The sequence below is a fragment of the Sciurus carolinensis genome, unplaced genomic scaffold (genome assembly GCF_902686445.1).
Source record: "Sciurus carolinensis unplaced genomic scaffold, mSciCar1.2, whole genome shotgun sequence".
Classification (NCBI taxonomy): Eukaryota; Metazoa; Chordata; class Mammalia; order Rodentia; family Sciuridae; genus Sciurus; species Sciurus carolinensis.
In genome coordinates, this window is record NW_025920186.1 from 682826 (window position 1) to 754914 (window position 72089).

At 39.2% G+C, this 72089-nt stretch overlaps 1 protein-coding gene across 1 annotated transcript; it reads left to right on the forward strand.

Annotated features, from left to right (window-relative positions):
- Window positions 1-3933: 3933 nt before the first annotated feature.
- Ptchd1 (patched domain containing 1) lies at window positions 3934-59348 on the forward strand. The gene is made up of 3 exons (XM_047537823.1): window positions 3934-4547; window positions 39437-40097; window positions 51931-59348. Exons 1-3 carry the CDS (start codon window positions 4197-4199, stop codon window positions 53583-53585), a joined length of 2667 nt encoding a protein of 888 aa, XP_047393779.1. The 5' UTR covers window positions 3934-4196; the 3' UTR covers window positions 53586-59348.
- The last annotated feature ends 12741 nt before the right edge of the window (window positions 59349-72089 follow it).

A 72089-nucleotide genomic window follows, 5' to 3' on the forward strand; every position in this document is an offset into this window, starting at 1 on the left:
AAGATTCATGTTTTCTCTGGGTTCAGACATGATTATGAAGTACTCCTCATTTGCCTTAATCCATCACAGTTATGGAATGCCCTTATCTGACATTAATCTTTTGGGAAATGGTTTATGGTCAACAAGAGAATGCCAAAGTTTAGTTTGTGAGTGCTAACCCAAGGCCCAGCTGATTAAACCAGATCATGTCTTGGATGTTAGGGACTGGCTTTCTTTTCACACACATATAAAAAGAAGACTAGAATTATAATGAATAGCATTTATTAGATGTTTATAATATTCTAGGTGCTGTTTTAAGTGCTTTACATCTTCTATTTAAATCATCACAACTCTGATGGGTAGATGCTATTGTTATTTCCATTTTCCAGAAAAGAAAACAGTGGTATGAAGGGATGAATCTACTCACCTGATGCCTCACATATAGTAAAGCAAAAATTCAACTCAGTGGCTATAGAAACAATACCTATATTATACTGCTTATGTACACAAGTAATTATTAACAGAAGTTACCCTTCAAAGGTGGTAGGTACACTGGGATTCAGCTGTTTTTGTTTTCTTCTTGTTATTTTCTAAATTATCTTACGTTAATATTAATTAATTTTTAATCAGAAAAAGTAATAATTTATTAATGAACTGATGAAAGCTCTTTTCCTGATGTCATTGTCCCAAATTCAAACCCAAGTCTTTGGTGGTGGCAGTACTCCCTCCCCTGAAAGTATGAATGAAAGGAGAAGAAAAATAGTAAGTAGACAACTTTTCCCTCCCTCTCTCATTCTCATTCTTTTCCCCTCTCTCCCCTCTCCTCTCTCCAATTTAGACAAAACTAACTGCATTGCCGGCAATAAAAGATAAAAGGTGGCAAAAGCTCCATTCTCAAGAGATTCTCCCTGAATCAAAACAGGCAAGGTGGAAGTTCCCCCCAAATATACATAATGACAGTTAGGAATGGAATTGGAAGGAGTAGAAGACAAAGTCTTGGTCTCAAAGGAAAGGCCCTTTATGTGTGGGAGAACAACACTCCCACCCCTGCCAGCTGAGCAATGCTGAATTTCTTCTGCACTAAAATGCAGCCCAGGCACTGAGAGAGGACACTCCTGCTCTTCAGCCTGCATAAGGGTTGACATTAAAAGGCCAGAAATTCTAGGGATGAGGTAGAACCAAGGCTGGGAGGGAATCACTTGGAAGGAAAAAGACTTCGGAATGAAAAAAGCTCCGCCAAAATGTTAAAGGTTCCCAAGCAGACCTATGAGTTGCTTTCCTTTCTCTTACTTTTGTCTCTGCGCTGGGATTAGTGCACATGAAACAACCCGTTCATTCTATGCTCAGAGACCGATTTTAGGCCTCTTGATAGGTGCCCACCCACTAGCTGCCATTGGCAGTCGAAAAGAGCTGGGCTCACATTATTTCCCACTGCTACCCCTAGCTCCAGCCCTTACATCTTTTCATCTGCCCAGGCTGAGAGCCACGGGGCATCCACCCTACCATTTAGCACCTCTGCTACTCAATGCTGGGTAGTTTCCCAAAGCGCGTGCCCTAACAGTCACTTGCGCTCGCCTCACCGCTTGCAGGGGCACAAGTCAATGAGGCTTTTCCCTCCGCGATCATCGTGAATCAGCAAAGCGCTGCAGAGCAGCGGCGTCTCAGGAAGCAGAAATTAAGATGCTGGGGGAAGGGTACAAATGGAGTGTGGCAGGGGAATTTCTAACCCCTTTCAGTGTGTCCCTCCTGAGGATGGCAATACGGGGCTGAGCAGGGAACTGTTGGCTGGAAGCTGCTGGACTTTGGTGTCCTGGGGAGCATTCAAAATCAGAGAGCCGGGTGCGGAAGAGCAGAGAAAGTGGATGAGAGTAGGGTGGAAGGGCCAAGGTAGCGCAGGCCGGGTAGGGAGAGTGCCCCCGGAGTGGGCAGCGCAGCAGTTGCAGGTGCTGCTGAAGGAATGTAGGGAACAGGGTTTGGTATGGAGGAAGGGAGAAGAGGATCAAAAAGGGAGGATTTCCCAGCCTGCGACTTCCTGTTTCCAACGTGCAAGTTCCCAAGTTCAGTTTGAGAAGTGCAGGGCTGCGTGGCGTTGGGGAGTCTGGGATGCAAGCCTTACAGAAATGCCTCTCTGAGTCGCGTTCCCCCACGGTGTCTGTCAGGCTCGCGCTCGCTCGCGCTCTTTCTCTTTCTCTCTCTCTCTCTACCCACCCCCCGCTTCCTTCTTTCCTTTTCCTCCTTCCGTCCCTATCCCCTCTTCCTACAGCTTTGATTAATATGCAAGTCCATGCTCAGTAGTGCGGGCCACACTCCAGGGGCCGCGCCTCCTGCCGCTGCCACCTCCCACTCGACCCTTGGCATTGGGAGACCAAACAGAAGCAACCAGAGGCGTGGGATGAGAAGGCTGAGAGCTTGGAGCGCAGAGCCTGAGGACCCCTCCTTGAGTCCTTGTCCCTACCCCACCCCCAATCGGATAGGGCGCCTCAATGACCCAGTCTCGGGGATCTGGCTCTGTCTGCTTTGCAGTGGATCGACCCAGGGGTTTGAAGCGCGCAAAGAAATGCGCTAAATTGTACCTGTGCGTGGCCGTTCCCGCCGCCGCAGGTCTATCTCGGGCTGAAGCCGGCGCCCGCCTTCTTGGGGAATTCTCCCGAGGGGGAGTGCGAGGGGAACCACAGTGGCTGCCTGCTGGCTCACTGCTGGTGCGCACACGCACACGCCCAACTTTGCCAAGCCGTCCGCGCCCCCCGGGCTCCCCCGCGCCCCCTGCGGCTCGACACTCTCGGAGACCTGTATCTCTCCAGGTCTGACATGAGGCTTTCCTCCACACACGCAAACCCTCCCGTGTGGAGGAGGAGAGGGCGGGGTGAGGCAGAAAAGGGGCTCATTGCTACACACTCCCTGACCAGACCAGCATTTCTCAAACACTCTATACCCGCAGGGGCGCCCGCGCCAGCCCCACCACTCCAGGTCCCCCAGACCTGCCAGTGACGACAGAGGGAGGAGGAGGAAGAGGAGGAGGAGGAGGAGGAGGAGGAGGAGGAGGCGGCGGCGGCGGCAGGGCGGAGAGCCCAGAGCCCAGGAACCCTGGCGACAGACGGTTCAACCGACCGACTGTCATTCAGCACTTTTATTACTGGGGAACTGGGTGGGAAGGTGTGGTGGTGGGGGGTTGGGGGCCGCTTGCAAGTAGAACTGCCCACTCTGGAGCGACCCTAAATTAGGGCGCAGGAAAAAGATTCTTCACGGACACATGTGGGCATTTGGGGTGGACGTGCTCCAGATGCACACCCGGACCCTCTGGTCTCGCCTAAGCTGCAGTGTTGGGGTTTCTTGCTTGGCTCTTACTTGAGAGGAGGCGTGATTTCCACGCTTGAGCGTCTTTGCTCCCCACCCCCTCTCAACACCAGCCAGTGCGCGCCACCACCTGAGCCAGGCGAGAGCCAGGGCGCACGCAGTCTTCAGCTTGCTCCCTTCTGCCTCCGGGGAGACTTGGCTCCAAGCGGGTCTGCCCGACGCACCACCCCACCCCCGTCCCCCGCAAAGGGAGAACTCTTTACTTTTTGTTTGGAAAATCCGGGCCATTTCTTTATTTATCTCCGGGTCTCCCTGGAGGAGGGCAAGGGAGGGGAGGGTAAGCGTGGCGGGCCGGGCCGGGGGAGGGGAGCTCAGGGAGGGGAGGGGACTGGGTGTAGCCTGGAATTCTCTGTCCTCGTGTTCCTAGGCTGGCGCGCAGAGTCTCCTGGCGATAGCGCCGCCGCCGCTCCCCGCGCCACCCCGTCGTTGGCTTCGGGGGTCGGGTGAGTGGGGTCATGACGCGCCGCTGGGGCTACCCTGTGCCCCGCCCGCGCTGAAAAGAGACGCGGTTGCGCCGCCCGGAGCCCCCCGGGCGGGAAGGCGGCGGGGGTTGGGGAGGGCGCACAGGATAGGGCGGGGTGGGGGCGGCTCGGAGGCCTCCAGGCTGGGGGGCTCTCCGGGCGGGCGCGGCCGCGGGCAGGAGGGCGTGTCTCCAGCCCGAGGGGACCCTCCAGAGGCGCGGCGCGGGACTCCCCGATGGTGGTGCCGCGGCTCCAGGAGAGCTCAGGGTCTTGCCTCCGCCGCCGCCGCCGCCGTCGCCGCCGCCGAGGGCGCCACCACCACCGCCGCCGCCGCCGCCGCCGCCGCCCGAGCCCGCGCCGAGCGTGCGCCTCGCCCTCCTCCCGCGCCCGCTCTGCTCTAGGATGCTGCGGCAGGTTCTGCACAGGGGCTTGAGGACGTGTTTCTCCCGGCTCGGCCACTTCATTGCCAGTCACCCGGTCTTCTTCGCCTCGGCGCCGGTGCTCATCTCCATCCTGCTCGGCGCCAGCTTCAGCCGCTACCAGGTCGAAGAAAGCGTGGAGCACCTGCTGGCGCCCCAACACAGCCTAGCCAAGATCGAGCGCAACCTCGTCAACAGCCTCTTCCCGGTCAACCGCTCCAAGCACCGGCTCTACTCGGACCTGCAGACCCCTGGGCGCTACGGCCGGGTCATCGTCACCTCCTTCCAGAAAGCGAACATGCTGGACCAGCATCACACGGACCTGATCTTAAAGGTGAGAGGGGGACTGGTGCAGGCAGCCTCCACTGGCGCCACTGGCGCGGCAAGGCTGGCTCTGCGCGGGGTCCCAGCTGAGAGCGCCGCCTCTCCTATCCCAGGTGGTTGGTGCAGGGGCTCCCCTGCACTGCGTGCCCCAGGGCGGCCTCTTGGAGCCTACCAGCGTACCCGATAGGTAGCGTCTAGGTCCGGGCCCGGCCCTACCCGCACTGCCTCAGCGGCCACCCCACAGCTGCTGCAACAGTTGGGGCGGCGGCGGCAGCCAAGGTGCTGTGGTCGGTGCGCTTGTTTTGGTCGCAGCGGGCTTGGGGGGCAGGGAGGCTTTGGGGTAACTGGGCCAAGGAACAGCTGAACGAACGAGAAGACATTCAAAAAAGTCTTCCTACTTGACAACAAAATAGTCTGTTTGATGGCGGGGGGTGGGATGGGATTTAGAGACACCTCTCCCCTATCCTCAGTTTCTTTCTTTTTTCTTTTTTCTCCTTCCCTCTAGTCCCTGAAGTGTTTTGGGAAAGGCTGCTGGAGGGGGATTGGGAGGGGCAGAGAAATTTGAAGCGGGATGGTGAGAAAATGCCTCCCACCCAGAAAAAAAGTGCGGTCCTTGGTGAGGACGGGAGCTGCCCTGCTGCCCTCTCCTCCTGAAGCAAGGTAGCCATATCTATATCTGAGGGTAGGAAATTATATTTGTAATTCGCAGTTATTTCATTTTTCACAATAGCTCCTCTCCTCTGAAATGCAAAAACTTCCTTGGGAAAAGAGAGAAACAATGATCTACTTGTATTTGGGTGCATTTGAGCGTCGGGTCGGAGTGAGGGGCACAGCCAGAAGGCTGAGGGTAGAAGCCAGGTTATGTGGCTCTGAAAAGAACTCAGGAAACTGAGCAGCTGGTTAGAGGGTGACACAGAAATCCGTTGTGCCTTCAGCCTGAGGTGGGAATCTAATGTGAAAAGTAAGGTTAATAGTGGTAACTTTCAAGAAGTTCCAAAGAAAAACAGAGGAGTAGCACTATATATGGAAAAATAGAAACCTTGAGAGAGAAAAGTCAAAACAGGTGAGAATATTCCATCTGAATCCCTGGGGATTGTGAGGTTTGTTTACTTCAGGTTCTCCTCTGGGGAGGGCAGATAGGAACCAGTCCCAGCTGTGATGGAAGATGCTGGTTTCGTGTGAGTCTGTGGTCCAGATCTGGGACTAGAAGACAGTTAGAATTTTAGTCCACTTATCCCAAGGAGAGACTGCTAGTGAACCTAGGGGACACTATCTTCCTCTTTTCTTCTCCAGGTAACTGTTTATCCCTAAGAGAAAAGCTAATTTTCCTCTATCATTTCCTTCCTCTATTTGTTAACACATTATCAGTCAGCAATTAGTAGAGAGGAGAATCTGGCTGGGGACTCCATGGAATTAGGACCTTCCACATTGAGCGGTTCCTGATATTTTTAATGGCACACAAATCATCACACATACTCACTTAATGCAGAACCTTATTAACATTAATCTGAGATGTTTGCTTTTCTCATGATGATACTTTCAATATCAAAGTGGGTTTTTTCAGTACTTCTGTGAACATATTTTGACACACAGATAAATACTGCTCCAAATGCTCTCCCAAGAAATATGTAGTAGATTCATCAGAAGCCTGAGGAAACTGTAATTTAGCCAGTTCTGACAGTTGGAAATGCCCCATTTTTTGATAGATGGTCTACTAAGTGATGTTTCTCTTTGCATTTTTTCCCTAAGGGGATGTTTCTATTGGCTTTTTTCCCCCCTAACAAACCATCACGTCACTGTGACAGGCAGTCACCAGTTACATTCATTCTCAAGGTTAATGAGACATCAACAGGCACATCAAATCTTTTTCAACTGGATTCTTTCTCCCTATTTCATTTTGATAAGTTTAGGACAGAAAGGCTTATTATAAGAGAAGGTTGAAACTAGAGAGAGCGAAGCTGGCTTTGCCTCCATGTATAAAGGGCAACTTTAAAAGACAGTGGTCAAGTCTGTGGACCGTTATAAGAAATGAGGTGGGTTTTTTATGTTCTAGATGTCTGGCTAAAATCAAAACCAAGGCAAATAGCAATCAGAACTCAATTCTAGCTGATGGCTCTGTGGTCAAACAAGATCATACAGCTTATAAAAATGCATACTTATGAACCCTAGGGAACTGCCTTCAAAATATGCATTTTTCTTTCTACATCCAACCCCTATTTTTGGTAGGTATAGAGCAAGGGGATAGGAAAATGGACCTTCAGTAGTCATGGTAATGTAAAGTGTGGGAGTAAGCACTTATTTTTTTCTCTTTTCTTTCCATTTGGAGACATGGTGACTTGTCCTTTACAAAAAGTGTTAGGAGTGAAAGAGTCATTGCTACTGCATTACTAGTGTTATTCTGAAACTTTGTTGCTGGCATCAAGGATAGCATCAACAGTTAACACTACACAAAACCCAGCAGTTTCTGACTGTTTTGTGGCATCACATTTGAAATAAAATGAAATGGTCAAAACATAAGCAGGGCTTGGGAGCTTTCTCAGGACTACCAAACTGGAGGAAGTAACTTGTAGGGCTGTGTAGGATATTTCAAGTATAATGTTCTTCTCCTTATAATGTTTTGGGGTGGAATCAAAGGAGATCCTTCTTGGGATATTAGTGCAGCTACTTGATGACTTAAATAGACTAAGGGGAAGTAATGACAGAAAATGAAAAAACAGGTTGACCTTTTAAAAATGTAATTGAGAATATCAGAAAAAAATCTAGTTTTGAAAATTCTAATGATCTGGTTCAAAGGTGTGTTCTCAAATTTGTTCAACGACACAATTATCATACTCTGATTTTGCAATCTAGAATTTGATCTCACACTGTGAGGGAGTCACTCTCCCTAGCAATGGTTTCCTCTGAAGGGTTCAGAGCAAATATATAATTTTGGGCAAACGTGGATGAAACCTGATGGTGCCCATAAGGGCTGAACTATTAATTTCTGAACCATTTTAATTAAGTGTTGATCGTCAAAGTCTTCATTTCACTAGAAAATTTAATTTAGCTCATTATGTTTTTAACAGAAAATCTGCAGTTTTCATCTCATAGCAAATTTCAGAGTAGGACCTCAAAAGCTTCATGGATTTTTTTTTCACAATTACCTGAAATGAAGTACAAAAAGATAGCATTCATAATTGATCTTGGCTATAACCAAGACAATATTTGATTTATTCCATAATCATATATAGAGAGTGAAGAATTGGTATAGCTAATTCCTTATGATAATATTATCACCTTTATATTACTTGATAGGTATATTTAAATGTAATATACTGGAAAAAGTGTCATCATCTCATTTTATAGATGAGAAAAGTGTTCCCTAGTAGTTAACTGACTTATCCATGGAAAAAACACAAGGACAGAACCAGGACAGGGACACAAGCCTATTGCTTTTTTCATGATAATTTTCTGCCTTCCATATGGTAAACTACTTGAATGATTTAAAATGTACATTTTGCTACCCAAGTGAAATATATTTGACCAAAGTCTTATATCCCATCCCACACTGTGGTTCTAACAGTGATCATTGGATGATAAGGACATTTTCTTGGCTGATTTTGTCTAATATCGATGAAATTCTACACATAGAAATTCCAGATGCCACTGTAGTTGTGGCTCAGTGGTAGAGCACTTGCCTAGCAAATATGAGGCACTGGGTTTGATCCTCAGCACCAGATAAAAATAAATAAATAAAGGTATTGTGTCCATCTACAACAAAACATATTTTTAAAAAAGAAATTCCAGATGCCCAAAGCAAAGCATTAGATATTTGTAATTAGCTATATACAAGACAGAAAGATAGAATAGTTACTGGGAAAAAAATCACTGGATGATTGAACATAGCTGTTTCCTGTAGGAGTGTTTTTCATTGGCAGGGTCCAGGTGGATTCAAGTGTAGTGTATGACAAAGTCCCTGGCACATAGTAACCAGTCAATAATATTTGTTTAATGGACCTTCCCTAGTTTACTTAGACATATATGTGAAGATTAAATAAAATTCTCTAGAAACTTCTTTAAAATATATTTTCAAAGTGACGTTTTTATTTTTACAATTTTTTGGGCAGCATCTAGGCTTCTTTTTCCAAGACACCATTTTCCATTCCTTAATAATAACCTCTATAGTCATATCAAAACATATTTTGGTTTTAAAACTGGGTAGGAGCATTTCCTTTGTACAATGGTCTTCTTCGGAGGAACCTCATAGGATGTTTACTCCCAAACCAAGGGAATCTTATTAAGGAATCTCATTTTGTTCAAATATCAAGTCTGTTTTATTTAACTCCTTTATGTTTAAATACATTAAATAGAATTAAATTGCAAACAAGGTTAATAGAATTTAACCTGGAGTTATTTAATTCAGGCTTTCCAAGTAGGGCAGCATAACTGCTAGCTCAAGGTTCACAAAGACCTGGTAGCTAGATCAAGATCCCAGTTTTTCCAAATATTGTCTCAACACTTTCAATCATTATGGGATTCATCATTTCTTCCTTTACAAGCTAAGTTCAGTACCTTAGCAATTTAGGGAGACCCTGTCTCAAAATAAAAAAATGCAAAGGGCTGGGAATGGGACTCAGTGGTAAAGAGCCCCTGGGTTCAATTCCCAGTACAAAAAAAAAACAAAAAACTAAGTTCAGCAAATTCAAACCTAGTTTGAGCTTAAACGTTTTTACATTTTTAAAATATTGTTTAAAAACAAAAAAAGAAGAAGGCTATGCAAGAGGGTCTGTAGGTGACTCACAGAGCCTAAAATATTTTACTATCTGGTTCTTTGCATACAAACTTCTTATGCCATTTTCCAAAATTTCATTGCTGGAGCCATTTCAGGATTTTAGTACTGATAAATTAACCTGGAAGGCAGTAGTTCTCAGCTGGGGTGGGGTCACTTTGCAATGCCTGAAGATGATTTTTGGTTGTCACAATGGTGGTAATAAGGCAGACTGTACTACTGGCATCTAGTGGGAAGAGGTTAGAGATGCTGCTGAATATGCTGTAGTGCACAGCACAGCCCCCAGAACAAAGAATGATCTGGTCCCAAATATCAGTAGTGCCAAGGTGGAAAAATCCTTCTTTTGTGTTTGTTTTTATTAGGATTTTTTCAGCTATGCCGATTATGTAAAATAAAAAAATGCCAAAGAGAAATAACCATCTAAAATCTTATAGAACTTTGGGGACAAATATTACAACCTCTGAGATGATGCTGCCTTGGCCAATTAGGCAGACACCAGATTTTCCAATGTAATCTTCCCCAAGATGCAGTAATCTTGCTCCCTCTGTAACTCTTGTCCTTATGGTTTAAATCCTGCTGGCTATAGAAGAACCCAAGAAACTGAATGCAGTCTAACTACCTGGATGGCAAAGCTGCTGAATTGACACTGGCCTTTAAGACTTGTCAGTTAGCAGAGTGCCCATTATTAGCACACCTAAACACTCAATCTGTAGCGGTTGCCCACTTAAGCCAGGATTCTTCTAAGAATTTAGAAGACTCTACTGTGAATGGTGACCTGTCAAGGGGGAAGAAGGCAATACTTTGTTGCCAATCCAGCTGCTTTGCTTTTCTGAGTGTAAAAGGACAAAAGAAGAGCTTGCATCCAAGGAACATGTTATCAAAGAACCTTGGGTTTTGAAGGCACCTTAAAGGTCATTTCTGCAGACATTGATGCAGGAATCTGTTCTTAGTATCTGAGGGTGCTTTGTCTGATGACAGGTGCTATGATGCCTTGGGCAGTCCAGTCTCTTCTGTGAGTTATTCAAGTGGCAGATACTCTTTTTAAAAAGATTGAGCCCAGACCTGAAAGGGCAGCAATTGTGCATTTGCCCAGCCAGTCAATTGCTTTTTACACTTTATTTTTGCACTTAGGGGAAAATTAAGATGAGATTGAGGTCACTTTTCAGTCTCTTTTCATTTCATAGGAAGTATGTCCAAATAACCTAAGTACATTCTAGTGTTGCCTGACATTTAAGTACTTTTCATTTGTGTGACTAAGTATCTCAAATGCCCACCTCACTTATCTCATTTAGATTTGAGGATCAATCTTTTACTTTCCCCATGCAGGTAAGCTTTTGGGACAAACACTGGTTATTCATCTAAACTGAAATTTCAGTATAAAGCCACAACAGGAAGCCCAGTTTTTTTAATGACTCATAGTCTCTCTATAGATGTCATTCTAGAGTTAGGAAAGGATGATTATTTTTTAAGTGGACATAAACTCTAAACCTCTTAGGATTCACCAGACCTACAAATCTCAAAGAACAGTTCAGCATTAACTGGCAACACCTTATGATAAATAAGAAAAGGAGAAGTAAGCTAACAGGATTTATTTGTTTTCTTCCTGAGAGGTTGCAGCATCCCTTGGCACAGGAGCTAGGGCACTGTGAGATACTGGTGAGCTGATCAACTTTGAATTGTGGGATGTGCCATCTGGTACCTGACTTTGGGGCCCAGTATGAGACCTAAGTGATACTTGAGATAGGCTTAAAGCAGACTTTGAAGTCACCTGCTTGGTAGCACATCACAGCAAGCAGGCCTGTCTGCAGCACCACCTGTGTCTCTACCACATACCCAGAAGGCCACAGAACTACTGAGGAATCTTGCCAGACTGATTTAATGACCAGCAGGGGAGGTGAGTAATCTCTAACCTTTAAAAGACAGGGGAAAAAAAGGAAATCAACATCAGTTGTTATTTCATATGGGAAGCCTGCATAATATGTCATAACATGTCATGCCTTCAACTTCAGAATTCATTTTTTTAACAAAAGGAGGTGATAAGGGAATAGAGAAGCTATTTTTTATCTTGGTCTCTAAGCAATTCTCTTGAGAATATTGTTTCCAGTATTTTAGAAGAAACCCATTGTTAGGACTTCCACTTTTCGTGAGCACCAAGTGCAGTCAAGATGATTTTTTTGAGTGTAAAGCAGTTATCTTGGGAGGTAATATCAGAAAATGCTGATAAAAAAGTGGGGAACTACAATAGGGAGTGGCAATTAGTCAAACAGGAAAGAAATATCAAGCAAGTGTCCACTGTGGGCATCTAGGGCTCGTTCTCAGTGGGACTCTGGAAAACACTGTAGAACATGTGTCTAAGAAATCCCAACTTGTGGGTGATGAAGCTGGTTATTTCTCAACTCCAGTCTATGTGGCTGCCTGTGATGGCAATAAATTACTGGCATTTCCATATGCTGAATTAGTCCCTGTGACTGATTTTTTTTTTTCAGATTCAGGAAGAGCACTACAAGTGCTTGCAGTAAGTAACCTTGGCACGTAGAAGTGAGTGTGAACTGAGAGGATATGGGTGGGACCCTAAGAACATCTGTCTTAAGGGTTCAAATCTGGCCAGAGTTATACCTTTAGGAATTTAGGGCCCAGTTCCAAAAGGATATCCATCCTGAACTAGATGTCCATGATCCCATCTCCATGAAGTTTATAAGCATAACTGTTTAGTCATTTTTGAGAAACAACTGGATGCTGGTAAAATTTATTCCAAACACATCCTAGATGGTGGTTTTAGATGCCAAACCTCCACATTGAGAGGCATGTCCACTCTTTAGGAATAAAGAAGTCTGCATGCCCGCATCTCATAGTCCCCATACTCACACACACACTGTTGGTGTTCTCCCTAGAAATGGACCCCCCTCCATTTAAGGTCCAAATCACATGCTTATTACTTATGAGGCTTTCTCAGATTCATGTCTTCTCTTTCCTAAATCTACCTGGCTTGCACTTGTGTCCACATTCTTTAATGCTTAACTGTAGACCAATATATATAATTTGCTATACTGTCATGCTATAGTTTCTCTTGAGCAAGATCACAAATTCTTCAAGGATAGGAACAATGTCTGACACTGCCAGATCTCTCCTAGAGCCTAGCATAATGTGGAGTGTGCAGCAGGTGCTTAATAAATTGTTGCTGGTTGATGGCCTAGAGGATGGGAAATGTGTTCTCCTTCCCTATTGATTTTTTGGGTCAAATAAATTTTTTGCCTGGTAGCATGAACACATGATTTCTTCAGATCTATCTTCATTTTTCATCCTTGACAAATCTTGGTTTCAAACTTGTTGATAAACATCCCTTCTGCTTCCCTGCCAGCATTTACTTTATATGAGGAGAAATTCTTTAAAAACGAAACACCTGACATCCTTCCATATTCTGGTCAAAGTACAGTTTGGGGAGGCATAAGCTTGACCTTAGTCCCCACTGAGTAGTTCATTCCCATGTTACAATGTGCACCACTCTGCAGTTCCCACAAGCATGCTGGAAGTCTGCTGTCCACACTACAGAAACATTTATTTGCTTGAAGCAAAATCTCAAAACATTGGGCCACACCCATAACTGAAATGTAAACATGAAACACACTTTAAAAGCAAGGAAAAGTGGGGTTGGGGTTGTAGCTCGGTGGTAGAGCACTTGCCTAGCATGTGTGAGGCACTGGGTTCAATTCTCAGCACCACATATAAATAGATAAAATAAAGGTCCATTGACAACTAATTTTTTTAAAATCAAGAGCAGGTGTCTTTCCAGCCATACCAGTCAATGTCAAAGTGATCAGCATTCTGATGTTACTTAGCCCTGCTCTTCTTAAGACTGAGCCCAGGATAATAAAAAGTATTGTTCTAAGAGGGGAACTTAAAAAATTGATACTGGCACAAAGTTAGCATATCTCTGAATTTAAATAGAAAAACTAGAACTATTAATTTTTCTATTTTGAAGGTGAGTATTCTTTTGCATATTTGGGAAGCTCTCCCACTGTCACTAATACCTTGACTTTGTCAATTTCAACTCTCTGAAGAAAAAACACATCTCTGCTACAGAGCTATCAATATAAGTGCTCAAAATATTCTATGATATTTAAAACCTAAATTTTATGAGATCTGAGTTGTTGGCTTTTGTTTTTATTCTTCTTGTGGTATAATATCTAGGCAAGTGCTCGCACTGACAGAAGTCTATCTGATTGCACTTAGACTTTTTAACATGCACGCACATCCCTTGGGCATCTTGTTAAAATACCCATTCTGATTCAGTGGGTTTGGGGTGGGAACTGCCAGTCTGCATTTGTGACAAGTCCTCAAGAAATGCTGATGCTAATGGTCAGCAGACCACACATTCAGTAGCAAGGCTTAAACTTAGCTGTTGTGAATAGAACATTGGATTTGGAATCAAAACAGCAAAACTTGGGTCTCAGTTTGCCTAAGTATGTGACTTTGGGCAATTTACCTCACCTTCCTGAGAAGCAGGTTCCTCATTTGCACTGGGTGTCATGGCATCTCCTTCACCCACTTAAGGTAAGGATATAATGAGATAAAGTATGTGAAGGTACTGTGTAACTGTAGCCTTGTGTTATCATTATTACTATTTGCTTTGAAAATAACTGTTATTTCCTCATGTACCAGCTCTTTCAAAGTGATTTTTGCCTGTTGAGTAAATACACACATAAGCATTTTTTTCTTTGATCCATCAGGCAATAATGGGTGCTCAATCTACATTATTAATACTTCGATTGGCAATTTGTTGGTCTTTTAATGACTCCATCCGAGTCATTACAGGTGATTAGATTCATCCTACAGCTGAGCAAGCAGCCCTTCCTCCTGCAGAAAGTTCTTAGGCAAGCCCTAGCTGTCAGTGGGGCTGGGCACTTTGCATTCCAACTCATCAAGGTAGTTTCTTTGTGCTTAGAAACTCATCTTCATGCTTGAGGGCACCTTGCTTACAAAGGAAGTCTTCAGTTCCTGCCCAGGGAAATGCTTTTGGTGTTTAAAGCTCTAGGAGGCTGTGGCCTCAGGTATCAAGGTTCTCTTCACCACTCTCCACAGCACAGCATGCCAGAAAAAGGGATACTCCAGCAATTTAGGCGGGAGAGTTGATAATTCTTCTCTTTCACTTAATTTACATGACTACAGTGTTTCCCTGGGAAATCTTGCCCACATAAGTAGATCTGCAAGCACTTCAAAGGGAAGAGTGTTGTCAGAATTGCCAGAGATCAGGAGAACCAGAAAAAGTGATAATTGTAAAGCCCTTTGAAACTGAAATGTTGTAAAAGTTTGCTGACTGAGGATTCTGATCATTTAGGACAGTGTGCATCCCCACCCAATACTTTTCAAATTTTCTTTTTATAGGGTTCTAAAAGAAATCAGTAATTAGGCTCAAAATTGAATCCACCAAAGAAGATTCCTCTGTCTACCTAGTTCTCTAAGCCTAATCTCTTCAAACAAAACTAGCCTTAGTGTGAAGATCAGTATTGCTTCTCAAGTTTGACTGCACTTCTGAATTCCCTGGGAATTTCTATCAAAATGTAGATTCTGATTCAGTTGATCTGGGGCAGCAGGCCTGAGATTCTGCATTTCTAACAAGCTCCCAGGGATGCTGATGCTGCCTGTCTCCAAACCACACTTTAAGTAGAGCAGTGCCTTAGTGGACCTGAAGAACTTTTCTGAACCTTTGTGTATCCTGACTAAATAAATACTCAGTGCTATTTAATTGCCTTCATAAACTAAAGCAGTGATCCTCCAACTTGAGTGGATAGTCCCTGAAAGCCCTATCTAAACATACACTATGGGCTCCACTTCCACAGTTTCTGAGGCAGTAGGTCTGGGATGGATCCTGATAATATGCTTTTCTACCAGTTTCCCAAGGTGATGCTGTTCCTCCTGGTTGGTACGGGGACCACACTTTGAGAGCACTACTGTAAAGCATCCTAGTAATTAGCTGCCAGGACTAATTCCAAAAATGCAGTCTCTCCCTGTAGAAGCTGGCCAACAGATACAAGCAGGGTGCAAAAGTTATTTGTTCAGCAGTTAATTCTGAATGGTGCTATAATAGCTAGTGTATAAAGGGTACTACATAAATCTGAATATTTGAAGTTTACAGTGTAAGGCAGGTATGTTGCACAGAGGGATCTGCTCCATTGTCTATCACAAAGAGCTGGAGTTCAGGTGAAAGGGACTAAGTAGAGGAAAGAATATGCTGAGATGGAAGTAAAGAAATCGCATCCCCCACTTACACACACATAGTGGATGTCACTACCATCCCCACATACGTGATTGCCAAAACTTCCTTTCTTCCAAATATTTCCCACACAAAGTCACCTGCCATTTGCCTTTGCAGAAACTTCCTTTAAAGCAAACCAGGAGGCACAAATCAGAACAATTTGCTGTTTTTCTGAGACAGTGCCCCAGCTCTGCAGTTGTGTTAGAGAAAAAATTACTCATAGCACCTGTTAAGGAACTTTGTCAGAAACCCAGAGTAATCAGATGTGGAGAGTGGAGGATTCTAGCTAAATGGACTTAACTGCATTCTTGATAAAATTGAATGATGCAAAACAGACCAGGAAATCCAAAAGCCAAGACCTAAGTTGGAAGAGAGTTCAGGAGTCTGACTGGAGTTGGGTCAAAGAGTCTTTGTCAGTTGTCAGAGGTGAGGTGTCCACAGGGAGGGCCCTGGTACCTAATGTTCAGTCTACACAACTGATGATGTAAGTACTATTGGAGATGAAGAATTTCAGTAAGTACTGGTTTGGACCTAGTAGAGGCAACGTTTCTTCAGAGCCACAAAGTTCTCTGTTTTAAGGCTATGAACTATAAAAGTGTTCTTGTTCAATTCACTTAACCTCTATGGGAGCCTCAGTTTTCTTGCCTATAAAATGAGATGAGCAGTATACCATTATGAAATCCACCTAGTCTTCTCCATAGCAAAGACCTGTTCTCCAGGGCAACGGACCTACCAAAGCACAATTCTGAAATTTTATCTTGGGTTCTTCTCTAGGGCAGCCCCTTGAATCCTCCTGTCCTAAGGGGGTGTTGACAGCAGGTCAGGGATTCAAGGAATATTTAAAGCATTGCAGCAAGGAAAGAGAGTAGAGGACAGGGGAAAAAATCTATACCAGTGGAGAAATACTTGTTAAGGTCATATCCCCAAGGCACAGTTCCACTAAAAGACTAAGATTTCTTTGGAAGATTATATAGAATTTATTTCTCTTCTTATACTTTACCACCATATCAATAGGGCTGAAAGAGCAACAAGATGCAGATTCTCTAAGGAGGAACATGTAAGGAAGCCCAGAGTCAACATGAGAGACAAAAACAGGACAATATAGGAATTTGAATCTTCTGGTACCTATAACTACAACAAATATTAACTGTATCCTGATTCACAGATAGCATAAGTCTACACTCTAAAAGCCTACTTTTCTCTGTTCCTATTCACTGATATAAGTCCAGCTTTGGAAAAAATACTTCTTATTTTATTTTGTACAGTACTAAAGATTGAACCCAGGGCTGCTCTACCCCTGAGCTATATCCCCAGATCTTTTTTATTTTTATTTTGAGACAGAGTCTCACTAAGATACCCAAGCTAGCCTCAAACTTGCAATCTTTGCTGAGTAGCTAGAATCACAGGAGCATACCACCACACCCAGCTTGGGAAAATAATTTATAAGGCATGCAAAAAAAGAAAAGTATATCTATAGTCTGAAAGACAAAGCATCAGAACCAGACTCAGATATGACAAGGATGTTAGAATTATCTAAGAATTTGAAATAACTATGATTAATACATGAAGGGCTTTAGTAGAAAAAGTAGACATCAAGAACAGGCAATGTAAGCACAGAGATGGGTGAATGAAAAGGGAACTTTAGGTTTAAAAAAACATGGTAATATAAATGAGGAATGGTTTTGATGGACTCAACAACAGAAACAACAGCCAAAGAAAGAATCAGTGAACTTGAATATAAGGCAATATAAACTTCACAAACTGAAACAGTGTTAAAAGAAAAAGGTAAACAAAATCCAAACAATATCCAAGAATTGCAGGATAGTATCAAACGGTGTAACAAATAAATAGTTGTAATACCAAAGGAGAGGAGGAATGAAGCAGTACACATATTTTAAGTAATAATGACCAAAACCTAATGGCATATACCAAACTACTGATCCACATAACTCAGAGAACAGCAAGAAGTATAAGTACTCATAAAAAAACACACAAAGCATATCATATTCAAACTACAGAAAACCAAAGTCAAAGAGAAAATCTTGAAAGAATCTTGGGGGTGGGCAGAATAACTTACATAGAGAGTAACAAGGATAAGAATGGTATTAGCCTTGTCAGAAAAAAAACAGAAGCAAGAAGAGAATGGGGTGAAATATATGAAGTGTTGAAAAAAACCTACCAAGTTAAAATTCTGTTTCTAGCAATCTTGTGCTTTAAAGTTAAGGAGATATAAAACTTTCTCAGATAAAAACTGAGAGAATTCCAGTAGACCTTCCCTGCAAAAAGTTTAAAGAAGTTGTTCAAGCAGAAGGAAAATGATACAGGTCAGAAACTCAGAACAAAAACTATAGGATAAATAATAAATGAAGATCAACTAAAGTAATTTTCTTTTTCTTAATGAATCTAAAAGGTAACTTCTTTTAAAGCAAGAGTAGTAAGAATGTATTGAGTGATTATAATGTGGATAAGTGAAATGAATGGCAGTCATGTCACAAGGGATGTGAGGGAGAAATTAGGACCTCTGTTACAACTACATTACATGTGAAGCATATAGTATTATTTGAAGGTGAAATTCGATTAGGTATAAGTGTGTTTTAAGTGCTAGGGCAACCACTAATTATTTTAAAAAGCAGTATAACTGATAAACTAAATGAGGAGGTAAAATGCACAATTAAAACCATAGAAAGCAGAAAAGGGGGGTCAAATGTAACACAACAATTATAGTCACAGTAGATATTAATCCAATTATATCAATAATTGTTTTAAATGTGGATGACATAAATATACCAAATAAAAGACAATGACTATCAGAGTGAATTATGAAAACAAGACCCAACCCTATGTTGTCTTCAGGAAACCCACTTTATAAACATGAAGACTCACACAGGGAGGCTGAGGAGATAGCTCAGTCGGTAGAGTGCTTGCCTTGTAAGCACAAGGCCCTGGGTTCGATCCCCAGCACCCCCCCCAAAAAAAAAAAAGACTCACACAGTAAAAGGGCCAGGCATGTTGGCACATGCCTATAATCCCAGTGGCTTGAGAAGTGAAGGCAGGAGGATTGTAAATTCAAAGCCAGTCTCAGCAACTTAGCAAGGGCCTAAGCAACTCAGTAAAACCCTGTCTCTAAATAAAATATTAAAAAGGGCTGGGGATGTGGCTCAGCCCTGGGTTCAATTCCCAGTATAAAAAAAAGTAAAAGGAGCAGAATAATATACCATGTCAATGCTAATCAAAAGAAAGCTTAAGTAGCTATATTAATTTGAGACAAAAGTAACTTCAAAACTAGGGAAATCATCAGGAATAAAGAAAGGCTTTACATAATGATAAAAGAATCACTTCTCCAAGAAGATACAACAGTCCTAAACATATGCACCTAACAACAGAGCATCAAAATACACAAGGCAAAAAATGACAGAAAGGAAGGGAAAAATATATAAATCCATCATTATAATCCAACATGCCTATCAGTAATTGATAGAATAAGCAGGCAGAAAATAAAGTATACAGACGACCCGGGCAAGTAAAGGGCAAGGTGTCTACTATGGGAGGTGACATGATCAAACTTTTATAAGGATAGCACTTATAGAAGATAAAAGGTTAAATTGGAGAAACAAGGCATTGGAGATGAGGAGACCCCTCCTCCACCCAGGGAGCTGTTGTAAGCCTGTAAACAAGAGGCATGAAATAGGGTAGCTATAGATAGAGAATGAAAATTAGACCACACCGTTTCCCAAAACATGTTCTAGGAAAAGTTTCCTTTGGTGCTACCAAAAGAACGTGCTTTGGAGTAACTTTGGCAAACAGTACATTTATATCCCTATTACATATTAGCATACTAAAGACTGTAGAAACTTTCTTTGTAAAGAAACCTACTTAACTCTCTCCTGTTGAGCATTTCTCAAAATTATTTGATATGGACTTTTTTTTTACTTTCTTGATACCTCTATTAACATTTCTGAGAACTTAAGAACTTCAGAATATACATTAAAAATACTAGCCCCAAAATAGGAAGATGGAATTAATAGGATTACCAGATCTGAGAGTAAACTAAGGGAAAAGGGTGATTTTGGCTTAGAAGTTTCCCACCTGGGTGAGTAGAAAGAGAGTGATGCTGTTAACCATAACAGGAAACAGGTGGAAGAACAAATTTGGAGGAAAAGATTCAGCTGTTGGATATATACCAGTTGAAATACTGCCATAGCTTGTATTTGCAAATCTTTAGGAGGCAGATGGAAATTCAGATCTGGAGTTTGGAAGAGAGATGAGGTATTGATGGGAACTGGAGATTGGTCAGCATAAAGGTGAAAAGTCAAACTGTGAAGTGGAATTTATTGCCCATGAAAAATTTATTCAAATGTGATAATCTCAGAAGTGCCAGAGATGGAACCTTGAGTAAAACCAAATAGGTAAACGTATAAGAATCAGAAGGACACAGAGAAAGCTAATGGAAAGACAGGAGGAGAGGAAAGAGTTGAGTCATGAAATTCATCACAGGAGAGAGGGAGGTTTCCAATCAAACAACAGATATTTACTGAACACCTTTGTTTGTTAAGTACATGATAGATTTCTAGACTGTATCCCAGAACTCAACCAAAACTCAACAGTGATTTCTAAGAAGATAAATCCAATAGCTACTTTTCAGTGTTCATCTTCTTAAACTTTCAGCAGATACACACAGTTATTAATATAATATTAAAGGAGTACATATAAATATTTGGGATGGTTAAGCATGGTAAGATTTCCATGGTATTCCAGTAAACTCCATTAAGGCCTGAGCATAGTTTTCTACACTGCTATACCCCAAAAAACTGCTATGTCTTCCAAAGATCACACAGCCTTAAAATTTCATCATGTATCTCAGTGGTTCTTAAGAAGGGTTACATGTTAGAATCACCAGAGGAATTCAAATATATCACGCCAAACATTACACTCATTGATTCTTATCCCACTGGCCTAAAACCAGAGTAACCTACTCCAAATATGGTCCATATACTGGCAGCATCAGCAGCATCTGTATCCCTGGGACACTGTTAGAACTGAAGACTCTCAGGCTCCATCCAGACCTACTAAAATTAGAATCTACTTTGTAACAAGACCCCCAGTTGATTTGTGTACACACAAAAGTCTGAGAAATGGTGGATGTAAGTATGGTGTAGAATGCAGTCCAACCATGGGCACTATTTTGAAATTCTTGTAGAAGATTCTAATGCACAGAGTTCAGACCCACTCCTGGATAGAGGAGATAATTTTAGAACTTCATTAAGCTGATATGATAAAATTTCATAGCATTCTACATGTATTAAAAAAACACATGCAAACATTGATTAAATCTAAATAAGGTCCATTGTTGATAGTATTTTACTGAAGTCAGTTTCATGATTTTGATGATGTACTATGGTTATGCAAGATGTTATCATTATGGGAAGACAGGTGAGAGATACATAGGAACTCTGAACTATATTTGCAACTTATTTTCAAATTAAAATAGAGCATTTTAAGCCAAGAAAGAGCCTGCCTAAAATGAGGAGCAGCTGTTCTCCATCATCATCTAAAATATAAACAGGCTCCATCATTTTTTGGAGGTGGGGGGGCATTGGAGAATTTAAAGCAGAGGGAAGACAGCTTTGGATCTGTATTGTAGAAAAATAACTGGTGGCAGTATGGAGAGTAGACTTAAAGTAAAAGTGATGACTTATGAAGCTTTTTCTGTCATCCATATGGGTTATGAAGGGTAAAACCAAATCAGCAACATGGAAATAGAGTAGAATAGGATGGATTTAAGATTCAGGAGACAAAATTGATAAGATTTGAGGAAGGATGCAAGCATGAGCCCTTGCCATGATTTAATGGTATGAGGGTGGGTCCAAGCATCAGAGTTTGAGCAGTTCCACAGTTGGTTCAAATGGGCAGGACTTAGAGGGGATAGATGAGAGGCTCAGATTGTGGAAACCTGAAGTGTAGATTAAGCCTTACAGGTTTTCAAATCTCCCACCCAGAAAAGGAGAGGAGAGAGGCAGCAAAAGTGCAGCCAGGAAAAATTAGGGTGGTAGTCCTTCCTCTTACACTTTTTTATGTGGAAAAATATTGTAAAGTTTTGAGTTAAAATATTTAAAGCCATAATCTTTGCAACTTAGTTACCTTCCCATGGCTTATCTAAACAAATATACATTTAAAAGAAAATAAGACAGTTCAGTTCAGTTGTTTGTGCCATCCGACAACCTCAGCTTATTTAAAATGCACACCTTTTTTTCATGTGAAGTATATATACAAAGAAATCTTAAGAAGATTGAATAGCAATGGATTGGAAACGAGGTGAAATTCATGGTTTTTGGTTTTGTTTTTGACTGCTGTTAGCACTTCCCAACTTGTCTCCTAAAGTCCACCCAAATACTGTTCCCTTCCGCCTCCATGAAAGTCTTCTTTGGAGGTGGTTTGTGTTTGCTCCTGTTCAGCTTTTTTTGGAATCCAGCCAAATGCTGCAACAGATACAGAGTGTAGCTGCTCCTGTCCCCACCGACTGGGGCAGCAAAACAGCAGGCTCTGCAATCCCCCTCAGCACTCACTGCTGAGAATCCCTGAGGTGTTTTGAGAATATACACCCTGCCCCAGAATCACAAATGGAAAGTATCAGCTCATGGCTGATAGACTGTCATCTACAACATGATTTGCCAAAGCTACTAGTCTCCACCTCATAAAAAAGTCTGAGATTTCCCTACTGAGAGTTGCTTGCTGCCTGTTGACTTCTTTTATATAGTTGTATGCAAAGGACTATGAATATATTGCCACTTCAAAATGGCCTGCTCTTCAACATTTCAGTTTTCCCCTTATGGACATTTTTGTCCCCTTGTTGCTTACAAAGAGAAGTTGCAGAACCTGTTACTGCCATTATAATAATGCATAAGAACCTCATAATACATAACAAGCATATCACAGATTATAATTATTTTAAGTGATTAAGTAAGAAAACATTAAGGTAGCATTTATAGGGATACTGCTGTGTTCCAGGTTCCTCTGACACAATGTCTGAGCTTTCTATAGTTAAGTTATTTACAAGGTAATAGAGTAACACCTAAGCTCATCCATTTCTTAAATGAACCCAAACTTAGTTCTGAGGTCTATAGGTTAGTTTATGTTGATTCTAGTAAAGCTCACTCAGCCTGGTGAGAAGAAACACTAAACTGAGAATTTGAAAATCTCTTGATTCCTAATTCTGATGTGCTATTCTTCTATTCTTTCTAGAAATGCATACATTAATATCTTCCTGTGTATTCCCTTGAGAACTAGACTGGAAAAGCATTGCTATATTCTTTGTTGTTGTTTTTAAATTGCCACAGTATCTTTACTTTTATAGACATAAAAGGACATGTATTCACTTTAACAATTGTCTATTGCCACATGTTCTGTTTCCTCTTTTTTGTTTGCTTTGCTTTGTTTCCTGAGTGAGAACTAGCTAGTACTTTTATTTCATCACTTTTCAGTATTTAAGTAGGCTTCAGGATATGCAAGTGGAAGCTGTTTGATGCATGCTGGTGATGCCAGAAAAATTAGTATATTGGCTTATCAAGAATGTTTGTCTCTATTATTGTGTGTCTATTCTTTCCATGCACTGTGCTGGGAGTGGGGATTAAATAAAGAGTAAGACTCAGTTCCTCCCCTTAAAGAGCTGAATGAAGATGCTAGTATAATATGGTAAGTGATGAACTGTATGTGTCCATACACAGGGCACCAGGGAGAACCTAATCTGCATTTCCATGGCAGGCTTCCTGGAAGATGTGATGTCCGCTGAGCCCATCAATCCTCATAAATCCAAACTCCTAGAAGAGAGGGAAGGGGACTATGACTTGGCTGCTCACTATGCAGCCCTTCAAAACAGTCACAGTTTCATATTAGTGCTGATTCATAGCAGCTTCTCCCCCAAATAGAGGACAGAGCTCTAAAAAGTGCCATGTAGATTCTTCCTGCCTCACATCAAATAACTCACTGCAGAATATCATATTTATTAAACATTGTCAGTGTACCTCCCACAAGAAGAAAAGTGCTACTTCTCAGAAATAATACAACCTTCACATCATGACAGAGGCAGTTGTTCAATAACAGTGACACCACCAGACAGTGAAGAAGTATACGAGATTTCTAGGTATTAAATTAAAACCATCATGTGCTTCATGAATAACAACTCATGGGTAAACATGCCAGCTCCATTTTCTGATAGAGATGGGAAAAGTGTCAGTATACAAAAGAGTACTGACCACCTGTTGTGGGCTTTTCTGCCAGATATTTTATCTATATTGTCTATTCCAGAATCAGCACTATAAGACAGTAATTCAATTGTGATGATAGGGAAAATTGAGGCTTCAGAAGGATAAATTGCTCAAGGTCATCAGGAAGTAACCTAGTAGGATATGAACACAGGTGTGTACAACTCCAGTGTCAGGCTGTTTCTAGCATGCTGGGCTGCCTCTGAAACTCTTCCTTCTTTCACATTTTCCAGTCAATCTAATCTTGAACTTAGATATACCCCTATGAATCAATAAGGAAAAGACAAAACAACCCAGTAACCAAAGAAGAAAAAGAAAAAGTCTTGAGTGGATACTTAGAAAAAGAAAATAGCCACAGGGCTAAGGAACATGCAGAAAGGTGCTTAACTTCAGTCAACATGGACATGCAAATTAAAACCATAATGAGATATGGTGTACACCACCAGAATGGTAAAATTTAAGAAGGCTGATTATACTAAGTATTGCTGAGGGTACAGGGCAACTGGAATTCTCATATATTGCTGGTGGGAATGTAAAAGGATGTAATAACTTTAGAAAACTTATCCTAAATATGTGCATATTCTATGATCCTGAAATTTCACCTCTAGGTCTATATACCCAGTGGTGCACTGGGACTGGCTTACTAAAATCTGATTGGGTGCATCTCTTCCTAACTCACATCCCCTTGGTAACCTTATATTGATCATGTAGAGGGTATTTAAAAACGCACACCAGAGATATTTTTATTTGAGAACTGATTGTTAAATATTTACCAGCACACCAAAATATATACCTGAGAGAAATGAGTATGTATGTCCAAGAGTGTCCACAGAAATTTTATTTATAGAAACTCCAAACCAGAAATAACACAAAAGGTCCACCAACAGGAAAATGGAAAAATAAATTGTATCTTCTCACAAAGTAATACTATATAGCAAAAATAACTAACTATTGATAAACAACATGGATGGATCTTATAGATCACTTGAGTAAAAGATGATAGTTACAAAAATTACCTACTGGCTGATTCCAAGTATAGGAAGCTCAAGAACAAGCAAAACAATGTTGATAGAAGTCAGAACAGTTTTCCTCTGGAAGTGGTGGAGGTATTAACTGGGAAAGGACATTAGGGGCCTTTCTGGGTGCTAAATATTCTGTCTCTTGATCTGAGCAGTGTTTATATGGGTATGTACATATAAAAATTCATTATACTATACACTTCAGATGTGTACACTTTATAAATTACACCTCAGTAATGAAGAATGTACACACACACACAAATTCAGTGAACACTTGTAAGTAAGGCAGAAGAGATACTACCATCCCAAAAGTACAGAGCAATAGTGAGTACCAACAATAGTGAGTACCAACAAGGAGGAAAACAGCCTGAATCTTGGCAGACAAACCAGCTCAGTTTTACTGACATCCGACACACTGCCATCATGGAGACTTTCAACACCTGTACTGGCAATAGTGTCGATGCAAGGAGAATTTGTCCCACCAGCACATAATCTCCAGGCACATCACTGCCTGGGAAGGAATCCAGTGAACACATCAGCTGTCTCTCCCACACACCTACTGCCATAACAGCAGAAATACAGAAATGTAAAGATAGGGACTCTCGTCCAACTTGGGAAATATGCCAGCATTTGCTGTCAACAGAGAACACTAAGCCTGAGACCTTACCTATTGAGATTTCCCAGAAGGATGCACAGAGGCTTCTATATATTGCTAAGCTTTTTTCAAATAAGTAAAACCAAAAACATGCCTGTTTCCTTTATTATCAGCTGGAAGGAAAAAAAAAAAAAAAAGAGATCGTGTCATTTCTCAGTTCTCCATTCCGGGCAGGATGCAGGCTGAGCCCTTCTTGAGGAGTTATGGTATATTCTTGTCATCAGTATACCCAAGACCCACCATGTGATTAGCTTTAAGCCTTATGAAAAGATTGAACAGTGCCCCAAATGAGGGAAAAGTGCAGTTGATAGCATTTGGCCATATATATTTATGAACTCGTCAGAGTCATTTGGAAAAATGTGCATTGCATACCTCCTGTGTGCATCATCAGAAAAATGTGTCCACTGTCAAAAGATTCAGTATGAAGAGAAGCTCCCAAGATCCTAACTTTACTCCCTAAGTGTTGGGTTTTATTTCCACATAACTACCTTAGAATATACAAGACACTGGGAAATTGGTTTTAGACTATTTTAGTGTTTTGAGGGCACCTGAAAACTCTAATTCCATGGGCTTTACACATTATTGGACATTGTCTTATTTTGGGTTCCCCCAAGAAGCAAGCCCTGAAACAAGAAATCAAGTAAAATCAGTTTATTTGGGATGTGAAAGGCAAGAAGTGGAGCAGGGGGTAAGACAATGGGGAAGAAGCCTAGAAAGGTATGTAATTAAGTAGGCCACTTCATGAGCAACTGGAGCACGATCTCATTGGGGAAGCTCTTAGAATCAGTTTAAAACACACCCACCCCAGAACTATACCACCCATGGGGAGGAAGCTGCAGGAACAATACCACCCATGGGGAGGAAGTTGGTGTTTTCATACACCAACTCCCATCTGTCATTGGTTGAAGGCCACTCCCAAGGGGTGTTAATTCCCCAGCACTTCTGGCCTGCCAAGCAGATGGCAAAGTGGGCTCTTTGACAAAGAAGTGTGGGTGCTGGCATTTGAAGTCAGGCAGGTGTGCTCTCAAGAGATAAGAGCTAGAGGATATGAACAAGGTGCCAACTGCATCTGCTACTGAATAACTTGAAATAACTGGCCAGGAATTCCTGTGTTTGTATCCTGGATGCACTTTAGAAATGTACATATTAACAAGTAAAAGGCCACATATCAGCTAAATTTGCACATCAGTAAATCTGTAATTGATAGGGGGCACAATAAGACCCAAACCTGGGAAATGTAACCCAAATGTTTAGTTAAGTACTATGGAGCTGAACTTTTTCATCCAATTTTACTCCCTGGTTTACTTCCTGGGTTAAGATTCCAGATCTATCAAAAGGTAGAAACATAAACCTGCCTCTTTTAAGCCAGTATGACCACTGTACATCACACTTTCATTTCACCAGTGAACTAGTTTTTGTATTAGAGTTTCATTCCATCTCTCTGCCTCACTCTCCAGCCTTCCCAATCTAGTTACCACACTGCAGGTAGCGTGATCTTTCCAAGACAGAATTCTGATCGTCTCATTCCCTGTTTAGAACCTTTCATTGGTTCCCACTTGCCCACAAGACAAAATCTGTCTTACAAGTTCAGTAGACAAGGCCTTGTATGGTTTGAACTTTTCTTGCCTCTAACTTTCAAATTTCCCACTACACTAAATTACTTCCATTTACCCTGGTATCTTTTTTCTGTCTCTGAGACTCTGCCCTTGCTGCAGCTTCCACATGAAACACTCTCCCCACCAGTACCTCACATCTAGATAAGCCTCAGCCCATGATTAACTCTTCATTCTTTAGTCCTAATTTACAAGTCACTTCCTCCAAGAAGTATTCCCTGATGCCCACAAGTCTAGCATGGATGCCCTTCCATTAGTAAACTATACATCTCCCATCTTAGAAATCCACACACTACCCCCACTGCTCTATGTATATTTATGTGTGTGCATGCACACAGTCACAGTCACCCACACTCACATAACACACCAACATACTAGACTCCCTGTACCCTACACCCTTTAAGCTACTATGGTCATAGTACTATGACACTTCATTTTCTGGTTTGCCTGTGCTAACCAATTCCAACAATATATCTAAAGTCTGTCCCCCAGACTGTAAGTTTCTTGAGGGTAAAATTATGTCTTAAAGATCTTTATATCCCCAGGGCTTACGTAATCCCCAGCATAGTGCAGACATTTAATACATGTAGAGTAAATGAATTGTTATAATTGGTGATGAGGTGCAGAAGACTTTCTCTGCATGGTCACTAATTCTCAACAAATCAAAAAGGCCCTGTCCTCCCACCTGCCCAGGGTCTGAGACCCAGCACAGATTTCACATCTGTAAGCCTGAAATTGTTCATCAGCCAAATCAGCAAGTCACTGTCAGCATTAAAGCAAGATAGAATCACCCAGAGTGATATCTTTGGACATTAAAGCAATCTTTGCTTCTGACTGAGTAAACCACTTCCAGAACTCCCTGTCAGTGAAATAGCTGAATGGATGCCACCTGCGATTCCAGCAGGGTTGGTGTACTCAGGGAAGGTAGATGAAATGTTTTGAGGGTTGTATAGATGCACTTCACCTCTGCAATAGGAAGCAAAACTTGACTTCAGAATAGTTGGATTTTTAAAAATATCAGAGCCTTGTCATGGAAGAAAATCTCAATAGTGAAATGGTAGGTACAGTTGGAAGTAGTTAGATATAGGAATTTTTCTTTTTTTTTTTACTGTGTTCTCATTTTATAATTACCAAATCATATTAAATGTACAAATCAATGTGTTTCACTGTGACATTTCCATATATATACATACCATGCTTTGATCATATCCACTCTCCCTACTCCCCTCCCTCACCCTGCTCTCTCTCCCCATCCCTCTAGTCTTCCTCTCCTTCCCTAATCATTCATCCAGAAGGTAGAAGTTTTTCCAAATTCCTTTTCTGGGGTCCTTTATGATGATTGGGTAGTGTCATGGGCAATATTCTAGGTTCCATTAGCAAATCAAATGATTTCCATTCAAGTTCCACTGTGAAGCATGAAGAGACAAAGTCACATCTGTTCTCATATCCTCTAAAACATCCATAGTTAGAACATGCATTCTGGTTTGCCCGTGGTGGTACCACTTTATGCTTGTTATTCCCGTGAAATTAACAGTGCCCTGTTGCACTCTCATAATTGTTCCAGTTTGTATGATAAATTAGATGGCAATACTACCCATTGACAGCAGTAACAGAGTGGCAGAATCTTCAAATAGATATGGCTTTTGATGGTAGGTACACAGGAGTTTTTATACCATTCTATAGATTTCTGTATTGTTTTAACTTCTAAAAAAATCCAATACACATGAAAAATTCAAAGTGCCCTATAATTAAGCACAACACATAATTATTTCTGTCCCCAATCTCCTACCTTAATTGTTTCTCTGCTCATGTACTTTTTTAGAGTATAGTCTAACAGTATCCATTTGTCTAATGAGACTAGCCATTTGTCTGCAGCATGTAAGCAACAGGACCAAATTCAATGTCATCTGTTTATTTAAGATGTAAATGATATGCATGTAGCACAGTAGCCTTTGGGTACAAATGAAATATCATTCAATGTCACCAGAGAAAATATAAATCAGCAAAAAGGAACAAACCTTTTATATTCTTTCTTTTCCAGCACATCTTTGTTGAGTTCCTTCTGTATGCCAAGCATTATTGTAGGTGCCTGGGATACAGGACTACATGAAACAGACAAAGCCCCTGCCCTCATGGAGCATTTATATTCTAGTGTTAAACTGCCTTATGGAGGGATGGATACCCAAGTCCTATAACACCCCTAACTTCAGTTCAATGTTTTGCAATAAGTCCTCAAGCTGAGAGCCCTTTTTACCAATACAACTGCAAAGTTTTTGTTCTTTTTCTTGTGTTTGTGGCTGTGGGGGATGGGTAAAATAGGAAACATACATGGTACAAAGGATACTATTTGGACTTTTGTCAGTCCTGTCTCTTTTTCACATCTGTTTTCAGCTCCAGCTGGTTAAGTATGGCTGTCACTGGGGATTGTGGCTTTCTCTGTGGTTTCTATTGTAAATATCTGGAATTCACTGGGCTTCAATATTCAGTACAGGTCAGAATGTTGTTGCTTTTCCTAGGCCACTTTGTATTATTTAACCCCTTAACTTTTCTATGGCAGTACTATATCATGCTATGGTGAATCGTGCTTAAGGCTAATACCAGAAAGCAAATTTACCAATATCCAAATGTCCAAAGCAGAGACATTAGGAAGTAAAATCTTTGCCAAAGAAACTCCCATTAGGGACAATCTTCTGAGTCTAGCATTCAAATCTGGGCTGATTCAGTTATTGAATTTGTGACTGTGTGCAGGTTTGTTTAGGCTCCTTGAGGCTCAATTTCCTCACCTGCAAATGGGGGTATAATATCTATCTCCCTCAGTTGCTGTGATAATTAAATAATGGATGTAGCATTATTTGCACAATGCCTAACACTGAGTAGGGACTAAATATCTTTTTGATTTCTTCGTTTCCACCTACCATCTTTCCCTGACTGGTCTGGATTCCTTTAGTTGATGTACACAATAATATAACTAGGGAACTAGGATGAAAAACATGGGATGGTTTCCAGATCGGGAACTTATGTTGGAATTAGGGAGTACCAACTTTTAAACACTATCCAGCTATTCGCTTAAAATATTTATACCAATGCATTCTGCTAACTCCGTTTACCCCTTAATCTCATGGCAAAATCTGTCATATTTACATTTCATTGAATATACTTTTCAAGAACAAATGAATAAGTTTCATCACTCAAAGGAAAAAAAGTGGGAGGAGCAAGGCAAAACAGAAGACAGAAATGGGACATTCTGTTTGTTCATTTTGATTTTACTATCAAACATTTACTGGGTACCATTTGTGTGTCATAGACTATACTGAGCAGTTTACACTGAATTTCTTATTTATCCTCGAACAACCTTAATTAGGTAGGCACTATTATTGTCTCTATTTTATAGATGAGGAAACTGAGGTAGGCATCCACTAACGCCAAAGCAAAGATTTGAGCCCAAGCAGTGTGTCTCCACCAAGCCAAACCATTTCACTAATATCAGCACCTCCTAAAAGGGTCAAGGCCTTAGCAAATTACATCACAGAAATTATCATAGCCTTGACAGTTTGCTCTCTCAGACCTCTTTTCAGATCAGAAAAGGGAGAACAGCAGCTGTGATACTTCTGTGATTTTTTTTTAAAGGCATTGGCTTTGTATAAGAACCTTGACAACAGAAGAATTATTTACAAGAAAAAAATGCACTGTCAGGCAATATACCCTCTTATGAATTGCATCAAGTACTCATTCTTGTAAGACTTATGGTCCATCATTCAAGAGAGTGGTTACTACATCATTAGGTGGATCTTTTTTCTTGTTACTTCTTTCATCAGCTATAATTTTCATTGGTCTCAAGCTCAGTGCCCATTAGAAACTTAGTCTTTTCAAGGGAAAAAAAGCCAAAGAGCTCATCCAGTGGAGACAATTATTCATAGTTTTTCAATTTAACATTGTTACTAATTATTCAGTTTTAAATATTTCAGAGATGTTGCTTATATGGAGTTTTATATTTTTCCCATAGGCTTAAAAGTGTGCATTCAAGTTGTGTGCAAGGGCTTATGTCCATGGTGTGTACAGCCTTATTTACACTTGTGGAAAAGGGAATAGTGATGAATAAGTAAGATCTTTCCAAGCCCAGAACCACTGTTTTTCCTGAAAGCCTGCCTTGGTACACTAAACTCTCTTGAAAACCAAACAAAATTGTTTATATACCCCTTAGGGAAGCTTAGGTTCTGACAAGACTCTTGGGAATACAGAGGGGATAGTAGAGGGAAAGAACACTCACTCACTGAAGGTCAATTAGGTGAACCACATAAAATTGCCACTACCGACCTACTTTTGAACCTATAGAAAGGACAATTTCATATGGCATAATCTAATGCTAACAGTCAGGCCAGATACCATTTTTTATGTTATTACAGTGACTCTAGGGTGTAAGGATTATCTCCATCTTATAGATAATAAAACTGAATTAAATGCCTAAAGTCATTGTCTTACTTTGGTTTACTCTAGCTGCTTATCTGGAGTTAAGGACTCCATGCAAGTAGTATATTTGGAAGACAATCCAAGGAAGCACTGGGAAGAAAATGGCCACATGAGACAGGGAAGGGAAGCAATTGGTTATGAGGACTCTGAGGGAAACTGGAGTCTAATCCTCCTGGGGAACTCGGGGAAACAATAAGGAAACCTGCTTCAGCATTATTTGACTTGGGGGAGAGAAATGTGAGCTGGGTTGTTTACATACAAACTGTCTTTAGAAATAGGTTCAAGCTGCTTGGTATTGAGGTAATATGTTAATGTCCTAGTGTTTCCACATTAGGCTGGAAGTAGGGCTGATGTGTACTGAAGTAGAAGTGGAGGAATATTGAGAGGACCCAGCTGTGTCTGCTAGTCTCAAAGCTAGTACTAACAGAAGAAGGAGTTGAACTTGTGGCATTCTGACCTGATAACCCATGTCCTTTGCATGAAATATAAAATACTATCAAGTTGAAAAAGAACAGGAGCTTTAGAACAATCAGGAATCAATACTAGGTTATGTCTGAACAGCTCTAAGACCACTAACCAGAGGAGACACCATCCATGCTTCCTACTGTGTAATAATAGCAATACATAGCCCTCTAGAGTTTACAGAAATCCATAGTATCCATCACCTCACTTGACCTTCATCATGCCCATGAGACAGACTCATTCACTTCTGAGATTATTATATCCATGTGTTTACTTCACAACTATGGAGTAAGTATTCCAGGCAGTATTCTAAGTAATGGAGACAGAGAGATGGGCCGAACAGACACACATCCTAGCATGGCAGAACTCATATTCCTATGGGGGCATCAGAATAAAGAAACAAAGACACATATAATGTAATGATATATCATGACTGGTTTGTGAAAAAATTAAAACAAGAAATGGTGATGCATGCTATGTGTGTGTGTATGTGTGTGTGGCCACAATTAGCACTTGGTTTTAGTTCTGAATGTAATGAGGAACTATTGTTGGTTCACAGCAAGGAAGTAATACATTTTCATAGACTCACTTTTTGTTTATCTCTGTGTATGTGGCCAGAAAACCCAGAACCAGGCCTAAAATGAAAAACTTCTGACTCCTGATGCAATACTTCTCTCAATCAGGTTCACAGTCATCCTCTAGACCTAAATGTCATTGGCATCCTGTTTTGCCTGTCCCTTGCATGGTTAGTTTTGGTATCTTGATCAAATCTTAAAACAACTCTCAAGTGTTCCCCCTGTGCATTTAGCCCCTTTGTTGTTTGACCAATCAGTCTAATATCCTCCCATTTCTATGAGCATCTGGTCCTTTTAGAGCTATTTGGCAAAACTCATCACCCACAAATTTGTTCAACTACATTTTAAGCTTGATCATGAAAGTCCAGTGAGGACACAGGGAGTTAAAAACTAACTTTACAGATATATAGGCATCTTCACAATACTAAGGATTTTTTAAATTGACCAAGTTAAAGTTTCTTTCAGACTATGGAAATTTTAAAAAATCAGACCTATGATTTACTGTATTATCTTTTTCATTTAGACCAATGTGGAATCATTTCAAAACTTGTAGTGAGATATTGCAATTGTATTTTTCCTTCACCATTACTATTTTTTATTTTTAAAATCTCAGATTGATTCCCGTCAACTCCAAAGCTGCTTTGTTATCCCAGCCAAGGCTACAAAGATGAACTCAGCTTGTTTGGGGGAATTACAAAGTGCGACTGTCTTAGATACTTTCCAGTGTCAACACCCACAATAAGCATGTTTAACCCCACCCCCAGTATAAAGTAAGGAGCAAACCAGAAGTGCTCCACTTTCCCACACCTGTACTAAAATTGCAGTATTGACAGAGATCATGGTTTGGCACACATGACACACATGCAAAGGAAGAGTGTGGCTAGATAGTCACTTGTTTGACTTCGTCCACAGCTTAAATTTAGTGTCCTCTGAAAATGTAATGTTTCAAAGGCAGAATGATTATTTCTGTTCACTTATTAAGGGATGACTAACTTGCTTTTGGCTGCACTACAAATGAATCACGGTAACAATCCCCAACTTGCGACTTCTGGTGTTCTGATGTAATGCATTTCTATTAAAAGAAGAGGAAAGAGAGTGGGTGAGAGTGAGATCATGCAAAGACAGAACATAACACCAAGGGAGTTAGCGTAATTTATGAACTGCAGAGACCAAATTCATCCACTTCAAGGTGTTTTCTTGTGTCCTAGGTGAGGATACCTTGCCAGTTGGTACCTACCTGTTTATGGTTGCAGAATATAGATCTAGATCAAGATTTGAAAGGATTCAGTGAAGAAACCATTTGATTTAGAGGTGAAACCCAAATATTCCTTGAAAGCATTTTTAAGCAATTTTGGTTTAGTGTCAATAGGAAGGTAATATTTAGGGGTAAATGATGTAGGCTAGGAAGGCAAACCAACAATCTTCCTTTTTACATTTTTTTTTGAAATGTGTGCAGCTTATTTGGAAGGAGTAGAAGAAGGTGGGGTAAGAATGAGACAAGGAAAGGAAGGCAGCTGATAAATGGGCTGTCATCAGGCTAACTCCCATTGGGGATGACGGGAGCTCCATCCTGCTGGAGACCTAGAGAACCCACACCTCTTTCAAGTCTTCCCTCACAGTTGAGATTGCTAGGGTGCTTGAGACTACTGCAGAGCATGCTAATTGCCCCAGATGGGCAGTGTGGCCTTCCTGTCTCCCTTCTTCCCTTTTTAACAAGAAACAAATAAAAGAGAGTGGAAATATATTGTATAAGATCCGCTAACCTCACAGGTATTTTTCCTATGTTAATCACCACTCAGGAGCAGACACTTCCTTCCTACCAGATCCCTTCTGTACTCTCTTATACAAGGTGCCCCTGCTGTCTTCTGAGGAAAATCTGAGTGTGCCAAGAAGAGGCATAGAGGAAATTAGACTCTGGCCTGTCGTGACCAGCAGTCCATACTGGCTTTGTCCCAGGCTCTGGCAGAAGGGGATTAGAAGAGCCAGTGCCTCCCCAAATAGGAAATCATTCAGGGAAGAGAATCTTTTTCTTTTTTAAAGTAAATCTATTTTCTTTCTGAGTTTCATCTACTCTCAGATCTGTCATTGCTCTACAAAGAACTTCAGTATGTCAGAAAAGCATACCTCAAGCAGCTATAGTGTGTATCAAATTGATATTTATGATTGATATTTATGACATACTGATTGTAGAGTTTGTGAATGCCATTCTTCTTAGAATTATGTAGTGTTAGAACTAGAAGGGTCTTTCCTTAAAAGATGACATAGATCAACCCCACCCTTTTTTCCCACTGATAAGTCTGAGATCTGAAGTCATAGTCCTGAAAAAGTATTATATTACTTATATTCCTAAGGTCTCCAACACACCCAAGGTAAAGAGCAGAAACCATACTGGAAGGCAAAACTTCTTATTACTGGATTCTTCTGTGCCCCGTGGCCTTTTTTGTTTTCTTAGTAAGTCTGTCTAAAAATTTTTATTTGGCAACTCCAGAGACCGGATGGAAAATAAGAAAAGTCAATAAATTCAAAACCCATCCCTACCTATTAATATGGCTACATAATACTGCTCTCTAAAGATGAGGCTTGGCTATTTGGATTATTTCTAGTCCTTAGTAGACTGAAGATCAGCAGTATGGCTGTCCTACAGATCAGTTATTTTTACTACCAGTCATTTGAGCCAGGTGGACTGACAATTCTTCATTCTTCTTTAATTTCTCTTCATCCTCACTGCTGATTTTGTATTAGACTAGGGCTAACTTTTCTGCTATGAAGTAAGGCTTAAATTAGAATCCTGCTTCTATCTTCCCTTTACTTACTGGGTCATCTTCAGTGACTTATTAAAATTCTTTAAGTCTCAGTTGTTCTATTCTAACTTTAAAATAGAGATGACAATTTAACCATTTCCATAGTGTCTTTGATATTGAATGAGTTTTTTATAATGTTATCATATTTTATACCATTTATTTATTTTATTTATATGTGGTGCTGAGTATTGAACCTAGTACCTCACACACCCTAGGCAAGTGCTCTACCACTGGGCCACAACAGCAGCCCCAGTATATTGAATAATATTTTTAAACTACATAGAAAATACTTAGTAGACTAGTTGGAATTACAATTATCATTCTTAACTTTAAGAGTGATTGGAACAAAGAAACTAACAATTTAAATGGTATGTTCAGAACCTTAGAATGGAATGCCAATTTAACCTGCAGTTCTGGCATCTTTGGCAGTAAATACAATAATAATAAAAATATCATGATCATAATTGACACTGATTGGACTTTACTACTACAAAGTACTTAATGTTGCTTATTATTAGAGTCTTCTCATTGTTTTGGACATTGTATCTCATGATTTTTACTGCATAAGTGCAAGCACACTAAACTTAGGGAATTTATCCTATTACTAACAACACAGATTTGATGAGTACTTATTGGATATGTGTTGAGTGAATACTGGAATCTAAACATAGATTATATATTGATTCACAAGATAGATTCGGACTCCATTAATGGTCAGGACTCTTACCTTTGTGTCATTTTCCCTTCCTTTTCTGAAAGTCTCTTACTCAATTTAATAATAAATTTGTTTGTGAATTGTGGTTACACATTTTGTGGATTATCTGAAGCATAACTTCAATCTCTGACTTGCTTTATGCCCTGTGAATATATCTGACACCACAGTTTAGAATGTCTATTAATGTTTCTGCCATCCTGATCAGGTCTCCTTTAGAAAAGTAAATCAGGGCATTCTAAAACCATGTACAGGCAAATGTTTAGGTAGCACATGCAGTGTGTCTGCCCATGGCTATATAAGAACCCAAGAGTGAATTGGATACTTGATATGTATTCATGAGAACCAAAGATCATAACTGAGTTGTTTTAGAAATCACAGAAAGGAGTCTTGACTCTCACTTCCCAAGCCTTATTATCTCCTCACCTTTTGTCCCACTGAAGAATCCCAAAGACTCCCCTCGCCAGGTGGGAGACCTCAGCCAACACCCCTCTCTGAGTGCTTTGTCACTCTGCATCACCCTGCCACTCAGAAGCAAAAGTGACACACATCCTACCCACCACTCCATCGGATATTCAATGCAGCTGCATCTCATACACAGCAGCTCTGATGCTGAGAGTTAAGAAATCTTCCTTCTCACATCTCAGTAAGGTTCTCATTTTCCAAGACTCCCTCCTATTCTGTGATAGTACAGAGGTGAACATGATGTGTACTTCAGTGTATGGCCCCAGGGGTCATAGCAGTAGATCTACAGACTTAGTAGATCACTGAGTAGTTTACAGCTCCCCACTCAGCAGGGCATGGTCACCTTAGAGAATGGATGGAAAATATCCCTTTGCTATAATTGGGTTCAGTCCTGTGGCTTAACACCATCTTATTTGGCAATCTTTTTTCTCTTGACATATTTGGTAATCACTCTAAGGGAGATTTATTACACTGTTCATGGGAACAAACAATGCACTAAATATTACACATATGCATGCTTTCAATACCACTCCTTTTCTAGTCTATTCTGAATCTTTCCCCAAAGTCTTTCTTTTAACACTAATCAAAATCCCTCATATTTAAATTTAAATTCTTCTTCATTCTTCCTTCTTCCAAAATAACCACGTACATCTTGAAAATTTTTGTAATTAGACTTTTTTTCAGTACAGAGGATCAAATCCAGGCCCTTGATCATACTAGGCAAGTTCTCCACCACTAAGATATTTATATATAAATCCATCCCCAGTTCCAGGAATTTTTTGATCAAAATTGATTGGAGCATTCTTAGAGAAGAATAGATGAAAACACATTTTTTCAGCCAAAATCCACTGGAAGACATTTTGCTGACCATTAAACCCAAACATCAAAAAGTTAGGGTTGTGAAAATAGCCTCCTAGGTTTCTCTGTGAGATGTATGTGTATCGGCAGGCAGAGACAGAGACAGACATACCAAAATATTTCAGCTAAACGTAATACAATAAAATATTTTCTAAACCTCAAATTTGGCACTCTTGAAGAGATATGGGGGAAGGGGACACTGAGAATTTGGATTAACAGCTCATTGCCTTTGCTAACTAAAAGACTTTGACAGCTGGTGCCCCTCAAACATTTTCAAAAAAGCATAATATCCCACTCACCCGAACACACGCACAGCAAGATGTCTTAACAGATAACCCATCCAAAACATATTTGAGAGAAAATATATCCAAGTCATGGAGACATTTAAGGAAGGGTCTACTCGGTGCTAGACACAGTCCTAGATGCACTCATTTACTTAACACTCAACTACGCATCTGCCACTAACTTCATTTTACAGACTGGACACATTTTATACAGAAAAGGCAAAGCCACCATGAGAATAACTAGCTAGCTAGTCAAAACAGTTAAATTGGGGGCCCACGTAGGTATCAACAGCTGAAACAGTTACATGATAACATTTTAAAAGACAGCAATTGGCCCTACTACTTCTATCTCTATGGTTTTCTCAAGCTTCAGTTTTCTCAACTGCAAAATTAATTGTTGAGAGAATTTAAGGTATGTAACACTAACACATAGTAGTAATTCATTTAAGTCACTCCCCCTCCACCACCACACCCTTATTTTCTCATTTTACACAGTTAAATTACACATATTCCTACATATCTGAACTCAGACACTTGTGATTTTTTAGGGGCAAGGCAGTAAAAGCACAAATTCAGGCAAGAACCCTTATTCAGCTGCTGGCATTGCCAATCTAGAGTGTATGCTGAGGGGCTAAAATAGCACAGGTTCTGGAGCCAGACTGCCTGATTTAGCCCAGTCCTGCCTCTTACTATGTGTGACACCTTAGCAAGTGACTTGGCTTCTCTTTGTCTCAATTCCCTCATCTGTAAGATAAGGCTAGTATTCATGCTACATTATAGTTATCTGCAAGAACTGAGTAAACTAATCTGCATAAAGGACCTAGAACTGTGCAGTAGGGGCTATTCAATTAATGTTCATATTCTCATATGTACTTTGATGGTAGACAGATGGTATCTGGGTATAGTAAATTTGACAGGAGGCAAAGGGTAGAGTAAATCTCACTGTGCTCTTTTAACATCATTGCTGTGATACCAGCCAGCCTCTTTCAATTTTGTCTCCCTAACCGTAAATGCAGACAAGGAATGCCAAAGAAAACAAGGGCTCTCAAGGTGAAATTCTTATCTTTTATGGTATAGAGTGATTAGATGAGGAGATTATTTAGCTGCCCTGCAAATTGGCAGCAGGGGCCTGGCCTGCAGAGGAACTCTGCATTCAGAATTATACCTTAGTTCTCTTTTTAAGTCACGTTTTCCAGAGGAAGAGTTAACAGGAGACCTATAAGATTGTTAAATATTATAGACCAATTGGGTCACAAGTAAAGACCATGCAGAAATAATGCTGGTGCTTTAATGCAACACTTGTCAAACTTTAGCTGCATCAGAATCCCCTGGAGGGATTGTGAAAACCCAAATCCTAGGCTCTACCCCAAGAGATTCTGATTTACTAGAACTGGAGTAGGGCCCGAGGATTTTCATTTCTAATAAGCTCTCAGGTTATGCTGATGCTGCTGGTTCAGGGGTAACACTGTGAAAACCATTGGTCAAACATATATTTTGCATTCCTTCTACTTATTTCAGATCTAAGGTTTCAACATTTCATTTGAACGCTTTGGCTTTCATTTGAACACTTTGGCTTTCAGATGGAATAAACGACTCTCCTCTCGGAAAAAAAAAAAACGCAAGAGAAATATTTGAACTCATAGAGTAATGTCACTTCTTAATGTCTAATTTTTAGTAATAAACACTAATTGTCATTTTTTTCCCCATAGTTGCATGCTGCTGTGACCAAGATCCAGGTACCAAGACCTGGTTTTAATTACACGTTTGCCCACATATGTATCCTGAATAATGATAAGACTTGCATCGTGGATGACATAGTACACGTCCTGGAAGAGTTAAAGAATGCTCGGGCTACGAATCGGACCAATTTTGCTATCACATACCCGATCACCCACTTAAAGGATGGTAGGGCCGTATACAATGGGCACCAGCTTGGGGGTGTCACTGTGCACAGCAAGGATCGGGTGAAATCTGCAGAGGCCATTCAGCTCACCTACTACTTGCAGTCAATCAACAGTCTCAATGACATGGTGGCTGAGAGGTGGGAGTCCAGTTTCTGCGACACTGTCAGACTGTTCCAGAAATACAACAGTAAAGTCAAAATGTACCCTTACACATCCTCATCACTGAGGGAAGATTTCCAGAAGACCAGCCGTGTGTCAGAACGTTACCTGGTCACCAGCCTGATCCTGGTAGTCACTATGGCCATCCTCTGCTGCTCTATGCAGGACTGCGTCCGCAGCAAACCCTGGCTAGGCCTGCTTGGGTTGGTAACCATAAGCCTAGCCACTCTCACTGCAGCTGGGATCATCAATCTTACTGGTGGGAAATACAATTCCACCTTCCTGGGAGTCCCTTTCGTCATGCTAGGTAATTACTGCCCTTCATTTTTCTGTTTTCTCCTGTTGATGGTGTTAACTGGGTCCCTAAAAGATCAAGAATAGCCATATAACAATTTGGTTTCATTTATTGTATCTTCATTGTGCCCAGAAGTCCTAGGATCAGTTCCAAAAGGTGCTGGTCATCAGTAAGAAGCAACCTAATCTGGCCAGAAATGTGCCAGAAATGGAAAGACCTGGGTTCCAGCCCTGATTTTCCATTAGGTAGCTGTGTGCATTTAGCAGATATTAATCTTCTCTATGCCCCAGTGTTTTAGGTTGGGCTTCCTCAGAAGCAGACCCTGAGACAAGGATTCAGATACAAGTCATTTATTTGGGAGGCAGGCCCAGAAAGCACCAGTATGGCAATGACAAAGTGAGACAGGAAGGCAGAAAGTTCAGATTGAAGATCAGATTACTCTCCTGGGCACCTGTGGCTCATTCCTGCTGGAGACCTTTGGGAGAAATGGTAGAACACACCTCAAGAAAGGTCCTCCCCTGAGGGATGAGGAAACTGGAATATTTACCCAGAAACCCTACGTGTGATTCATTGAGAGATGCTCCCCAGGGTAGTTAAGTCTTCACCACTTCCCCAGAAAGACTAAGCACACTCCTGCAGCCAAAGAAAGCCCCAGTTGACTCTAGCAAGAAGCTTTCAATAAGCTCAAAACAGTGAATGGGAGGGTTAGAGTTAGGCACTGATAATGTATGCTACCAGCAGTTTCCCCACCTTATGGATAGGGTGGATGTGAGCAGCACACAGAGGACAGCAACATGTGACATCCATAGAAAGGGATTTTTTCCCCTGTTTTTACTATGAACTCAAGAGAATGTTTTAAAAGTAACGGTGATGGTGTGTTTCCAGTGTGTGTTCACTCTAGGGGGCCTTAGGAATTCCCTGACAGAGATAACAGTCAAAACAAAGCCACTGTGGTCATAACATTAGTTGCTTTGTCCATTCAGTAACAGAGATGACGTCCACCCAGCCTGATAACAGAGTTCTATATAGGCCAAGGATTCAAGAAGTTAGCATTCTCCCTTTTTTGTGTCAACTTCTCATCAATTCCTTTAGCAAAATTAAAATGTCATTTGAAATCAGATACTAACATTACAAATGAAGTGGCATTTTTTTGTTGACTGGGAAATAACCATGATTGAGTTCATTAGTATGCCTTCTGCCCTATTTTGGAGTAGTAGAAAAGAATTTGCTCAGGAAATCTCAACTGCATTATGGTTAAATGATAAGCAGGGCTGGTGAGGCTGCAAGGCCACAGAATTACATTCTGCCCTCTGTGCTCTGTGGCCTGAGGGAATTAAGACCTAGTCAATAAACATATACTAGTAGCTTTTGTGGAAAGTGGGGCACTGTGTGAAGACTAAGCAATCTGAGAATTTGCTAGAGCGGTTTACTTGTCACTGCCAAAAACAACAGAGAACAAGATTGCAATACTTCCTCCTGAGTTCAGTCTGTTAAGAGAGCAGCATAACTTCCTTCTTTAAAATAATCCCAAGACTATGTGAGTCAATTCTGGAATACAAGGAGGTGCCTCAAAGAGTGAGTAGGACTGAGTATTAGTAGCTTCCACAGAGACTTGACTCAAGGTTTAAATTAAGATGCTTTGCTCATGATTAGTCACATGCTTAAGTGGTTGGGGGGAGGTAGAAGGAGTTTAGCTTTTCATTTTAAAAATAGTGGTTTTTGTTGTTGCTTTTGCAGGAGGAAGATAAACAGGAATAAGAAAAGGGTGGGGGACTGAAGGGAGATAGTAAGGTTCTTAAGGTGAGGGAAAAAGACTGTCAGAGCTAGAAAAAGGACTATTGCTGCTGGCTTTATGACACTCCAGGTTGTTACCAGTGAGCCTAAAACACATTACAATATTTAAAACTTCTTAAAAATTAAATGTACTACGTAAAATAAAATTATAAAGTTTCTTAGAATTAATTTAAGTAACATAAAATAGCTGTATTCCAAACTTCTTAACATTAATTTTATTATATAAAATAAATCTCAGTATATAATGCTTCTTACAACTTATCTTTGTATTTTTTGAAGTAGCTTGAAATATTTTAAGTAAAAATCAACACAAAAAACAATATGCAACATGTGAGGCATCAGTAGGGTTGCTGGGGCTGCAAGGCCACAGATTTTTTCCTATTCCTATTATGAACTCAGGGGAATGTTTGAACGTGGCGGTGATGGTGTATTCACTCTGAAGGGCTACAGGAAATCCCTGACACAGAAAATGGTCAAAGCAAAGCCACAGTGATCATAGCATAAGTTGCTCTATCTGGATCAGGGAAGGAAGTAAGAGATAGTGGAATGGAATGATGCTGTTAGCACAGGAGCGTTTTAAAAACAAGTCCAGAAATAGTAAGTAGCTCCACAATTCTTCAGAGACCAAGTATCACTGAACTTTACATCAATTCAGAAAAATCAGGCATTTGTAGTGAAAGAACAAGCACTGCAGGTGCCTAATATTCCCTTGTTTGCAATTTGTGAGGAATGTTACATGCATTGATTGTGATGGCAGTTTTCCCTGCTGACAATCAGTGTGCAACCTTTCTGTACATTTTTAACCCAAAGAGTTCTCAAATTACTCAGTCACAACGTGAAAGGAAGCTATACATTTTAGTAGCTATGGCCCATTTGCAATAAATACTTTGTGTGATGTAATGAGTGTTAATATGCTCATAAAACTAACAGTGCCTGGGTTTAGGTTGCTCTTCTGGATTTTTCAGATAAATTCTTCATTCTTGGAGTATGATTGTAAAATGAAATATAAGCAAGAGCAGATTCATAAATGTTGTATTTAAGGCCAATGTTTACTTGTTTTTTGATGATCTGTCCTAAAATGTCAATAAATAGTTCAAATGACCAAGAAGTAATGCAGTGGTAAGGGTTTTATACAAGTCAATTAACTTCCCCATACTTAAATTTGCTTGACAATAACATAATAAGTTCTATGCTTAATCTAAGCAGATTTAAGCAAAATTTCTTGATTTTTAGTATGTTATATAAATACAGTATCAAATCAAATATATTTATGATCTCATTTAGGAGGGAAAATATCTTAGAAAAATTCTCAAATGTAGACATTTTCTTGGCTGTCAATAGGTCTATAATAGATAAACATTGTACATTTAAAATTCAACAGTCTCAGTGTGATGCTGGTCACATAAGGCCAGATTCAGCCACATGCCAAAATGGCAATAGATTTAGAATGGAAAATTTTAAGACCACGTGTGTTATGCAGTATTAATCTGACAAAATTCCAGAAGAAGAATTTGGACAAACTCTGAGAGTTCACCATAATGGGATATGATTGTGTGTTTCTAGCCAAGATGATACGTGACATCTCTGGCAATAAGAATATATCCTACACAGATGAATCATTTTGGCAATGATGTAAGCATAGATACATCATGATTTAGAATGTTTTTAATCAGTGTCATGCATATTAGACAATCCCACTTCTGCCAAAACCTCTGTCCAGATGAGTCACATCAGTTTATTTAGAGCTGAAATCCTAAAAGGTCTACAGTATTATAAATGTTCATTGACATTTTTTAGTTACTATAATTTGGAGAAGAGTTTATTTTGTCTATACTCCATATCATGCATAAAATCACATTCCTTTTTTCCAAACTATATTGATATCAGGTAGTGAAGTACTGAAGTACTTACTGTGTAAATATATGACACTCATCATTTTAATCTGTTATAGAATTTCCTTTAAAGGATGAGAATTTACATCATTGTTCTCCAGTTGGGTATGATTTAAGAAATTGGCATAGGTTTTGTATGTGCTAGCTCTCCTTATAGGCATACTATTTCCACAGCTTTGCTGATCAGACACAAATCAGGAAAGGAATGGAATGTTAGAGAATATAGAAGGAACAGAAGGAAGATTTTTCTTCCCTGTGCATATGGAAAGTTTGTTGCTTCATGTACATTCTGTGCTGCTAAAAGGAGAGAACTGAAGTCATGGTAAAAGATAGTTTGAGTATTAGTTCCTAAGTGGTAATTAATTTATAAGGGTTGCTTTGCATTTATCAAGATACAAAACCCTGGAGATCAGATAAGACAAAAAATACCCTTCAAGCGCCATTTCAAAATGTTTGGAAATTTGGAAGAGTATAAATGTCCAAGAGTGCCCTCTTCCTTCTTAATTATCCAACCAATCCACACAGATTCAAGGATGTGAAAGAAAAAAATAATATGGATTAAGTACTAGGAGAAGAAGAATAATAGCAGGGAAATTTGACTTCTTCCAGTTATGTATGTCTACTAAAATTATCTGTATTTTTAATAGAAGTCAGGTTGGATTCAATTCTTCAAGGATTTGTTCTCATATGATGCCACTTGAAATACAATGCAGCATGAGGAACTCAAAAAAGAGGTTGGGACTAGCCATGGTGGTGCATGCCTGTAATCCAGTGAATTGGGAGGCTAGGGCAAGGGAGGATTACAAGTTTGAGGCTGCCCTCAGCAATTTAGAGAGGCCTTGACTCAAAATAAAATAGAAAAAAGGATTGGGGAAATAGCTTAGTGGTAAAGCACTTCTGGTTTCAATCCCCAGTACCGAAAAGGGGAGGGCTAAAAGTTCTTATGTAAGAATTCAGGTCCACCTGAAAAACTGGAACACTCAAATATTTTTACTCTAAACAAGCAAATTTGAAAGTTTTTTTATATTCTTATATATTCCTAAAGTCAAGAGAAAGATGGGCAGGCAGTGGGGTGATCAGCCAGATAATAATAAAATTTGAATCATCTGAAATTAACAATATCCATCCATTTTTGACCTAGAAAATTGGTACCAACACGCAACCATTTCTGAACTACAAAGTTGATAATTTCATATAGTTCAACCTAATATATGATTGTAAAAATCCATTTTTGGCAACAATGTGACTATCTGAATGACAGAAAAGTCCTCAATTAGAGTGCCATGGAAATATGAAGTATAAATCAGTAGTGTCTAGGGGGAAAAAGTTTATAAGGGTTTTGTTGTTCATACTTTTGTGTACATGTGGTTTAAAATAAGAGTAAATTGATACAATATTTTCAAGGTTTGTTTCCTATCTTTGTTTATAATGATCCATTGTTCTTTGGGGCTAATTTACAAAGAGATTGTGTAATCTAATTTTGTGATTAGTTCTCACCCTTTTATTCTTATGTTCTACCAATCATATTATGGTGAGGGGATGGTGGAGAGAAATGAATTTGGGGAAATAGAACAAAACAAGGTTTATTGTTCCATTCCTAAACATAAACTAAAATAAGACCAGGACAGGGGCAGAGGTCCAAGGAGGCAAAATTCAATTAGGTAGAATGCCAGGGCATTTTGTCTTTGACCCAGGTCTCTTAGGTATTCTCTGGGTGGTCTGTGTACCTGGTCTTGCTCAGGGAATGGGGAAGTGGCAACATAATGAAGGCCAGCCATGCATGCAGCAGAAGGCAATATCAGGGCACTAAGCTGATAAAAATAGACCATGAGGAAAAATACCTACTGTCTACATTTGGACAAGAATCTCAGAAAATCACAGCTAGGCAGTCTTCATCAGTTGTGTCTACAGGAGCTCACAATCCAAGAAAATTCAGTCATTATCAAGAAATCCTGAATTTCACCTAGTCACTATTAGCCAAAAAACAAAATGTAGACAAATGGAACCAAAGAAAGGGATTCTAGACCCTTCTCTGAATTGATTTGTGTGGCAGCATTAACATTGCTCTGCCTCATCAGTAAAATAAATTTCACACCAGCCTACTATTCATCATGTGTATGTGTGTGTAATCTGTGCATAATATATATTATATTTCACATTAGCTATATTAGGTGTCATATGTAATATATGTAATTACCTTATGTTATTCATTTATATTTATACAATGAGTTTATAATATATATTATGCAGTAGATAGTTTGAATGTTTAAATATAAACACCACATATTTCTCTATATATTGTATAGTATATATTCAAGAATTTTATATGAAAATATATAAAATATGCTTGAATAACATGCCATATCTACATTTATTTATATATTATATGTCTTCTATATGAAAAGTGATTACACAATAGCCACTAACATATATTATGGGGCATATTTATACACACTGGTTTTATATAATGCATATACATACAGTATTTAAATACTTCATCTTTAAACAAGGAAGATCTATTAGCAAGTTTGTTTCTTGGACTTTTATTTGCAGTAATCTAGTGAAGGAAAATCATTTCTCAGTTCAAACTCAGTTCCATGATGAGAATTATCAAAATGTTTCAAGTCTCAAGAAGAATAAGATACATATATTCCTTCTGATGTGAGCATCTGTCTTTACTTAAGCGGAGTACACCTTTACTCTTATTCTTAACTGTGAGACAAAACAGGCTGTGATAAACCAAACAATTCAGCTTATAAAGTAAATGTTTATAACTGGCAAAGTGTAATGTAACCCAATTAATGAACTTCTCACTGAAAATAGATGTTACTCAATCTAGACATATATACACTTCAAATTTCTTCTTGAAAAAACAAAATCATTAATTTATGTGGATGTCATTGAAAGAAAAGAATTTTATAAACATAAGCTCCTCAGTGAAGCTTGCCTAAGAATAAAATATGTTTTAAGCAGTGTTTGCTCCTGCATGATATTATGTGGATTTTTAGAAAAATATAGTCATTTCATTTCCATGTATGAAAATTTGGTACTTCCCAGACACTCTATAAATGGCTTCATTGTCTCATGATATTAAATGTTTTTGAACTGAAACTGAGAGATCATCCATCAGCAGCCATCTCACTTCATCTCCTCATCTTCTCAGCCTTTCAAGCTGAGGAAATCCTGTGAGTAGGGAAGGGATTAAAATGTGCAGAGCACTAAAAGGCATCAATCAGCCTCTATGCTATGTCTATGTGGACTGGGGAAAGTGGGGGAATCTAAGCCTGAAGAAAAACCATACTTATAAAATCCAGTTATACAAGTAGATCAATTTGCTTATGGATATTCATTGACAAAACAAATGAAAACAAATCACCCCAACTGCCTCTCATAGCAAAACCATTAAATAAGTTTAAAACACAATTCACTTTATAAAGAACTTTCCAGAGTCATGTCTACTGGGTAAAGTTAGGTTAACTCTCAACTATTTGTTAATGGATTCCTGCCTTAGTGGATTATAAACAACCCTGAAGGTTTGGGCCAGACCCCAGAAAAGAGTCTGGGTAAGAATGATATTTAATCTGTGAGTATGCTGGAGAGTTCCCCTTAGTGACTGGAGGATTAGCGAGTTGAGTTTCTTCTACCAGCAGTGTTAATTATCATCTGTGTTGCTTTTTCTTTTCATTAGCTGCAAAGCCTGAAAGTTCACTGTACATAAATATACAAAAAAAAATCTTTGAAAAGAAGAATTATTAGCTTAAATTCTTTAGCATTTGATTTCACTAGATGACAGTCCCAAAGTCTAATTCTAATAAAGTTAATAAAAGCAGGTTCCTTTTTAAAATCATATTTCTTTTTTGTATTTTTTTAGTTATTGATGGATCTTCATTCATCTATTTATATGTGGTGCTGAGAATCGAACCCAGTGCCTCATGCACGTAAGGCAAGCGCTCCAATGCTGAGTCACAACCTCAGTCCCTTAAAATCATATTTCTGATACAAGTTGTATCTGAACATTGGTGAAGAGCTTTACAATCCTTACTCCAGGGCCTGGCTAAAAGCCCACGATGCCTCAAAGCAATCACTCATGATAACTAGAACTTGAATCTGTGAGTGTTTGTGTCTTAAAACATACTGATATGCATGTGTTCTAATGTGTGTAATAATACAGACATGCCATGTAACAAAAATAGAAACAAAACATCTTGAATGTGCTTTTAAAAGACGAACAAATCTCTATCTTCAAATTTGATAGAATACATATATTTTGTTTAACAGTTCCCTTTGGCAACAGATCAGCCTTTACTATGACTGTAAGAGGAGGAATATTCTGGGATATCATGGGTCCTGAAATCTTCACTATGATACAGTCTTTTACTTCTAGGTCTCCGGCTGTGACCTATCCCTTTGATAATGAGGTATGATTTCCATTACCACCATAGGGCCCCTGGTCACCAACATAAAAATCTGCTTGGAACTTCGTGTTTAGGCAGCTTTCCCGTGCCTATCTCTGTAAACTCAGCTACCAGGGAATCCTTGTGAACAGACTTGGAACATATGTCACAACTGATGCTTTGTGATGATGATATAGGCCCCATAGATTTAACAGAGAATCTTATAGAGCTCCTACTTCATAGAAAACTTTTTAAACTAGAGTGCAAAGCAAACAGTAATACTTTCACTTTTAAAAGTGCCTTTTTAAAATGAGGGAAACAATAGTCAAACCTCAGAAAAGTATCTTCAGTCTACATGCAGTATGTTTCCCTACATTTATAATATTTGACCTCAGAGTCCTGCCTGCTAGATTCCAGCTCCAATGTTAAGAGTACTGTAGATGATGGTAATGCTAAAGAAGAGACCCACTCTCTGAGATAGAAAAGTAGAAAGGAACAGAAACTATCAAAAACTTTCTTCTCTGCCTTGCCTTGACTGATCTGCCCAGTTTCTAGGGTAGCTGTAAAAGTAAGGCCAAGGCTGACCACAGGAAAAACTGTGAAGAAGCTACTCTATGAAATTCTCTTACCTGTCATTCCCATTTTTTTCAGTGCTGGGGATTAAACCCAGGGCCCTGCACATGCTAGACGAGTACTTTACCACTGAGCTGTATGCCTATCACCACCACTTCCTCTTCACTCCTTTCCCATTCCCATTCTCTGTCCCATTTTTCAGACCTAAAGGGAAGCTGCTTCAGTAGACCACTTCCCAGAGAAGTTTGCATTTCAAAGGATATTTTTGAAGGCCAAAACCAAAGGGAATTCAGCTATAATTCCCAGAAGAGCAGGGATTTGATATATGGGGGGGAGGGGCGAATAGTATGGAGAATGAGGAGGGTATTTCTCATGTCCTAGGGTTCTTGGAATGTGTCTCTCTTTGAGTCCAAGCCAGGAATCAGGGTCTTCTCAGTTTCATTTTCCTTTAGGGTAACAGACTGAACTCTTAGCATAAATACCCAGCTGTGAGCCAGGTTTAGTGCCAGCGAGGTACTCCAGGCTGTTAATCCCTAAGAGGTACCTGCAGCTCTGTTGGCATTCATCCCTCACTTGACTGAGCTACAGGATGAAGGCTCAGTTATAGCATCAGCAATTGTCCTAGAAATCCAAAGGACTCTTCTAGGTGGCAAGGTCAAGGTTGACTAGCAGCAAATGCTGAATGATCAGATAGAAGATGCTTTCTCAGGGCCTGCTCTGGTCTCTGTGAGGATCTGAACACATATACCTAGCAAGAGGAATGAAGGAAAGGCATTTTTCCAAAAGTCCCTAGAAATAAAATTAGAATTCCCTTTGAAGCTACCCTAGAACGAAAAACATGCAAAAAGAGTCAGGACTCAATAAAAAAAAGATCAAACTACAGAAGGACCAGCATTTTAAATGCAGCAACAGAACTCAAGAGACAAATTAACAGCCTATTTCTAACTTTCCTTGAGTTTGAATATTTTCATTCTGGACCCTCAAGCCTCTCTCTTCTCATCTAATAGCTCTATTCATTCAAATTTATGTTTTCAATTAACTTCTAAGATTATTTAACAGTGAGGTAAGAAAGGGATTCTTGGGCTGGGGAGATAGCTCAGCTGGTAGAGTGCTTGCCTCAGAAGCACAAGGCCCTGAGTTCGATCCCCAATACCGCAAAAAAAAAAAAGAAAGAAAGAAAGGGATTCTTAGTGTATTTTCCAACAAGGGTCATCATAAAATATCACGCTTATTTTAAAAAGGACTGCAAAAGAGATTTAAATTCTACTATATGATCAATTTTAATTCTGCTATTTGCCTCTTACTATATTTAATGAGTAAGTACTAAAGCCTTGCTTTAAACTACTCTTGTTTCCAGCAACTAAACACTACAAAACTATTTGCCATTTCAGCAACCTCTTGAAGTGTGTTTTACCTTTCAAAGCTTACTTGCTCTACATGTGTTCATATAAAATGGTAATATTGTTTCCCCAGAGTGCTGATGCCTCAGAGGTATTTCTTACTCTTTTTATCAATTCATTGTCAAGGAATGGTCTACTTTTAATGAAGTTAGTTGGTTCATCCTGCAGTGGAAACAGATTTAATGAATAGTTTTCTCTCTTGAAAATAGACATTAACTACCTAAAACATAATTAACAACAGGATGCCAGTCAACAAGTGCACTTTTTACTTCATGTCTGGGGAGTTTATATGCCTCCAATTTAATAGGGGTCACAGTGCTAGTTATGAAATTGATAATCTTGACCTGCACTCCAAAAGTGGCTATAAAATGATTCCTAGTAAATTAAGATGAATGCCAAATCCCACTGTGGAAGCAGGTCAATATAATCACTATGAAATAGGCATTCAGGCTCAAGGTTAGGAATTCACAATAAGGATATAAATATCAGGCAGGGCACAAGGGAAGATGTGAGCTTGGTTATTGTACACACAAGATAACAGTGACTCACTTCACTCATATTATGCTTGGCTGGATATTTTAAATTCCTTTTTAAAAACAAGACTATTGTACCACAGTGTAAAGGTTTTATTATCCTCAATAATGGGATTGAATATGCCAAGGCATGGAAGCAGAAAATTAAATCTGCTGATTCCAGTGCCAACACAGGAGTTATTGAAAACTGCAACAGGTCACTTTGGTTGGCTTTCCAATGCTGCAGTGGCCTGGAAACCCAGAGAGGTACAACATGAAAGTGTCTAGCTCCAGCCAGGAGAGGTGGCAGAAGTCATGTTAGATCTCCCAGGGAGCAGAATTGAGTCAGAATATGGATACTTACTATACCTCTGCTATTCCAGTGTTGCTGGAATACTAATCAGGGAGGCAGAGGCACTAAGTAGTTAAGGAGACAGGTTACTGACCTGGCTCTCTCCCACAGAGACCACCATCAAATAGTACAGAGAAACCAGTAGAGTCACTGCCTGCTTGATGTGTCATCTACGAACAACCAAAATTGATCAAACAAATCCCTAAAGACAAAATTCAAGTCATAAACCTTCAGTCTGAACTCTAATTTTTAAAAATAGGAAGGAGAGTTCATATGAATCTTGTTCCTTCTATATATTCTTCCCCCTTTCCTCTTCATTCAAACTTGTTCCTACTTATTTTGCTTCCCTCTGTTTCTCAGATTTATTACTTTCTGCCCTGATATTTGGGGAGGATAAAAAAGAGGCTATGATTTAGTTTCCTGTCAAGACTCTAACTAAATACAGTGCCTCTTTCTCACTAAAGCTCTCTACTTCGCTAATTTTAAAAGAAGTGATGGGGCATTAACTCAGAACCCTCTGCCCACTGCCTTCCTCTGTGCTGACCCCTAGCCAGACCTATGGGAATAGAAAAGAATGATTAGTGTCAATTAATCAAACTGTGCCAATAACCCTAAGCTGTTAATGTATATAGTTCCCAAGAGACATAGGCACAGGTCTACTCAAATTTCTACAGGCAAATGTTCAACCAGTTTTCTTAAGCCAGAAGGGAACATGAAAGAAGATGCTTGCTCCTCCTGCTGCCTGTTCACATCCATTAACACTTACGATTCATCAAGCACAGGTTCATCTCCCCAGAGGAGAAATCATTGGCATTTACAAACCTGCCAACACCAGGGCTAGTTATATTTCCCATGATCAAGTTGGTTCCCCTCTTAAAAGAGATTAGTTCGTTAAACTTTTGCTCTGGTCTCTTTCTGCCCCCCTCAGGTCATGGACTATATGGGACTTTTGAAATGTTATCCTCCTGGAGGAAAACTAGAGAAGACCAACATGTTAAGGAGCGAACTGCAGCAGTCTATGCAGACTCCATGCTCTCCTTTTCTCTCACCACTGCCATGTACCTGGTCACCTTTGGCATAGGGGCCAGCCCTTTCACAAACATTGAGGCAGCCAGGATTTTCTGCTGCAATTCCTGTATTGCAATCTTCTTCAACTACCTCTATGTACTCTCGTTTTATGGTTCCAGCCTGGTGTTCACTGGCTACATAGAAAACAATTACCAGCATAGTATCTTCTGTAGAAAAGTCCCAAAGCCTGAGGTATTGCAGGAGAAGCCGGCATGGTACAGGTTTCTCCTGACAGCCAGATTCAGTGAAGACACAACTGAAGGAGAGGAAGCGAACACTTACGAGAGTCACCTATTGGTATGTTTCCTCAAACGCTATTACTGTGACTGGATAACCAACACCTATGTCAAGCCTTTTGTAGTTCTCTTTTACCTTATTTATATTTCCTTTGCCTTAATGGGCTATCTGCAGGTCAGCGAAGGGTCAGACCTTAGTAACATTGTAGCAACTGCGACGCAAACCATTGAGTACACTACTGCCCAGCAAAAGTACTTTAGCAACTACAGTCCTGTGATTGGGTTTTACATATATGAGTCCATAGAATACTGGAACACTAGTGTCCAAGAAGACGTTCTAGAATACACCAAGGGATTTGTGCGGATATCCTGGTTTGAAAGCTACTTAAATTACCTTCGGAAACTCAATGTATCCACTGGCTTGACTAAGAAAAATTTCACAGACATGTTGAGGAATTCCTTCCTGAAAGCCCCCCAATTTTCACATTTTCAAGAGGACATCATCTTCTCTAAAAAGTACAATGATGAGGTTGATGTAGTGGCCTCCAGAATGTTTTTGGTGGCCAAGACCATGGAAACAAACAGAGAAGAACTCTATGATCTCTTGGAGACCCTGAGGAGACTGTCGGTCACCTCCAAGGTAAAGTTCATCGTCTTTAATCCATCTTTTGTGTACATGGATCGATATGCCTCCTCTCTGGGAGCCCCCCTGCACAACTCCTGCATCAGTGCTTTGTTCCTGCTCTTCTTCTCGGCATTCCTGGTGGCAGATTCTCTGATTAATGTCTGGATAACTCTAACAGTTGTGTCTGTGGAGTTTGGAGTGATAGGTTTTATGACATTATGGAAAGTAGAACTGGACTGCATTTCTGTGCTATGCTTAATCTATGGAATTAACTACACAATTGACAATTGTGCTCCACTGTTATCCACATTTGTTCTGGGCAAGGATTTCACAAGAACTAAATGGGTAAAAAATGCCCTGGAAGTACATGGGGTAGCTATTTTACAGAGTTACCTCTGCTATATTGTTGGTCTGATTCCTCTTGCAGCTGTGCCTTCAAATCTGACCTGTACACTGTTCAGGTGCTTGTTTTTAATAGCATTTGTCACCTTCTTTCACTGCTTTGCCATTTTACCTGTGATACTGACTTTCCTGCCACCCTCTAAGAAAAAAAGGAAAGAGAAGAAAAATCCTGAAAACCGGGAGGAAATTGAGTGTGTAGAAATGGTGGATATCGATAGTACCCGAGTGGTTGACCAAATTACAACAGTATGATAGTGTCTGTTTGGTGTATTTTCACCCTAGGTCTTATCAAGAGCAAAGAGATTATGTTAATGAAACAAATTCAAAGTCGTTCCCTTTTTTTAAGGACAAGAAACAGGCATTGCAAAAAAAAGTAAAGAACAAGGGGGGTAATGGGTATGGCATATTTTCGATCTTTAAAACAAAAGGGTTGTTATAAGAAAGAATTTGCACACACACACACACACACACACACACACACACACACACATATCCACACACACCCAAGGTGACTTAAGAGTTTCTTAAGCTAAGATCAATAGAAGAAAGCTTATTAATGAGCAGGATCCTATTTTATCTACTCTGCAGATATTGCTAGTATTGTGATAAAAGCAACTGATTGAAAGGTCAGCTGCCAAGGCAGAAATAGCTTCAAGCATTATCCAAACAAGGCTTCCAAAACTTATGCACAGCAGTACTTCTACCAGGGTCTATAGTTTGAGGTCTTGGCTATCTCAGCTGGATTCCCAGTACCTAAGGAGATGCTTGTGAAAGTTCTGATCAGCAAAAAGCAAGCCAGAGCCTTGGAAGCAGACATGGTAGTGACCATCACTCATAAACTGAAATTGAATCACCCTTAAAAATCATCTTATGAGGCAATTTGGTTGTCGAGAATTAATTTATCATAGTTCCCCAATGATACACTTTTAACACTTGTATATTTTGTTTAATACATCTGAAAACCAATGATAACTCCAGCATCACAGAATTAGAGCACTTCTATCCTGGAATATTTTATCACTTGTCACCAAATAGGTCTGTATTGTTAGTTACAGCTTTTAGCAGGAGGCTATGGGGACATAAAACCACAGAACCAAACCCAAGTACCTGGCATGATGGGAAAAATTAGGTGACTAATCGAACCTAGAGACAGTGTCTTCATTGTAACAACAACAAAAATATATAGCCACCTGGTACAGCTGTTTGTAGTTTTGCCCTATATGTATTTTTGCATGGATCCCCAGAAACAACATCTGCCCACACTAAGAAAAGGAAAATGAAAACTGAAATGGTTATCTGCCATAGCTTCCAACTTACAATACCAGTCTGCATTTGCTTTGAGACATGACTTCTCAGAGACATAGAAGGGAGGGAGGCTCTTCAGTAATTCTAAGGTCTAACACTGAGAAACTTTGTAGAAGTGCAGGGAGATAAAGGAGCAAAAGGAAAACAAATGGAAATTACTGGAAAAGTGATCACTGATACAAATCTATCAGTGACAGCAATGAACTTTTCCTATTAAACTGGCTGAACCTCACTTTCCTGGTCTCCCAACACACCATTTTTGCTGCCCCTCTACTTCATCACCAGGCCCTTCTTCTATACATTAACAAGTCCAGATATTTACACTGTTGACTTGTAGTACATCTATAAGAGAAATGGTTCATAGATCTAAAAAGAAATGGTTTGACCTGAAGAGGATGTATATGCTACCACAGACCCCTACATTTTTTCAATCTACAAAACCGAAGCTAAACCAAGTTACATTTGAGGTAAACTTCTACAGTATTTTTCCATTTTAAAGATCTAGCTTCTTTAGAAATAGTGGTATTTCCTCAAAGCATCTTACCTTTCTGAACTTTAGTAAACATACTGTACAACTTCCCCATCCTCCACAGAGGAGGAAACTGAGACCTAGAAGAACAAAGTAACTCATCCAGGTCATACCACTAGAGAATTTCCTCATTTCAGCATGACTAAGACAGGGCAGATCAATTTGTTTTTCTCATAAGACAGCTTTACCCCCCTGCTTGAATATATTTCGAAGATAGAACACAGGACTTTATTGGCCACAGGGCAGAACTTTCTTAATGTTTGAGATTTAGGTTTACCATTGTCTTTCTAAATAGCCAAAAAAAAAAGCAAGCCCAAATGATTCACATGTAACAACACCAAGTTTAAACCTGTACTTTCTGTTTCATGTACTGTTCTCCATACAGTTCCTAATACTGTGCAGGGGATCATAGCTAGTGTATTACACACTTGTTCAGTCTCCCCTGCAGACACACTAAGTGATCATACACTCAACAAGAATATAATGAGCTTTAATCTGAGGACAAGTACAGTCCTCACAAAGGGCAAGTTTGCATAATAGATCTTCAATCAATTCTCTCTCCTAGGCGCCTGCAACCAGGCTATTATTTATAAAACATAACTGAAGAGGGAATTGGTTTTATTCTTAAATCACATGTTGCTAAATCATTTTCTGAACAGTGTGTTCTAAATCAGCCATTGATTTAGTGTCAGCCAGGTGGAGCACCACAGCTTAAAGTAACTCCACAAAACTGACACAACACACACAACAATTAAGTGGATTTTGTTGAGAATTTAATCATTCAATTTTGTCAACCAGAATGACTTACTGTGGAACTTTGGTTTATGACAGATAGTAGTTTTCCAACTTGATTGAGTCTCTGTATACCCTAGAACATTGTATTTTTAAATGAAGGGCATTTTCAAACTTGTCAACTTCTCTTTTCAGCACTTGTAATCAAGGCTTATGAAATTCTGACTGTGAAATGAATTTTTTCTATTGGGGGACTATGCATGCCAAGATTTGTTATTTGTTGTTAGATAATTATTATTTGTTAATATTGACTACTAATTATTGCTCTGACAGCATTGGTTTAGCCTCACCATGGAGAAGACACTTTAGAAATATCTCAAAATCACATTTCCATAAAATTTAAGTCTTTACATCATGAAGTTTTATTTTTTGAATTGCTACAAAGAGAGAAGGAATGATCCCAGCAAACACTTGAAGTTCTTTCCTTTCAATTAATTCCAACCAAGACATTAATGTCCACTTTACCAAAGAAACTTATTTGGTTGGTTTTGAGTTGGTGTTTGTTGTTTGTTTACCAAAGAAAATATTCCACTCATCAAAAATATTTCTCCTGGTCAACTAAAAAACTGTGATACTTGGGATTTCTTGGCCTTCATAAGGAAAATAAGAAAAACCAAGGTAAGAGTTATGATATTCTCTCACTTAGTGAAATTCAGCAGAAGATGTAAATTCACAAGGAACTTAGGGTTTGAAAGAAAGAAAATGATACTTGAAATAGGGCATTGTTCAGTCCTATAGCAATGTTCCAACAAGTAGCATTAAGACTCCTCAGGCTAAAAGAAGTACAGTTTATTCCAGAGAAAATATAAGAAACCATCATGAAAAATTCCTCTCCATTGTTCCAGCTCATAAGTTTTGAGGGTTTTTTTTTTTTTTTTTAGTGTTTGTGTTTTAGTTCGTGGATTTTGTTTGTTTGTTTGTGTTTGCTTGTTTTGCTCCTGTCTTTCCTACCACTTTTACCCCTCAATTTTCAATTAGAAATGAAATAATCATATGCATCCTCCATGGCCACAGTTATTTATGCAATATACTGCTGTACACAAGATCCTCGAGAACCCTTTTATTTTAAATAACCACCACTCAGTTGTAAGTGGCATTCTGGGACCATGACACTACTTTCATCCAACCTTACAAGCAGATTTTGGCTACCTCCCTCACAGGAACAGGCGAGATGGAGCACTGCCTTAGGGGAGTTGTCTGAGGCAGAATGTCTTTGACACAAATGGTATCCTCCTCATAATACCTTTATTCCTTTGGATTTCATTAAAGTATCCCTACAGCTTGCAGTAGTGCTTGATCTCTATGCATCTCTGTTTTCTCATCTGTAAAATGGGGGTAATAATTATAGTAAATGTCTTTAAATTCAGAAAATATTGATTGCCTAATATCACCCATGTACTGTTCAAGAGACTGGAGATACAAGAGTGAACAAATCAGATAAAAAATAATCCGCCCTCTTGAGTTGACATTTGAGTGATGTTTGCTGAGAGGATTAAGTGAGATGACATATGGAAAGCACTTGTAGCAAAGCCTGGCAAAGAGAACTCAAGACATTATTATTTTTAACTTTTCAATCTCATCCAGTAGCACCAGGATATAAAACTACAGAGAAATAGACCTGAGCCCATGATTAGGGCTATATAAAGATGCAATAGATTGCCACAGAAAATCATTAATTCCTGGTCATTTTAGGGCATTTAAAATTAGACTGGATAACCATTTAGTGGGGCAATTGTAAAGGCGATGCAAGCCCTGGATGTTGAGGTTAGAATCTAAATTTTGAAAAATGGGATACAGGCACTTGGGGTAGGCAATGGGAATGGGACAGTGATAATTATTTATTAACTATGCCTGGCTTGTCTGAAGATATTTGAATATTCCTTTTGAGTGATTTGCTTTTAAGTTTTTGCTAAATAAAATGTACCAGGTATTTGAAGATGAAGTTCCTATTTTTTAAAGCATGGTAAAGTTACAGTACAAAGGAAAATATTAAATTAGTACTATGTGGATTAGTTGGCAAAGAACTGAGAATAGATAAAGCCAACACATTGCAGAGTTCCTCCCTGTGGTGGTTACAACTGTTTATTTCTGTTTCATGCCAGTTCAGGAGAAAGGAAAGAGGAAAGTGAATGAGCTAGAATCTGTTCACCTGAATAGGCAGTCTCAGGATGTCCTCCCCAGCATGCCTCACATCTGCCCCCCTCACATCTGCCCCCTCGCATCTGCCCAGGTGATCTGTTTGAAGTCCTCTTTGATATCTATGATGGAGCCATGCAAGGAAGAGGAAGTGAGATGACCAGAGAGCTATGGCCTCTACAGATTTTTTAGTAAGATAAAAATTAGTACCACAAGAGTTCAGAGGAGCCTGCCTGGTGGGAAAAGAAGGCTTCTTTTCAGAGTACAAAGAAAGCAATGTGTACCAAGGAGGCAACCTGCACAGAAACCTTGGTGGAAGGAGTGATGTTCATGTGGAATCTGCCAGTTTCTTCTCCCTCCAGAATGTTGTCACCAGATGAATCTTTGGGTAGAAATAAGCCTATCCACCCCCCTTTTTCACCTGAGAAAACTGAAACCTGCAGAAGTAAAATTATGTTCAGAGCTAGTTAGAAGCAGATGCAGGACTGTAACTGAAGTCTAGTTCGTAGTCTGTTCTTTCTCCATTCTGCCACTTTACTGCCAAATTCTATATATCAAAATTTGGGGTTTTAATCTGGGGGTCATGAATGAGTTGTGGTAGGGAGGAACTCAGAGCTCCCTAAAATTAAATTATATGCAAATATGTGTGTATATGTTCAATATGTGTATTTTCCTAAAGAAAGGGTTCATAGTTGTTATCAGATTCCAAAAGAGGTCTGTGACCCTAAAAGGGTAAAGACCACTGTCCTAAACTAATAAAGACCTCATTGGGAGTGTGATCCTGGTGTCCTCGTTTTGGCTAATGGGCAATTAAGAACTTCTCAACCATCTTTTCTCCAAGGAGCCAAAAATGCTTCCAAATATACGTTTCTTCATGCCAAACCCAGTGCCTACTTTTGTTCACTTATCCGTTATTCATTTTTTCAGTCATTCATTTGTTTATTCTGCAAACATTTTCAGTGCCAATTTATGTTTCAGCATCAGCTAAACATGCTGTCCAGGGCAGGATCAGGAAAGGACCCCTCTTGCACTGTGCCCTTGTTCATAGAAGGAATACCAGGTTGCATTCTCACTGTTGCAACAATACATAGCTTTAAAAATATAAGAACCCCTGCCACAAACACAGTGGTCAGCCAACAAAATCAACATATGAAAGTATGCCCTGTCAAAAAAAAAAAAAAAAAGAACAGGGAAACTTCCAGTTTTTATAGTTACATTCTACTTGGTAGTAGCATACCACTCCTTGGAAGAGCTACTCTCACATGAGCCCTATTCTGAAATGTGTACACCAGGCATACTTACTTGCACACTCTTGTAGTGGCTGACTCTCTAACAAACAAGGAGAGAATAAATCTCATTCATCTTGATAATATATTAGTGAGCAAGTAAGAAATCATGGTCACAGACAGATGGATACATTAAACACAGATGTGTCTTGGACACAGATATGCAAATAGAAGCCCAGTTCTCTTGATTACTAGTCAGAAGCTAGATATAGGTTATGGCAGAAGCTGGAATAAATGGCTCTACCTGTACCAGTTGACTGTGCTTCTGGTATAACTTTAGGTACAATGGTATCCACCTGGGTTTGACCATGGCAAGCCATAGAGAATCATTACTTGACCTTCCCGAAAGTACAAAGGACTCATAAGTGCCATTTAAACCACCCTCTGCCCAGCCATGATAAGGGAAGACTTCTACTGAGATGAAGGAATATTAGTCCCACTTCACAGCATCTGATATGAAGTTTGAGAGCTTTATTCATTGGGATCTACTAAGTGCTTTGTTTAATTCCTAGAAAATGGCAAAGACTCAGTCCATTTCCATTATCCATTCCAGGATTATTCTTAAGGAAAACACATAAAATTCTCTATCAAAACAATACCCTTGATTTTCCAGAATGAACACTGAACATGTTTGGCTCAGTCTTTCAGATATTTACTCTTTAAATTAGCATCTTGCCAAAATTACCTTTGCTTGCTGTCCCAAGAATCAACAATGCAGTTGTCATGATGCCTCCCAGGACTGTAGATGACTACACAAAACTGGTAATGACCCATTGGTTCTGCTTAACACACACAGACATGCACAACACATATACACAAGCACTAATACACAGATATTCAAATATGCACACATATATACATGTGTGTAGAACACATCTATAGCACACATACACACATATGTACATATACATATATATGCACATTTAGCACATATGTCTGTGCACATGCATACCACCTTTTACAATTTGCCTGACACATATGAGACACATTAAATTGCCTTGGCAGACCCAGTCCTGTTATTTTGTAGGGTTTGGTAGGCCAAGGGCTTTAGCTGTCAGCAAGAAACCCTAAAAATTATCTTCCCTTACTATATACTCCCTGTGCATGAACATACCTGAGAATAGCCAAACAACATACTCTAAAGAAAAGAAACCTGAGAAAGTAAATGTGCCTTGCAATTTACAAATTGCTAACAAATAGTTTCATATTGGAAAAACTGCATTTGATGGAATTTCCCAAGTCAGAAGCAAGAAAAGCAGAGACCCAAAACCACAAGGTCTAGAATTATGGAAATGTATCTAGAATTTTTGCTTGGTGATACAGAGAAAGGGAAAAGGAGTGGAGAGGTAGGAGGAAAAATATGGGGTAGTCACTCCATCCTGGCAATTCTGTCATAGAAAGAAATGTGTATTTTCCATTTATCCCTAGCATCGGTTTGTTGAGGAAATGGGTGCATTTCATTTACCTTAAGGAAAGGAGATGCCATCAAGGGAAGTATGGTGATTTTTCATGAGTTTAGGAGGAAAATCACTTAAGCAACAGAAGTACTATCCAAGACCAGAAACCTGTAACTAACACACGAATTTGGGGAAATGGACAATAAGAGGAGCCCTGGTGCAGTTCCTAAAAGTTTCAGGCATAGAGTATGGCAGGAATAAAGTAGTTAGTAGGAAGTTGAAATTAATCAAATTTGTAGGAAATGACTAAATATATGAGCTGAGAATAATGGAGTTGTTTGGTATTCACTATAGGATAAAGATATAATACCTGAATCTGTATTTTTGTGAATAAACCAAAAGGAATCCACATTTTCTTTTGAATTATTTATTGACGCATAATTCCTCCCCAGCAACTTTGTCAGAATACACTCAGGTTCTCTTCCTATTGTGTTTATGATCCAATAATTTAACCACCCCACTATTTGTTGTAGATTTACACTCCAGCATAAAGCCATGAACAGAATTATTGAATGCTAGGCCCAAACACAGAAAATTCCAACTTGGTTTGAGTGATTCCTTGGTCAAATTTCTCTCACTTATCTAAATGTGCAAATGTTTCAAAGCTGTAAAAAGTGCATTTACGTAGCCAGTGCATTTACTTATTTAATAAAGATAACCTCCACCAATAAATTAACAAGAAAATAATCCTACCAGTTCCTTTAGCAGTACAATGTTAGTAGGTGAGAAAGCAAAATGGAAGAGAGCCTATACCAAATATTTAGTAATGCTGGGGAAAAAATCTTCATCCCAGACATAAAATAGTTTAAATAATAACATATGACCCTTATTATCATCACCAATGAAAGAAAGTTCCTGAAACAGCATATTATTTTGTAAAATTTTGCACTAAACCTCAGTAAAATGTTAATTTTCATCCACAGTGATAGATCATAATACCACATCTTATAAATCAGAGTAACCATCAATGTAGTATTCAGAAATCTTATTATCTGTTTCTCCAGGAAGATCCCATAGTTATATTTTCCAGGTTTTGGTTATTAGGTTTCTTCGCACCAGGAAAATAGGTGATTCTGGTAGTAATAAATTATTTTTAAACTAGGTAGCAGTATTAAAATGCTAGAGCACATAATTAATTCAACTTGGTCAGTTCTGAAGCAGGTAAGCATAAATCTATACTGGGAAAAATAAAGCAGTTGCACGCCAAGATTGACAAAGTGAGTCCCATCACTTTTACCCATAGCAAGCAGCACCTGCTCAGATGGAATTTAATAGAAAACTTACCCAGAACAATTTCCCACAAAAAAGTTAAAATACTTCCTAATAAGGAGCATTAGTAAACTATAATTTTTATCTAAGATCAAGAGACGGCTGGGTGCAGTGATGCAAGCCTATAATCCAAGCCGCTCTGGAGGCTGAGGCAGGAATATTTCCAGTTCAAAATCAGCCTCAGCAACTTAAAGAGGCCTGAGGCCACTTAGCAAGACCCTATCTCAAAATAAAGCAGTGGGAATGTTGCTCAGTGGTTAAACACCTCTGGGTTCAATGATGCCTGGTACAAAAAAAAAAAAAAAGTGAGAGACAAATATACATTTTTATATTTTCAGTGAGCCTGTACTTCATCATGGCAATGCTCTTCTGTACATTAACAATCCAAGATTATATCACTGATTTGCAGTATCTACAGGGGGAATGATTCATGGATGTAAAAGAAATATTTTATCCGAAGGCTGTGTATACTATCCCAGGTTCCTGCATTTCTTTTAATCTATAAAAATGAAACTAAAACCTGATTACATTTGAAGCAAAACATCTACAGTATCTTCCCTTTTAAAGATATTTAAGAAAAATCAATGTAATAAAAATGGTCAACTCTTTCAGAAAAAAATCCCATATTTTGTACTACTTGAGTTTTTCTGATGCCTGAAATATTTCTTTACATCATTCTACACCTACACAGAAATATAATCAGCAGGAACATCATACCATTGATTATTGGCAATCCTAGTTTCTCTCCATATGACTAGCTTTAACCAGAGGGCAATATTTCATGCTTACACACGGAGTATATACACTGTAAAGTTCCTCGCCACTTAGCACACTAAACCTTGGAAATGGTTCATGCAAATACAGCAGTTCTTCATTGACTATCTTTTCATATTAAAGTTTCTGCAATGAAGCATCCTATTTTCAATCTTGGTATCAAATTCCCAATGTAAAGGTTTCAAACGTACTGCTTTTACCTTTTCTTTTTAATCTATTTATTTTTAATTGACATATTAAAAATTGTATATATTTGTGGGATACAATGTGATGTTTTGATATATGTATGCATTGTGAAATAATTAAATCAAACTAATTTGCATATCTGCCACTTCACATACTTATCCTTCTCCTTCTCTTTGCTTTCACTTTTTCATGCACATTTCAAATCTTCTCACAGACACACACCAAAGAGTGAAATGGCAGTGAGCCAGGGGAATATCTCCTGTTGGATTTTTTCCATTTCTTTCTTTTGTTATGTATAGATCATTCAGTGCTCTTTAACAGAAATTATTATGTGTTCCTGTTGTTTTGTTTTGTTTTGTGTTTTCCAGATGAGCAATCAAAAAAAAAAAAAAAAGAGCGTATGTGACTAAATGTCCTACAGATCGAGGTTTGGGGGTTTTTGTTTAGCAGCAGATGTCTTTTTATAAAACCTTGCATATGGTGCCTAAAGATAAGCTAAAGATAGCTTAATGGTCACACTTCTGTCTCTTGAAAAAGAAAAGAAAAACCCATTTCCTGGCCTTAGTTTAATACATAATCTCAAATGAAGCAATAAAATTATAGTAGGAAGCAAGCACCCTATGTGCCTATATGCCTGGGCTTACAGGAAGTCAGTAGAGGCCTAACAAAGAATCTAGGCTCTGTTTTCTACAAATTCTGGTTTTCTGTGGGCATTTAGGTTGTGAGAGAGAGGAAATGCTGAGTGTGTATTAGTTTATAGGTTAAAACTTATATGGAAAGGGAGGAGGAAAACTTAGGAAAGGAATAGTAAAGCAGTATACATTCATGGGTGTCAAAGCAATTACGGAGGGCTGGTGAATGGGTTTTCTTTTTAGTTCATTTCAAGGGGCTAACTGAATGAGTGATTATCACTGTCACAAAGAAAGTCTGACTCCAAAATCTTATGTTATAGGTACCAAATTACCATACTGATCTTGTAATATAAAGGATTGGGATGATTTCAGATTTTGTCTCAATAGTACTGAGCTAGAACTCAGCAGCTGGGAATTGCAATGAAGTCGCACTCATACTCCTGTCTGTTAAAGTCCTTATTTAGCCCATTTCCATGGAAACTGAAATCAGATATCTCCCTCCCCCTCTCTCTCACATATATACCCCTTCTAGACAGGATAAAACTGTCTAGATTTTGGGGGCATGTGCATATGTAAGCATAATGTGTAAGAATAATTTCTGGGTGGACACTCTCTCATCAGTGATATCTCTCCAACAAATGGAACAAAGGGCAATCCAGGCTAACTTTCTTTTTCAGAAGCCAAAACTGAAATGCAGATAAAAGATCCAGGTTAGAAAAGTAAGTATATCACACTAGGCCTTCACTACCAATTCCTTGGGGCATTTCATAACTGCATGTTCAATTAATTGAGCTAAATGAAATATTTTATGGTGAGAAGACATCCACAAAAACTAAATTTAATCTCTTGGATTTTTGCCTATTCTGCCTTACTCTGAAGCATCGACATTTCCCTAAATAGCCCAGAAAATAAGGGATAAGGGAAAAGAGAAAGGAGTGAATTTGTTTTAATTTTAATCTATACTTGGTTAAATTTCCACCCTAATGGAAAAATAATATGTGCACATTCCAGATTTATAGAGATATTTTATAATATATGATTCCATCTTAGTCCACATCTCCCTTGAAGACAGGCCAATATTCAAGTTGCTATAAAAGGACACTGATAAAAAACTATTGTAAGGTTGAAAGAATGAATACTATCCCTTTTCATCTATCTCCAGTGAGGTCATTGGGAAACCTGGATGCTTTCTATAAATGGACAAGTGTTTGATAAGTGTTTGGTTTTATTTCTAGTTTTGCCCCTTTTACATGAGAAAAGGTAAAAACAGGGTATTTTAAAAGAATTTTTCATGTTAAAATGGACTGTAAATTGATGATTTTGGTCTTGAATTAGGTTCTTTTTACCAATCCCTCTGCAAAGTTTGTGAGTGTATTTAGCTTTTGCTGGAACCCAAACCAGGATGAAGAGCTATATATTTAAGCTGTCAAAGATCAAGAAGACAACAAGATTTGATCTGAAACATAAGCATTTTTGAAAAAGCTCACTGCAACATATTTCATTTTGCCTTCATAATTGAATGGGTAGTCTCATAAAGGTATGAGGGTACTGATAGTCTACATTCAAAACTGGAGCAGAAAGAACTAATAGCTATATTTTAAGAGAAAAAATAATTTAGAATTAGAAAATAGATAAACAGTAAAATTTATATTCAAAGCCAACATAGGAGGCAATGATTTTACTTTGTCAACTGGAAAAGTTGAGAAAGTTGGAAAATTAAAATTTCCCATTCTAAGGCATGGCTCAAAATGCCAGGTCCTGCCCTCTTTGCAGCAAATGATATCTCCCTCTAGGGGGTTACACTGAAATAACATTTCATCATCTACATGAAAATCTTCATTTCTGCAGAGAGCATCTGATTTAGTCAGCTTTTTTGCTGATGTGACTAAATGACCTGACCAGCACAATTATAGAGGAGGAAAGGTTTATTTAGAGCTCACAGTTTCAGAGGTCTTAGTCCATCTAAGGTAGGCTCCATTCCATGAGGACTGAGGTGAGACAGAACATAATGGCAGAAGAGTGTGGCAGAGGGAAGCAACTTACATGAGATCAGGAAGAAGAGACTCCACTTGCCAGATACAAATACATACCCAAGATTTTTTCCCATCCCCACCACCCCACCTCTCCCCTCACTCCCCTCTGCAAAATCCAAAGTTCCTTCATTCTTCCCTACACACCCCACACTATGAATCAGCATCCAACTAGCAGAAAAAACATTTGGCCTTTGGTTTTTTGGGATCGGCTTATTTCACTTAGCATGATATTCTCTAGTTCCATCTATTTACCAGCAAATGCCATAATTTCATTCTTCTTTAAGGCTAAGTAATATTCCACTGTGTATATGGACCACATTTTATTTATCCATTCATCTGTTGAAGGGCATCTAGGTTGTTTCCATAGTTTAGCTACTGTGAATTGAGCTGCTGTAAACATTGATGTGGCTGTGTCACTGTTGAATGCTGATTTTAAGACCTTTGGTTATAGGCCAAGGAGTGGGATAGCTGAGTCAAATGGTAGTTCCTTTCCAAGTTTTCTGAGGAATTTCCATACTGCTTTCTATAGTGGTTGCACCAACCTGCAGTCCCACCAGCAATGTATGAGGGTACCTTTCTCCTCACATCCTCACCAACACTTATTATTGCTTGTATTCTTGATAATTGCCATTCTGACTAGAGTGAGATAAAATCTTAGAGTAGTTTTGATTTGCATTTCTCTACTTGCAAGAGAAAAAAATCTTCAATAAATAATGATTTCCATTAAAAAACTAGTAGTTAGGAAAACTGGCAATAAGAATATCTTTTAAAATGAGTGTTCAACCCTGTCAAGCAGGCAAAGATTTGTCAAGGGAATAAGAATAAAGGGATATTTACCAATACTGTGAATATCTAGTTTTAGTTCTGTTTATGGATAATTGACAGTCCTTGAGGGGATAATCTTGCTTAATGGACTTTTAATGTAAATAAAAGTCACATTAATTAAACAACAACAAAAAAACCAAATACATACCCAAAGCCACACCCAATTCCCACCTCCTTCAGCCACACCCAATTCCCACCTCCTTCAGTCACACCCTACCACTTCAGTTGCCATTCAGTTAATCCCTATCAGGGGATTAAATCACTGATAGGGTTAAGACTCTTACAACCCAATCATTTCTCCTTTGAACCTTCTTGCATTGTCTCACACGTGAGCTTTGGTGGGACACCTCATACCTAAACCATAACAACATCTGACTCACAAAAATATAAAATGAAAACCAAAAAAATTCCTTGAGTCACAGCACTTAAATCTCCAAGTTTAAAACATTCATTAGGAGTCCTAAAAGAATGTGCAATAAGTACCCATCATTATGGCTTAAGCAGAAACATAGATGTTGAATATGGAATAATGTAGAGTGCCTTGAACTTTAGACCATCAGATAAAGGATCCCAAACTGTTATATCTGTCTGCATTAAGGAATACAGGACTGTTAGCAAAAGGGGTGCAAAATTCTTCATTTGACCTTGAATTACAGGAAAAATTGTTTTTAAAATGACCCGAGAAACCCCAAACCCTGGAAATAGTACTGAATGTGGTTAACAGGTATTGGCATTTGATGACTAACATGTAAATTTTAGAAAAATCTAGTACTACCAAATAATTTATGTTCATATATACTCCAGTCAATGTTTAAACCTGAAGTAGTAGTTTTCTGAGGTTCATACCCCAGTATTCCTTTTATGAAAGGAAAAGTAAATATGGAAATTCATCAAATTATGAAATACAAAATTCATAATATATCTTTATTTTCAATCATTTAAGGGTCTGAGAATTTCCATTATTAAAGGCCTAGGAAATCTTTACAAGTGAAAATATTTTGATCATCATAATTTGAATGTTAATTTGAATGTTATTCCCTCTCTCTAAAAATGCTCCTTCCTATCCCTTATTCTTTTACTATTCAGATGGCAAAAAAAAATTGTTAGACTTCAATTAATATGGATCAAACACTCCCCATATGAACTTTTGCATATAAGCATTCTTGAGTTCTATTTAGGGGTGGCTGATGCCTCTTCCAGGTTAATTCTATCCTAAAAGTTATAGAATTATGCAACAGCAGCTACAGAACATAATTATAAACTGCAGTATCATGACACTGTGTAATGTCACAAAATCATATTCAATGTCTAATAAATAGACACTTGTCATTTTGCATTTATTAATATGGATTTAAAATAAAACAAACATTTAAAAACAAGTAACCTGTGTCCCTTTTGTATTACTTTGATCATGGCAAATGGAAAAGAAAACAAACCACTTCAAAATGTCTGGCCATCACACATCATTAAAGACAAAGCAGGCACTGAGTTGAACAGTTAAAAATGTGTAATCTGCCAGTCAAGAATCTTGATATGCAGGTATAATAACGCAAACATTTTTCAGAATTTGGTTCATAAACACCTTGCAATCTGTTATTGGTATAATAATGAGAGCAATGAGTGTCTCAGAGTGTGTGTTTTCCAGAAGCAGACTCAGACACAAGATGTGTATGCAGGTGGTTTATTTAGAAGTTGATCCCAGAAGTACCTTCAGGGATGAGGGAAAGTGCTACTGGGAAAGGAAAGAAGACAATAAGAGATGTGTTGAACAGGTTACTTCTGTGGGGCCCAATCCCACTGGCAACTTCTTGGAAATGGTTGTGGAATGTGCTTCACAATTGTTCCACCTAAAGATCAAGGAAGCTAAGGTATTTAACCTCAACTGCTCCAGACACTAAATGAGAACTCTTTATTAATTCACCATTACTAACTCCTCATTAACTCTCCTCCATCTCCAGCCTTCCCTATCCATGACTTGAAGAAGAGTCCTCAGAGAAAGAACTACAGGTGATGGCAGTAGATACTATTGTTACATAAAATTGTGAATACTGAAGGATATGGACAGAGTACCTTCAGTGTCTGATATTATTAGGAATTTTTTTGAGATATAGACAAGCACTAAACAGATTCTTGTCTAGTTCTCTGGGACACAATGTTTGTTGGAGCTATAGGGACCTAATCTAGGACTGAAGGCAGGTAACCAATCTGGTTAAGGACTCCAACATAATAAGATTACCAACAAAAGACTGAAAAACTGGTTAATACTAAAGAACTAAGGCTATACCCATGGTCAACACAAATGACCATCTTGGCCCAGGTACTCAGGAAGCTGAGTCATTCTGAGATATGAACCACACTAAGAAAGCAGGTGCCTGGAGAAAAACCAGGGTCTAGGACCAAGAAGAGCTCTAGTTTTAGGTTTATCTTTCTAAGTACAAGAAACTTCAAATCCAGTTCTGTGCTGATAAACTTTATCAACTGGCTGTCTGGGGAAAAGTGTGCAAAACTTATTCCAAGCTACTCACAGTTTAGTAAATGACTTATAAAATTCCAAAAATTTAACAGTTGGCTATTGCAAACATAACCTGGCTTCAGCACACCATTGCCTATTTCTCTCCACCCAAAAGAAAGTCACTTTTTCAGGTTCACAGGGCTAATGACAAACCACTAAAAATACATTTTCTAATATTGGGGATTATACCTGTAATTATGACAGTCCATATGCTCATGGATGACACCATTTATTTGGGTCTTGGGACCCAATCCAGTGGAAGCTCACCTCTTTATACCCTCTGATTCTCCTTCATTGTTGTTTTCCTCAGAGCCTTTTAAGTGTCTTGAGTCTGGAATTATGACTCTTAAAGAGGTGCCTCTGGGTCAGATTACAGTGGTCTTTTGCCCTCTTTTACACATTGTCATCTATAATGTGTTTATTCAATTCTATGTCTATTCCAATGGCTTATCCACTAATCTTTGCTTTGATTTTAAAAGCAAAATAAAACTATAGTCAGATCCAAAATCAGAGGAACCTAAAACTGTCATGAATACTTAAGTTAACTAATGCTTGTCACACAATAGTCCTATATACGACACTCTTTCAGATATTGTAGTAATGAAGAATATGTCCCAAACCAGGAATAAAATGTTGCACATGCGTTTCAACAGAGGTATGTTCAGTTCACACATCTGGCTTCCTCCACACTCGGCATTCAGGAATCCTTATATCTCCCCACAGCAATAGTCACCCCATCTCTGTAAGCAATGGCCCAAACAGCTACACACCATTATGACTTTCATATTTGAAAATAATTGCCACCCAACTATTTATATTACCTAACATCTGTTTAACTATTAAGTGCTCCATTTCTATAACCTCCCTGACAGCCACACAAGATTTACTCTGAATTCATGATGAATTGTTTTTAAATATATTGTTTGTTTCTTCTGTGTTCCTAAAGAAAGATCAAATTAAATATCCCGTTCCCCTGTCTTTCTTTAGTCTTACATAAATTTAAAATTACTAAGACAAGTCTCATATACTCTTCAGATTGTTTTTCTAATCTCAGCTGCTAAGAGGAAAATTTTGAGTTGAATTCTTCTTCTGTGTCCATATTTATGATAGAGAACTTCTTAATTATGTCAACTGGATAATTATAGTAAAAAGGAGTATAATTATTTGTACATAGCTACTCTAGAAGTTCTAGTATTCAAAAGATATATCAAGGAAGGCCTGGAGAGGAAGGAACTATACAATGGCTTGTAATTCATTCTTTCTAGAACTGCTCTTCACAATAGCTGCCTCTTGCCTCTGATCAAAGCTATGATTTTAACTGTTTTGTACAATTTATGCTCTTATATGAATACTAGTATCAAAAAAATAACAGTTTGACTTGGAATGGAATCATCATTTGACTCAGTTATCCCACTCCTTAGCATATACTCAAAGGACTTAAAATCAACATTATAAAGTGATGTTGCCACATCAATGTTTATAGCAGCTCAATTCACAATAGTTAAGCTATGGAACCAACCTAGGTACCCTTCAACAGATGAATGGATAAAGAAAATGTGGTATATATACACAATAGAACATTACTCAGCTTTAAAGAAGAATGAAATTATAGCATTTGCAGGTAAATGGATGGAACCAGAGACTGAATGTTCTGAACCTAATAGGCTGAATGTTCTCTCTGATGTTCAGGTGCTAACACACAATAAGTGGGGGGAAGGAAAGAGTAGAAGTTCATTGAATTAGACAAAGGGGAATGAAGAGAAGGGAGGGGGTAGAATAGGAAAGATACTAGAATGAATTGGACATAACTTTCCTATGTTCATAAATGAATGTATGTCCAGTATAACTCCACATCATGTACAACTGCAATGGGAATTTATATTCCATGTATGTATGTTAAAATACATTCTATTGTCATGTATAACTAAAAAGAACAATTTTTTTTAAAATAAGAAAATGACAGTTTGAATAACAAAGGATTCAAGGACTGTCATAGGACTCACTGTTGTACACCATAGACAAGAATAGACAAGAAAATCCTTCAAACATAACTCTCCAAATGCACTGCTTGTCTGGGAACCACCACTTCCATTTTCAGCCATCATCTATTCTCTATTTCCTTGCCATCCTTACCTCTTCTTACTTCTTGGGCTTTACCTCTCAGCATCCAGGAGACCAAGAGACCCCAGACCAACAAAGCAGGCACTATTCTACTGCTCCTTCTGTCTCATTAGATATGGCACTACTTTAGATATTTTAATTCTTGCACTTATTTTTCAAGTAAAAACTAGAAGACATACAGGTGTCCCTTTTAATGAAGAGATGAGGTGACTGAGGAGCAAGAAGCTGTAAAATAAATCAAAGGAGTATCTTATTGTCAAGAAGGGCAAATCTAGTCCCTCTTGTGGCTTCTGCCCCTTACTCTCATTTCTCCAGTACCCACGACACATACCAGTCCTTGCTTTTGAGATACTTCTCACTAAAAAAGAGTAAGTCAGCTGCTAGTGAATGTCCAAGTCATAATATATGCCTGTAATTCTAAGCCTTACTATTGGAAAAACTACTCAAATGACCTGTAGTGGGGCAGTGAGTAGGTCACCAATAGTATCTCTCTAAATGAAGGCCAATATATTACAAGGCCTTCCTTTAGGGGAGTTTTTCTATGCTATTTTGTGTGTTTCACTCCATATCATCACTTGTGGTTCAAGTTTGATAAATGGAGTGGCTCATAGTCAGAATCATTATTGGCCATCAGCAAAACTTAATAGCACTCAATGTTTAGGAAACAACAGGCTTCATTAAATGCTGAAGTCTGCCTGAATCATTCACCTCTATAACAGAGGTGTGCCTGGCAGCTGACAGTTTGCTTTTGTTTCACTGCATTACAACAGGCTACCCTGACATGACGTATTCCACCAAAGGAGGGAAAGCTAATTCAAGAAAGATCTGCACCATGGGAGTTCTGTATGCTGTGTATTAATTTGGTCTCATTCAGACTTAGTTATCATTCTAATGTATGA

Coding starts and splice junctions, on each gene's coding strand:
- Ptchd1 (XM_047537823.1), top strand. CDS start 4,197: ATGCTGCGGCAGGTTCTGCACAGGGGCTTGAGGACGTGTTTCTCCCGG. Junction 4,548..39,436: donor ACACGGACCTGATCTTAAAG/GTGAGAGGGGGA, acceptor TTTTCCCCATAG/TTGCATGCTGCTGTGACCAA. Junction 40,098..51,930: donor AGTCCCTTTCGTCATGCTAG/GTAATTACTGCC, acceptor TGCCCCCCTCAG/GTCATGGACTATATGGGACT.